Source organism: Schistocerca nitens, chromosome 5 (assembly GCF_023898315.1).
Source record: "Schistocerca nitens isolate TAMUIC-IGC-003100 chromosome 5, iqSchNite1.1, whole genome shotgun sequence".
In the NCBI taxonomy this organism is placed as follows: Eukaryota; Metazoa; Arthropoda; class Insecta; order Orthoptera; family Acrididae; genus Schistocerca; species Schistocerca nitens.
Window position 1 is genome coordinate 403,119,180 of NC_064618.1, and position 72,089 is coordinate 403,191,268.

A 72,089-nucleotide genomic window follows, 5' to 3' on the forward strand; every position below is an offset into this window, starting at 1 on the left:
CACTAGATGTCACCTGAGAAACAAATCCAGCAGTGGCGTTTCAATCATCTAGTTGGCTGTTGATGATGTGATTGTGAAGTGTTAACGTGAAGGAACAACCACAGCAGGCAGATCTCAAGCACAGACGGGCACGGATCGTCGAGCATTCCTCATTGTGGCCGGCCGGTGTGGCCGAGCGGTTCTAGGCGCTTCAGTCTGGAACCGCGTGACCGCTACGGTCGCAGTTTCGATTCCTGCCTCGGGCATGGATGTGTGTCATGTCCTTAGGTTATTTAGGTTTAAGTAGTTCTAAGTTCTAGGGGACTGATGACCTCAAATGTTAAGTCCCATAGTGCTCAGAGCCATTTGAACCATTCCGGATTGTGGTTGCAGAAAGTCCTATGAAACGAGGGAAAGGTATCACTCAAGAGCTCCAAAGTGCTACCAACTGATCATACAATCAAGGCTTTCACGACCGGATTTTTCAGCTGCTCAGAATTCTTCCGGGTTATATGGCCTTGGTCCATGGAACTCTTCTATCCCTGACGTTTCGTCCAAGGTTAAGTTGGACATCTTCGGAGGTGCTCCTGGTTGTGCTGAGTCTTGCCGACTGACGAGTCGGATGTCGAAAAGGGGGCTAAATGCCGTGGAAAGTAGCATGGTCTGGATTTCACGTGATAGCAGAGTTAAACCTTGTCAGAGACAAAAATTTTTAACTATCGATTATAGTACGTCAAAGATACAAACTTCTCATCTATTCTCTGGTATTTAGGCCGCTCTTCGACATCCGACTCGTCAGTCGGCAAGACTCAGCACAACCAGGAGCACCTCCGAAGATATCCAACGTAGCCTTGGACGAAACTTAAGGGATTGAAGAGTTCCATGGACCACGGCCATACAACCCGGAAAAATTGTCAGCAGCTGCTACCAATTGTTCCGCTAGCACAGGTACTGAGTAAAAAGAATGGGGTAAATAGGTCGAGCAGCTCCTCATAAGCCACACATTTCTGTAGCCAGTGTGAAGAGACCCTTTACATGGTGTAAAGAGCGACGCCAATTGTATGCGGATGACTAGAAACGAATGATTTGCAGTAGTGAATCACTCTATATCTCTTACAGTTCGATGGAAGGGTTTGAGTTTGGCGAATGCCTGGAGGATGTTATATGCTATCACATATAGTACCAACAGAGAAATGCGGAGGATGTGGTGTTACAATATGGGGATATTTTTCGTGGTTAGTGTGGTATCGATAGTTCCGGTGCCACAGCGTATGTGCACGTTCGTAGGTTGGCACTACGAGAGCGGACAAACTACGCCGACCACAGAGCCCTCTATCCGATTCAGTGGAGCTTAACGAGCGTCGCTCTGCTTTCAGCCCCAGTTGATCAAGAGCAGACGACCAAGCAACTTAGCTTCTACTTCGTATTGGGCTAGCCATTACAGACTTTGCCTTTGTTACTTCAATGATAGTTTAACTAATAGTATCTGTTAGCTTTGATACATAAACAGCGTCGCACCTACGTGCTCATCAAGCCTAAGTTAAGTAGATCTCATTTACTAATATTCTCTATTAAATGTGCTTTTACTTTACATGCAGTACCGAAATGCTTTACCTCTCCTACTCCTGCTCGCTTCCTTCATTCGGCCTATTTTGCAGATCACAGGAGCAGACCCACGCGCCTCCTTCCAGGCGGGATACAAAAGTTTGACTGTGGTCCCCTTATTACGCTTAAAAAGATTCTAAATGCGAAAGGATATGAACCCATTTTACACCACTGCGTACTGCCTACACTAGAGGAACAGTTCTAACAGGTGTTTGTATCAGCATTAATATGTGCTCTGTCATAATGACTTATCTATGAGGCAATGGTTTGTGTATAGTGACATTCCTGAAGGGGACTGGCGTTCCTAGAGTCGCGATCTTGAGATGAATTACAACATCGACTTCACTTCCAGCTCCCAACATCACCATCTTCTCTGGTTTCAGCTCTTAACGAAGCATTCCCTCACAGACATCCCGACACTTCACTGAAAGTAGATGAAGATGGCATCTGTTCTTTCGGACACGTCCGAAAGAACAGACACCATATCGGACATGACCGGAAGAACAGACACCATATCCATATATGTTTTGGCAATACCAACCATGACCTCCTTTTTCTGCGCTGATGCACACATACACCCGAACTCCTACGCGACTTGGTAAGAATGTCTTCCACGAGTAATGAGTATGTTGGGTAGCGACATTACGAATGTAGTGTGTGGACATATAAGGTGAGAATGTGGGTCTCGCGGGAAGCGTGCTAGAGATAGTCGCTGCGGTCACACCATCCTCTGTGCTGTCGGTGGCTCAGATGGCTAGAGCGTCTGCCATGTAAGCAGGAGATCCCGGGATCGTGTCCCATACGGGGCACACATTTTCACCTGTCCTCGTTGATATATATCAACACCCGTCAGCAGCTGAAGGTATTAATATATAATTCTAATTTCGTTCTAGACGACTGCAGGTCAGCAATGGTGTCTGTTCTTTCGACATTATAAGTAAGTTGGGAATGTGGGTCTCACGGGTATCATGCCAGAGATAAGTCCCTGCACTCGCACTGTTGCCTGTGTCCTCGGTGGCTCAGACGGATAGAGCGTCTACCATGTAAGTAGGAGATTCCGGGTTCGAGTCCCGGTGGGGTAGTTAATCTTCAATTGTCCTTATTGATATTTATCAACGCCTGTAAGCAGCTAAAGGTCTGGATTTCGTTGTAATTTCATTCTTCATTGAAAGTGTCGCCAGTACACTTCAAGTCGTCATAAGAATGAAGAGTGGACACACACCATATTAATTTCGACTAATGAGTGTCCGGTTACTTTTGATCATCTAGTGTAAATGAACGAGCAGATGCATCTTAAAAATCCCTCCGAACTTTGCTCGTCCATTTCTGCATGGTTTGCAAAAAAATGGGAATGTTAGGATTCCGCGTCCTGTCAGCGATGAGGCCATTAGATACTTAACAAAAAACTGTGGGGAAAGGGATCTTTATTTATGACAGTACAAAGTCAAATCACCAACAAAATTTACATTTTCACATCAGTGCCCCACAACAAAAAAAGGCATCACAGATTAAAAATAAGACGTACCAATGCCCTTATTGTAAACTTCACCCACGTTAAAAGCACTATACGTAATGACGTGTCGATTATTAAAATTCTGGAGACCACCGATACCCTCAATATCTCAAGACTGAACATAGCCACTGCAAGCCATCAAGAACATTCACTGAAACCCTCAGCCTTTGTGATAATAAAATTCAAAATAGCACCAACAAACACAGAGGATGCCCCAGCCACGGACTGTAAACCAATACCTTTAACGTTTACTTTTGTTCTTGGGTGTACTGCGTGCTCCAATACTGAAAATAGTATTGTCAATCGCTTTATAAACAGTAGCGCTACTCTCAAAAAGGCTGATGGTTTCACGCCAAGGTTTTAAATGGCTTGCAGTAGCTACTGTTCGCTGTCGAGGTATAGAATGCCTTTCGTTGTTAGGAAACGTGGTCGTCGTAAGGTGGACGAAGACGAAGCTGTTTATGTATGGTGCAAGTGTCATGGTGTATGAGAAAATGTAAATTTTGTTTGTGATTCAACCTTGTTTTATCCCAAATAAAAATAACTTTCCCCAAAAAAACGTGAGCCGCTTTTAGGAAGAGCCGGAGCTCTGACATTATTTTCAGCACCAGTGCACCTGGTATTTGATCCATGAAATTCTGCAATTTTTCATTTTTTCTTTCAAATGCCACACTTAAAACACTTTCAGAAGTCGTCTGCGTAAGTAAACAAACCATTTCATCAGACTTTCTTTCTTGTCCCTCCCCTCTGGTTTATCTCGATACATATTTCATCGAACTGGATGCAACAGTGGTCAACGTACAGAACTAGGAAAAAAAAAAGAACAGATTTCAAATTCATGTCGGCTCAAATTCATTCAACTTTCCATGATACGATAATTCTTATTTTTCCTTCTTCCTTTTTCTCGGTCTTGAAGTATAGCCTTTGATAACCATCTTACTGTGTCGTAACTTCTAATATCAACTTTTCTAATTTGGAAAAAAACAATATTTCTAGTTTCTGCTTCGTTTCCCATTTCTCTGAAGGAAATTTGTAGCTTCTAAAAGTTGTAAGTACTGATATAGTTTAGTGATGACGATGTTTGATTTGTGCGGCGCTCAACTGCGCGATCGTCAGCACCCGTACAAAGTCCTAATTTTTACACAGTCCATTTTATTTTTCACAATCCAATCTAGTCACTCTCACAAATGATGATGATGATGAAATGATGAGGACAACACAAACACCCAGTCTCCGGGCAGAGAAAATCTCCAAGCCGCTCAGGAATCGAACCTGGGACCCCGTGATCCAGAGGCAGGAACGCTAGCCCCTAGACCACGAGCTGCGAACGATATAGTTGAGTGAATGATTTACTTAGTAAGTCTGTGAATAACACCTACACCTACAGAATCAGTCTGCAATTCACACTTAAGTGCCGGACGGTGGGTTTTTCAAACCATGTTCAGACTATTTCTCTACCACTCCAATCTCTAACAGCGCGTTAGAAAAATGAATATTCAAATATTTCTGTACTAGCTCTGATTTAGCGCATTTCATTACAGTGATCATTTTTCCCTATGTACGTCGGCGGTAATAAAACATTTCAACACGCTGAGGAGAAATTTCAGGACTGAAATTTCGTAAAAGGTTTCGCCCCAACGAGAAGCGCCTTTCGTTACCGCCCCAATATGCGTATCATATCCGTCACACTCCCCCCCCCCCCCCCCTCTGTTTCACGATAATACAAAACTCGCTGCCCTTATTTGGATCTTTTCGATGTCCTCCTTCAATCCTGTCTGGTAAGAATCCCATACCGCACAGCAGTCCTCCAGCAAAGGACGAACTAGCGTAGCGTAAACACTATCTTTAGCAGACATGTTGCAACTTACAAGTATCCTGGCAACAAAACGCAGTCTTTCTTCCCCTTCCCCACAACATTACATGTGTGATCGTTCGAATTTAAGTTTTTCCTAATTTTGATTCCTAGATATGTAGTTGACGATCTTCGATTGTGCGGTATATCGTGTAACCGAAATTTAGTGGATTTCTTCTCGTTCTCATGTGGATGACCTCAACCTTTTCATTATTCAGAGACAACTGCCACTTTCCACACCATACAGTTATTTTGCCTTCATCATTTTGCAGAATTACAATGTCATCGTCGAACCTCAAATTTTTTATTTCTTCTCCATGGATTTTAATACCTACTCCGAATTTTTCTTTTGTTTCCTTTACTGCTTGCTCAATATACAGATTGAATAACATCGGGGAGAGGCTACAACCCTGTCTTACTCCCTTCCAAACCACTGCTTCCCTTTCATGCCCCTCGACTCTTATAACTACCATCTGGTTTCTGTACAAATTGTAAATAGATTGTAATAGATTAAGTTAATTTGGATAAGATTTGAATCAAAATTCGAAATCTTCGCGTTCTATGCACGTTCTGTATAAATGATCGTATAGAACATATCTGTAAAAAGATTATTTTTTGGAGGGGATGAAGGAGAGAAAGCATATCAGGAGAAAGAAATCCACCTGCTTTGTTACATCACTCCCACACTGGATTGTATAGACAGATATTGCTAAATAGCTGACTACATATTCCAATGTCTAAACAACAAACCACAAAATTATTAAAAAAATATTGTATACTTAGATTCAAAAATATTTTGGCTATCGAATCTGCCCTTAAACTTCCAATACAAAGAGATACAGGTGTAGAAAACATATTCAAATACAAAACCATATACCACAATGAACATCATATTTTCAAATGTTTTTTCCTGAAAACGAGCAATTAAATACAAAAAGAAAACAAATTAGAGAAACTACACTTTCCACTTTTTACAAAAGGATGGAATTTCCCATCTTACAGTAACTGCACTGATCTTTTTTCCACAAATACATTTTTCACTTTACCTTGTAACGGCTCCATGTAAGCCGCTACATGGCTCGACCCCACAACTAAAGACACCTGAGTGCCCTTCCGACACTCAGGGAAGAGCCTGATGATAATTAGTAAGATAGGGTTATTTAAATATAGACGATCATTTTAATATTAGATATGGTAATTGTCTGCAAAGTGTGAATGCGAACGTATGATGAGGTATGCGTGAGATGTCGGCTGTGGGTGTGCTATAGGCATAGTGGAAGTGTAGCCAACCTCGAATCTAGTAGAGCGCGACTGCACTGGAACAGAGAGGCATAAGCTGCACGCGCGTCATTAGCGCTCGTTAGGTTGGCAAATAACCGTGTGCGGTATCTCTGAGTCCTTGCGGCCACGATGTGGGGACCCGGACGAGGGAGACCGTATCGAGGTTGTTGCTGGGAAGACCTGGGTGAGTAAGCACGCTCTGCTCTATCGCTCCGATAGTTAGCGAAGATTTAGAATTCCATGCTCACTTTGAGCTTTGAAGCAGCTTCCCTGCTGAGGAAAGCCACTATGGTATTTCCTAGAATCATCTCGGTTAGGAGAGATAGGGAGATGATTTCTTTGCCAAGTAATTTCATGGGAATTTGTGTTCACTGCACTTGGGAGTGAACAGGCGCTCATTGCCGAGTAATACTCAGAATTGCTCAATTTGCATTTCAGTGTGAGTGTGAAGTATATATGCAAAGTGTATTTTATTTAAATGTGTTTATTGACTACTGATTGTGAAGAGATTGGTAACACGTGTTCCGCAGACCCCGTGCATTTCTTGGTGAGAAGCTTCAGCTCGACGTAATCACATTTCGTGATCGAGCTGGATCTTCTACGTAAATTCACGCGTGTGATTTAATTGTTCCTTCATAATATCCAGTAAAACTCGCGGAGTTAGTTAAACGTGAAGACGGGACTTGCCCGAATTAAAGTTACAGTTGGAACCATGTGCTCTCTCCCAATGTTGTCCCACTTGGTGTATGGGAACCTTCCTCTTTTATCTGTTAGATAAAATGAATAGAGTGAATGTTAGTGTGTGTGTGTGTGTGTGTGTGTGGCTAAATGATGATAGAAATGGGCAGGCGGTAGTCATTGTCGATTCACGGCGCATGTTAGCCGGATGTTTAACTAAGTTTACTTAGATATAATACTATTTGTATCACGCCAGCATTCCGTGATAAGTGAGAATAAATGTGATTGTGTTATTATACAAATATGTTACAGTGACTTCTCCCAGCTACACCATATTCCCTTATCAAAATTCAAATGGCTCTGAGCACCATGGGACTCAACTTCTTAGGTCATAAGTCCCCTAGAACTTAGAACTACTTAAACCTAACTAACATAAGGACATCACACACATCCATGCCCGAGGCGGGATTCGAACCTGCGACCGTAGCAGTCCCGCGGTTCCGGACTGCAGCGCCAGAACCGCTAGACCACCGCGGCCGGCCCTTATCATTTCACAGAATATTTGGTACGCGTATTTCAGTTAATCACCTGTCTATGTCCCACTCATGGGCATATTTCATTTAATAAACTCTGTAAGGTGGTATTAAAACTTCATTATAATAATATTCTAATTTTAACTTGATCCAAACCACCGAATAACACCTTAGTTTGAGTATTGATACTTGTTGCTGCAAATGGCCGCCTGCGTCTTCTATAGTACAGGTCCCATTTATAAAATTGAGGATGCCTGCCGAGGGTGCGGAAAGCAAGTATCATGCAACCTGAAACTGGGTCCAAGCATTTTACAGGTCCGAAGAGTTGCCTCATGTCCTCCAGTTTCACAAGTGCCCATGGACTTGGTTATCCTCCGTCATTGTATATGGAAAGAGAAACAAAACATCTTACTTTAAGATACAAATTACTAACACTCTATGCCTATAAGAAAAAGTTTCACTTTTTAAAGTCATATATATATATATATATATATATATATATATATATATATATATATCAAAATGTCACAATATTTTACTCCAGATAATAAAAGTGCGTCCACTCTGTTCCTTGTCCTCTTGTACTTTAACTCAAATCATTATAACACTCTACTGAACTCAAAAGTCATGCTTTCGGTTTTTTATTTCAAATGGCCAAGTACATAATCTCCACATTACAAAGAGAACGAATCCCTGCTCACAGTAGCATTACATTTGATTATAGTTAAGTTTTCATTTGGTAAGCTCTCATTACCAAAAGATTCTAATTTCGAAGCATATTTTAGTGCTTTGTCTTCATTTTCCTCTGCGAATTTTGTAAGACTATCATTAATTTCATCAATTTCTTTTTTGAATTTCCTCTTTAATGTCACTACTATTGAGGTATAATTTTAAATTAAAACTACCAGTGTCATTATTACTACACATGTTATTCGTTTTTAAATTTATTTGTTTTAATTTCTCTTCTATTTGTTTCATGAATTGTATCGATAATGCCTGCAGTTCTCAACTTTCCTTGCATTTCCTGGTTTTCATCAAGTCACTCTTACTTAATATTTACTTGTTCCACCAATTATGAACTGTTCTCTTCTACATTTACACTATGGTGAGCAATGGGTGAAGCCCTAGTCATTTTGATCGCAGTCTGGCTGTTATCAAGTTTTTCATTTAAAAGCAAGTCTAATCCTGACCTAAATCCGCTGTCATATCCAGCTTTTACGTTTAATTGCTACTTTACGTTCAGCTTCCAAGTGAAATTCCTCCATTTCTTCCCTAAGTAGATTACTTTCTTCATATCCATCCATAATAGTAAGTCCTTTCCCATCAGCCGTAACACACTGTCTTTAATCTCATTGTTACTCATTTTTACAAATTATTACAATGTCAATTTATCTTAATTACTTTCCGTTTCAGTTGCGGCTGCCGTTGCACCGTCTGCTAACTACTGTAGCTCATCATCTCTGCATTGCCTCAGCTCTCCGTTCTGTACATTCGCTCCACTTCGAGACGTCAAGTCGTTCGGCTGTTTAAATCGCGCTGTGACGTTAGTTGCGCGCTAATCTGCTTCTGTGGAGTAGACCTTGATGGCGTCAGGCAATACTGCGTTTCTCATTCGTCAAACTTTCTTCTGTTAAAGCCTCGGTTTCAGGCGTAATTCCAAACAAATAAAACTCCACTGTTCTTAAAAATCGGCTGTGTACTGTTCTGTTCGTGGTCTACGTTTAGCTTCAGTTCGCTTGTGCCAAACAAAATTTTTAGTGTCCAACAATCACTTCATCAAGTCTGCTGTAGACGGTTTTAGAATCAACGTCACTGTTACTTATTTTCTGGAACACTGTGGCTGTTTGCTACAGTTCGTTACACGAATGCGCACAAAATGTAACTTAAGCACATTTACCTGCGACGATGTGGAGCCAGTTAACCAACACACACTGTAACCCTTTTACCATACTCTAAGCTAACGAAATGCGATCACGTCTTCGGGGATAAAATAGACACTGCCTCTGACAATGGCCAAACTAAGCACCGCCACCGCAGATCCCCTGACAAGGCTGTTACTGCAACCATCGACGGCAAGCTATTGAGATGTGGCGGTTTTGCGTATCATCAACATGGACAAATGCAATGAATATGGATGATATGATGCTCTGTGGTATCCTGCGGTTTGAATTCACTCTGTTATTTAGCAGTTGCACTGATTCGATTTTGTAAATGATAGTGACAATATTATACACATGTATAATGCATTATTCATACCACAACTTCTCCCGGATAAGTATTTTGTTCAAATTGCACAAGAATTCCACCTGACGTAGTGTAATAACGTTGACTGTAAGTTGTGTTCGTATCACTAAAATTACACATCGTACATCAGAGCTTTTATAATTTTTGTCTTCGATGGATTTAATTATTCTTAGCAAACTGATCATGAAAAGGAACCACAGAATACCACCCGCACACAACACTGACGTTATGCTACCTGAAATATTTTTCTCCGTGATTCGTGCATAGTTTAATTTTGACCTCATACATCAGCAATGAAATCTTGTTCAACAATAAATACCACCAGCACTGTTCTTAGGAAATGCAGTCTGATTCGATTAATTTTTTCTTTTACAAATAGAGTTCAGTCCCACCGGTGCACATTTATTTCTTACACAACGGAATATTGTTTGCAGTTTCAAGTAATTTAAATTTGCCGCTGAGATAAAAGTTAAGATGGCGGCCAAAAAAAGATAGAGGAGGATTTCTTTTTTAATTAAGATTTTCCTTTGCTCAATAAATAATCATTTAAATTGATGCCACCAAAAAAATTATTAATACTGTTTTGCAAATTAGTTTAACACAAACCCTTGATATTTCGACCAGAAGTACTGACGAAGTTGCTATATAATCGCAACTAACAATGGCTGCGCTTCTTGCAGCTATAATAAAACAATTAATACAAAATTATAATTAAAAGAGGAAGTGATTTTTCAATAATTAATCACAAATAGTTTTAACGCATTTGGCTCTATTTGTTTTTTACCAGCAAATGAACATAAAAGTACAATAATTTTACGCTAAATCTTTTTCATTCAACATACCTCAAATCGATTCGCGTCTTGCGTCGGCGACGTACATCAGAAGAAGACCACAAAAGGCTAAAAGACAAAAGAAAAGAATGACATAGATTAACAAAGAATGTGAGACAATATTGTCTCTGGTTTACATAATTATCATCTTTTTAAGAAATAATTACATAATTGAATGAATGTTATTGAGTTACGTAATTTTCCACAGGTTCATATTCCACTCGTAATAAATATATATATATATATATATATATATATATATATATATATATATATATATATATATCGTGGATGTAATATTGCCCCTTGGGCTGATATAAAAAGAAATAGTTTATTCACCATGTTTATTTCTCATCACCCTTTTTTTATCAGTCCACATAATCCACGAAGATTCATTGTTTTTAATGTCGGAATATTTGATTTCAATGTAACTTGACACAAAAAATTGTATTTTAATTGAGCAATTAAACAAAAACTCCGTTACTATATTGCCTTGGAAATTGCTTCGGATAATTCCCGGATTATCTTATCCCCCCCCCCCCCCCCCCCGCCGTTCGGGTTAGCTGGAATCGGAAAACCAGGATCAAAACCGTCCAAGGGTTTTCAAGACAATACACTCACCTACTATTTACAGTCAGGGTTGACATATTTGAGATTGTACATACTGGAACCCGAATTCATGTTTCTGGCATATGTGCGAAATACATTGAAGTTTTATGATGTTTTTTTAACAGTTTTAATATATTTCTTGGCTATGACATAACAATTTGTCGTTGATGTTATAAAAATTTCTTCCACGTCGATCCGTCGGAACGCAGTCAGGTAGTGACTGCCGCCGGTCCGCCCCTGGCCGCGTCGGCGTAGCGTCAACTGCAGTCGACTGCGTCGTGATTGCCGGCCGGTGTGGCCAAGCGGTTCTAGGCGCGTCAGTCTGGAACCGCGAGACCGCTACGGTCGCAGGTTCGAATCCTGCCTCGGGCATGGATGTGTGTGATGTCCTTAGGTTAGTTAGGTTTAAGTAGTTCTAAGTTCTAGGGGACTGATGACCTCAGATGTTAAGTCCCATAGTGCTCAGAGCCATTTGAACCATTTTTTGCGTCGTGATTGCGATCTGCTGCCTGCCGGAACTACCCCTGCACCAGCTCTGGATTCTCTTGTGCCTCGTCATTCAGTTCAAGACGGGTACATGAAATGTCAAAATACTTGTGTCAGTGACAAGATAAACACTCTTACCATCCTGTGGAGAAAATTTGTTAGTGTCCATATCACTCGCATTCACACAGAAGGAATTAATTTAGTTTTTTTTCTCTTTTTTTTTTTTTGAGTGTGTCCTGTATCTTGACACTGTTCAACACAAAGTAGTGATTCATTTAGGAATTCATCATAATGTGTATATTTCAAACACGGCACTGTTAATCACACACGTGTCCGTAGCGTGCTTTGTGTATACTCCGAGAATGTGATTACACTTTCTCTCTCGCGACGCGCTGCGAAGCCAACGTTGCATTGCTTTTTGTGCGGCGCGGCTGGCTCTACAGTTGAGTCACATAATATTTTACCCGCAAAGTCGCTTCGAATCGGATTATTAGAGGTCACGAGTTCCTTTTAACTGCTAATATTGGCAACAGAACTTAACGTCCATAGCGTTGCTGTTACTTTCGACACTACATGAGTGTTCATAAGGTTTCTTGATCACAGTTTATCAGTGTTCACATTATTCGCTAAATAAATCAGTTTCCACTAGACTTTTGTGTAGTTCTTGTAAGACAGGTGGCAGGGGTAAAATACAGGGAGCGAAAGGCTATTTACAATTTGTACAGAAACCAGATGGCAGTTATAAGAGTCGAGGGGCATGAAAGGGAAGCAGTGGTTGGGAAGGGAGTAAGACAGGGTTGTAGCCTCTCCCCGATGTTATTCAATCTGTATATTGAGCAAGCAGTAAAGGAAACAAAAGAAAAATTCGGAGTAGGTATTAAAATCCATGGAGAAGAAATAAAAACTTTGAGGTTCGCCGATGACATTGTAATTCTGTCAGAGACAGCAAAGGACTTGGAAGAGCAGTTGAACGGAATGGACAGTGTCTTGAAAGGAGGGTGTAAGATGAACATCAACAAAAGCAAAACGAGGATAATGGAATGTAGTCGAATTAAGTCGGGTGATGTTGAAGGTATTAGATTAGGAAATGAGACACTTAAAGTAGTAAAGGAGTTTTGCTATTTGGGGAGCAAAATAACTGATGATGGTCGAAGTAGAGAGGATATAAAATGTAGACTGGCAATGGCAAGGAAAGCGTTTCTGAAGAAGAGAAATTTGTTAACATCGAGTATAGATTTAAGTGTCAGGAAGTCGTTTCTGAAAGTATTTGTATGGAGTGTAGCCATGTATGGAAGTGAAACATGGACGATAAATAGTTTGGACAAGAAGAGAATAGAAGCTTTCGAAATGTGGTGCTACAGAAGAATGCTGAAGATTAGATGGGTAGATCACATAACTAATGAGGAGGTACTGAATAGGATTGGGGAGAAGAGGAGTTTGTGGCACAACTTGACCAGAAGAAGGGATCGGTTGGTAGGACATGTTCTGAGGCATCAAGGGATCACCAATTTAGTATTGGAGGGCAGCGTGGAGGGTAAAAATCGTAGAGGGAGACCAAGAGATCAATACACTAAGCAGATTCAGAAGGATGTAGGTTGCAGTAGGTACTGGGAGATGAAGAAGCTTGCACAGGATAGAGTAGCATGGAGAGCTGCATCAAACCAGTCTCAGGACTGAAGACCACAACAACAACAATTGTAAGACACAGATCAACTTTCTGATTTCTGTGAGTACATGTCCATAGTACTTACACACAGTCTATATGCGAACGACACCTTGTTATAGAGAGCCTCCCCTGCGGCACTTCATACCTCGTGACTACTCCGGACATCGACAGAGCCACCAGATAGCAGCGCGTGAAACACAGCTGACGAACCGAAAGCGGGACAGGCAGAGGAGCTATTGGATTCCAGTCAGTGGTTACGGTGCGAATCGAAAAGTGCCGGAAAGAAAACCTACTGGGACAAGAGTCACAAAATTACGTTTACATACACTATAATTTTAAACTCATACCTCTGACTGTTAAGCATTAGATAAATAATCGTGAATATGGGAAAAGTCATATTGTTATACTTGAACCCACACGTCACGAAGACTCTAAATACCATTTACTATGATCTGACAATCTTCCGTGTTATCCATGCCATGGATTCCGGCGTATGATGTTGAGGGTCTGTTACTTTGATTTTCTCTTGTACTGAAGTGAATCACCAATTAGTTCCTATACTTTAAAAGTACACACCGATTCCAGTCGGGTACCTAGTTGACGTGATGGGTAATCACAACGGGAGCTTCCATATTCTCCTAATGATGAGCATTTTTATACCAAGGCATTGCAGACAGCATTCTGTCCCTTGTCTATATTCGCCAGTTTATATGATCCTAAAGATTACTGACAAACGCACGCCTATACCAATCTCTTTACGATTTTGAAACGTGGATGGGTACGCAGCGGAACTACCATTATTCTTAATCAATGTTGAGCTATTGTATTCCAAACAATCATAGACAACATTCTCAGTTCTCTGAGATCATCCTCACTGATTCCTACTTTATGTGATTCCAAACGATCTTGACAGGTATAAGAAAATACTAATATCGTATCTTATTAACAACTGGGTGCGGAATTTTCTTTCTTTTGTAATAATGTATTCTAGCCACTCACAGACAATAATATCATATGTAGGGCAATATCCAGTTTGCATGGTCCCAGATGATTCTTGACAGTGATTTCTGCAATCAAAACCGTTATAAAATGTAAACTTACACGGCCGGAATTTTTTTGGTCACAGTTAATAAAATGTTCCAGGTTATTATGCCGTGGTCGAAGGGATTTCACTTTAAACCCGACGTTTCGCCACCATCTGCGGAGGATATTTTGAAGGGCAATCGTAGCTTTGTCGAATGTCCGATTCACACCCTGGCTCGCTTGTGACTACAGCAAAATTTCGCTTCCGCGCAGTGGCGTGACGTCACATGTTTTGAATACGAGAGAGCAACTGGCCGTTGTCGACTGCCGTCTTCCGCTGTTACTATCATCCGATGGTCGAAGACTAGTACACATCTTCCGCAGCACTGGAATCCAAATTTCATTCACTTTCACGCCATCCTCCTTCCTATTAAAATTCCTGGGGTGTTTCACAAACCCTATTGTCTCTCCGTATGGGCTTTCGTGGTATACGCTTGTAGCTGCCAATACTTAAGCCCTAAAAATTGAAGGTAGTGGTCTCCTGGCTGTAAACCACGTTCCGCAACAGCTGATCTGTCAATCTCCCATCTTCTGCAATTGCCCTGGTGCTTTTCGAGCGCTTTATAACAGTTCTTTTTGTAGTACCCGCGTACACACTGACAGTTCTACATCTACATCTGCATCTACAGCCATACTCCGCATGCCACCTGACGGTGTGTGGCGGAGGGTACGTTGACTACCTCTATCGTTTCTCCCTTCTATTCCAGTCTCGTATCGTTCGTGGAAAGGACTGTCGGTATGCCTATGTGTGGGCTCTAATCTCGGATTTTATCCTCATGGTCTCTTCGCGAGATATACGTAGGAGGGAACAATATACTGCTTGACTCCTCGGTGTAGGTGTGTTCTCGAAACTTCAACGAAAGCCCGTACCGAGCTACTGAGCATCTCTCCTGCAGAGTCTTCCACTGGAGTTTATCTATCATCTCCGTAACGCTTTCGCGATTACTAAATGATGCTGTAACGAAGCGCGCTGCTCTCCGTTGGATCTTCTCTATCTCTTCTATCGACCCTATCTCGTACGGATCCCACACTGCTGAGCAGTATTCAAGCAGTGGGCGAACAAGTGTACTGTAACCTATTTCCTTTGTTTTCGGATTGCATTTCCTTAGGATTCTTCCAATGAATCTCAGTCTGGCATGTGCTTTACCGACGATCGACTTTATATGATCATTCCATTTTAAATCACTCCTAATGCGTACTCCCAGATAATTTATGGAATTAACTGCTTCCAGTTGCTGACCTGCTATATTGTAGCTAAATGATAAGGGATCTTTCTTTCTATGTATTCGCAGCACATTACACTTGTCTACATTGAGATTCAATTGCCATTCCCTGCACCATGCGTCAATTCGCTGCAGATCTTCCTGCATTTCAGTAAAATTTTCCATTGTTACAACCTCTCGATATACCGCCACAGTTATCTACAACGGGATTCGAACCACCACCCACAACAAAAGAAAGGCATCATAAAAGCATTGACGGACAGAGCAAGACAAATCTGAGAACCAGAGCTGCTTGATGCAGAATTAAATCATCTCACCAATGCATTGCTCAAGAATGGTTATTCGTTCGCTGAGGTGAAAAGAGCATTAAGTCCAGCGCATAGTGATGCTCAAGACTTTGAGGTTCGCCGATGACATTGTAATTCTGTCAGAGACAGCAAAGGACTTGGAAGAGCAGTTGAACGGAATGGACTGTGTCTTGAAAGGAGGATATAAGATGAACATCAACAAAAGCAAAACGAGGATAATGGAATGTAGTCGAATTAAGTCGGGTGATGCTGAGGGAATTAGGAAATGAGACACTTAAAGTAGTAAAGGAGTTTTGCTATTTGGGGAGCAAAATAACTGATGATGGTCGAAGTAGAGAGGATATAAAATGTAGACTGGCAATGGCAAGAAAAGCGTTTCTGAAGAAGAGAAATTTGTTAACATCGAGAATAGATTTAAGTGTCAGGAAGTCGTTTCCGAAAGTATTTGTATCGAGTGTAGTCATGTATGGAAGTGAAACATGGACGATAAATAGTTTGGACAAGAAGAGAATAGAAGCTTTCGAAATGGTTCAAATGGCTCTGAGCACTATGGAACTTAACATCTGTGGTCATCAGTCCCCTAGAACTTAGAACAACCTAAACCTAACTAACCTAAGGACATCACACACATACATGCCCGAGGCAGGATTCGAACCAGCGACCGTAGCGGTCACGCGGTTCCAGACTGAAGCGCCTAGAACCGCACGGCCACACCGGTCGGCCAAGCTTTCGAACTGTGGTGCTACAGAAGAATGCTGAAAATTAGATGGGTAGATCACATAACTAATGAGGAGATATTGAATAGAATTGGGGAGGAGTTTGTGGCACAACTTGACAAGAAGAAGGGACCGGTTGGTAGGAGGCATCAAGGGATCACAAATTTAGCATTGGAGGGCATTGTGGAAGGTAAAAATCATAGAGGGAGACCAAGTGATGAATACACTAAGCAGATTCAGAAGGACGAAGGTTGCAGTAAGTACTGGGAGATGAAGAAGCTTGCACAGGATAGAGTAGCATGGAGAGCTGCATCAAACCAGTCTCAGGACTGAAGACCACAACAACAACAACTCAAGCACCGGTGAAATCGATAGTTTTCCAGCCGTCCATTAAGGACGTGACTGACCGCTCAGGAAAAATCTTCAGGAAGCGGAACATCGCGGTAATTTACACAGCCACACGGAATATATAAGCTCACCTAAAATCTGCCAAGAATGCTCGCCAACCGCTGGAAAAAGCTGGAATTTATGACAGTAACAGTGGACGACGGCAGTGGACAACGGTCAGTTTCGCTCGAGAATTCAAAACATGTGACGTCACGACACTGAGCGGAAGCGGAAGTTCGCTGTAGTCATTAGCGAGCCAGGGTGCTAATCGGACATTCAACAATGCTACGATCCCCTTTGAAAATGTCCTCTGCAGATGAGGACGAAACGTCGGGTCTTAAAGTGAAATCCCTTCGACCATGTCATAATAGCCCGGAATATTTTATTAATTGTGGACACGTATGGCAGATCAACTGAGGCCGAAACTAGCTGGTAAGTTTTCCCTCAGCCCGTACATCTACTTCCTCCGTACCCTCCTCCTCGAGGTTTCAAACACAGCTGGTCTCCTGAGGTGCGGCACAGCGTGGACCGGAAGAAAGCCAAGCCGGGGTTGCGGTTCACTTCCACTTTCTCTGCAACGGAAGTCCAGTGGGTATGATCGCATCGCTACGTAGCTGCGGCGCAGCGCAGAGGTCGCGACCTTCGTGGAGAGAGCGGAGCAGCCTCCTGCGGGGAATCCCTGCACACACCGCAGCCAGCAGCAAGTGGACGGAAGGCAGCAGATGCAGGAGCAGGGGCTGGCGCACTCCGGGCACCCTGTTTATGCACCAGCATTCAGGAGGATCGGAGCGTGTACATCAACTAGGCGTCTTTGATCAAACTGTCGACATCAACTGCTCTCTGAAGACACTTGTAAGTGCCCTGCCGTGTTCAAGAACTGGCCTACTAAGAAACGTAATTAGTCACTTTTTGGTCGAAGTTCTTTCCTTGGAAACGTTTTCTTGCCAATATGTAATAAGGAGCAGACAAAAAGCAGTAGTGGAAGGAAACCAAATGGTTCAAATGGCTCTAAGCACTATGGGACTTAACATCTGAGGTCATTAGTCCCCTAGACTTAGAACTACTTAAACCTAACTTAAGGACATCACACACATCCATGCCCGAGGCAGGATTCGAACCTGCGGCCGTAGCAGCAGCGCGGTTCCGGATTGAAACGACACACACACACACACACACACACACACATATATATATATATATATATATATATATATATATATATATATATATATATATGCTCCCCACAGCCTAAGTTCATTGCAACATTACCTTCCATTAGCCCTGATTTTGAAATGGCAGGGAACTTGGATCTTTTATTATTATTATTTTTATTTTTAACTTGCGCCGGATGTGTTTAAGACTACAATCATTAGAATTTTTGTCATGTGTAACACTTTAAAAATCAAAGGATGGAAAATTCAGAAACATTTAAGAAAATGTACATTTAAAAGACAATGCATCAAAAGCATAAATCCCAAGCATTTCTTACAGTTTTAAAAGTCGATCGCAAGAAACTTTTAATGCAGGTCTAAAATAGCCGCTATTGAAATTAAAACACTTGTAGGTAGCAAACAAAAATTAACTACGGCAATTGCTTAAATTGTTTAAAAGTATAAAAATTTTAAAACGCCCCAAAGCAAAAAAAAAAAAACAAAAAAAAAAAGGTTAACTAAGACTCACAGCGCTGATAGAAGGGAGCTGAATAAGAAAGGCAACGTTAGCGACTTGAGTGTAGACCATACATCAAACACTTGCTTGGTTCAGCTCAGACTCTAAAATACAGATGTGCTTGCTTTATACAGAAGGGATTTTTGTTTTGCCATTCCGATAAATATCAGGTGTTGTGCTTTTTATTACAATGTCATTTTTTAAGCGAATAATATTTAGGTTTTTTAAAAAGTTACTTATTTCTAAAGAAATACTTTTAGTTGTTGAAAGTTTCTTTATTGATCTTACAACTTTGTTAGCTTTACTCACGTTACTGTTCCAGCACCTTACTGTCACATTGTTAACTGTTCCTTGCGGATCCTACAGTCCTCAGCGCGACGCCTTGCATAGGAATGTTTTAGAGTCATTTGGCCTCTTTTAACTTCTTCGTCATTGCTCTCATGTACTTTATTGTACTTGCACTTTGACCGAGCGAGGTGGCGCAGTGGTTAGCACACTGGACTCGCATTCGGGAGGACGACGGTTCAATCCCGTCTCCGGCCATCCTGATTTAGGTTTTCCGTGATTTCCCTAAATCGTTTCAGGCAAATGCCGGGATGGTTCCTTTGAAAGGGCACGGCCGATTTCCTTCCCAATCCTTCCCTAACCCGAGCTTGCGCTCCGTCTCTAATGCCTCGTTGTCGACGAGACGTTAAACACTAACCACCACCACTTGCACTTTGAATTGTAACGATGTGCTGCATGAATTGTAAATGCATACACTGGCTTTTAAGCCACTGATTACTATAAAATTGACCTATGTTTTTAATATTCAATCGGTGTGCACAATAAAGATGTCTCTCTTCGTCCCAGTTTTCCCTATCTACTGACCAATTTCTTGAGGCTGTAAATTGTCACTTAGATTAATCATTTTGCTTTATGTTTGGTTTTTTGTATGAATATTGCACTGTGAGTGCTCTGTAATTTTATGGCTTTTCTTCTTTCCCTTCTTTGTCTTCCCTGTATTCTTTCTTCCCTTTCCTCACCGGTTCCTATTGTATCTTGTATGATTTATGTACTGTTGTTAAACTATAGTTTTCGTTATGTGTATTTACGTACAGCGTTAGGTGTCCTTCCCTACTTCTCTTTTATTTTAATTTCATTATCAATTCGTTCATTTACTGATGTGGTCGCGTACAGCGTCACTGTACCAATTCAGTCTCGCAACTTGGCGGCAGTTCTTGTTAGCTAGGTTTTCTAGAGCCTCTAATTAATCGAATCTTGTACGCTTTGTACACTGTTGTACATAATCTTATTTTTATGTTTTTAGGTTCATATAGATTCAGAAGGATGTAGGTTGCAGTAGGTACTGGGAGATGAAGAAGCTTGCACAGGATAGAGTAGCATGGAGAGCTGCATCAAACCAGTCTCAGGACTAAAGACAACAACAACAACAACAACAGGTTCATATTTAGGTCTTTACTCAGGTCTTTATTCTTGCTTTGCACTTTTTGATTTCAGTATCTAGAGATTTTTGTGGCCTCAATATAGCGCCACTGTTCGTAGTGCATTCACACCACCTGGTGGCAAGTTCTGTTAGTTACTTTTTGTAGCGTCGTCCTTACATCAGTCTGATTCTGACGGGTGATGCATGTGTCTCCATACTCTGTATGCAGACTTTTCCTTTTGGTATGTTTCCACTTCAAGAATTCTTCGTAACAACTTTACTAAATTTACTCTAACTGACTTTCGTCATTTACGCTTGTGTTTATGGCTTTCCATTTTTCCTTGCAAGATGTTCTGATGATGGACTGCGCTGTAAACGGGTCTGTAAATAATAATTTTTGAACAGCAAGTGACTGATGTATTCAGCAGTGGTGAAAGTCTCCTCAAGTTACGTCATGGACCTAAGCCTCCTGTGCGACTTCATGCCGCACCTTAAGTTTTTTGCAAAAAGTTTTCAAATAGTAGTTGCACGAGTTAAAGCAAAGTTGTAGCAAAACTGAAAGCGTTGTTTGACATGCAGCTTGCCTTTTGTTGTTACATCGCTATTGATGAAACTTTCAATACATCTTATTCTAAAAAGTCAATGACGATTTACTGTAATAAAGGAAAGGGAGAATGTAGGGTGAAGGCAAACTCCAGCGACAAAATTTCGGAGACTGTACATGGATATTTTTTTGGGTATTTCGGTATTAGACACCCACGGTCTGCGATGTCTCGTCACAAAGCAAATTTTAGTTTTGGTTAAGCACCCTTGGATGTGGCAGTTTCAAATGAATGCAACTGATCATTCTAACTTTTCTTAGGACCCCAAATATTTATTTTCCCTTGAGATGTATATTTCTGTATTAAATTGGGTGCTTGTCCATCTGATATCCTTTGAATGAGTTCGTGGTATGACTTTCTGTACTCCATTTTCTGAAGTGTCCTTTGGACGCCCAGTTCATTTTTTAATATTACTATTGTTTTTCGGTCTATGAATTTGTAACCTGCTAATGGTCTTAGGAATCCACCTCTGCTGCTTCTGTCCTCTTCCACTGATTGGCGGTTAGAGGAAAAGTCACTGACCCATCCGCTGTAAACGGTAGTTCCATCACATCATAAAATTTTAGTTCTGTTTATTTCCTAACTGTTTGGAGGAGATCTCGATTTACATTTTTTTCCTTTATTGAGTTTCGATTCCTCACGAAGGGGGCGGGCTGCCAGCAGCATAGTACGCCGCTCTTCAGCCTACAGAATTTGTTTAAAAAAAATGAATATAATAAATAATAAAAGCAGACGATAAAATCGGTGACTTAAATAGTAAAATGGTGGAAAATTGTGGAACTTAAAACATAAAACAAAGGGTTGGTGATACTAATAAAATACACAGGAAGCAGACAGGTAAAATGGTAGACAATTAAAAAAACGGCGACATTCTGGTTTCTGTCAAGAGATATAAAAATCACACCCACCGACAGCATGATTTCTGTTCGCAACACTTTGGAAAGACGCACAACACTGAAGACTCACTTGAACACTGCATTAAAAAGTTGGCACAAATATTGTTGTGGACTGACAAGGCAGCCAGTCCACAGTGAAGTAGCCGAAAGGGCACGCGTCAACTCACGCCGTCTGGCGTGAAGTCTGGAACAGAATAAGTTATGAATGTGATAAAGAAAAGAACGTAGCTACTAGAACACTTAACTTTTATATGGTCCTTTGGTATACAGCATTCTTGATGATACAAGTGACTATCTTGAGATACATGCAATGGTACAAATGGCGCCTTGCTAGGTTGTAGCCATTAACTTAGCTGAAGGCTATTCTGTCTCTCGGCAAATGAGAGAAAAGGCTTCGTCAGTGTAGTCGCTAGCAACGTCGTCGTACAACTGGGGCGAGTGCCCGTACGTCTCTCTAGACCTGCCGTGTGGTGGCGCTCGGTCTGCGATCACACAGTGGCGACACGCGGGTCCGACATGTACTAATGGACCGCGGCCGATTTAAGCTACCACCTAGCAAGTGTGGTGTCTAGCGGTGACACCACAAATATGACACACCAAAGCCGAGGGCATACGAGGGAACCTCGACAGATGATGAGAAAGAAAAGGGAGGAAGGAGAGGAAAAATAAAGTATGGGGTGGAGGGGGGAGGGGGGAGGACGAGGACACTTTAGAGTGGGGAGGGCTGGTCAGACACGAGAAGGAGGGGAATGAAAAAGGACTCGGTGAGGGGGGGGGGAGGAGAATTCAATTTACAGTTTTTACCAACTACTGAAATTCTAGCAGTTTCAATTCTTGATAACTGTATGTAATATGACATCTCATGTACTTACAAGTATTTATTTGTTAAATCACTTTATGATCAATTATAACGAGCGGCGTTCAATAAGTACTGCAACATATCTTTTCTCGGCCACTTTCGGTTGAAAAAATGCGGAATTTATTGTGGGACATCGTCGAATAGTCCTGCTTCAGCGACTATACTTTCAAAAGTTCCGATAGGTGGCGACACACTACGCAGGGTTTAAAATGGCGACTGTAACGGAGGTGCGCCCCAGAGAGCTGTCATTGACTTTGCATTGGCGGAAAAACAAAGCATCGCACATATACTTAGGTACTTAGCAGATTGTCTGCGGAGACCAGACACTTAACTAAAATACAATGAATCTTTGGGCGACGCGTCTGTCTTCGTCGCGACAAGGTCTCGGAAACCTGTCCGATCGCCGGCGTGCCGGCCGGGCGTACAGATCTGTGACTCCTGCAATGTTGGAACGTGCGAATATATAGGAAAGGTTGACTGGGCGGTTGATTTGGGGCAAAACAGCGAGGTCATCGGTCCCATCGGATGTGGGAAGGATAGCGAAGGAAATCGGCCGTGCCCTTTCAAAGGACCCTGTAAGTAGGCTGTTTAGGTTTTTGTATTGGTGACGCCACCTCTGTATGAAAATCACTGGCTGTGCTGTGTGCAGCCTGTGGCTAGTTTGCATTGTTGTCTGCCATTGTAGTGTTGGGCAGCGGCAGCTGCATGTGAACAGCGCGTAGCGTTGCGCAGTTGGAAGTGAGCCGCCAGCAGTGGTGGATGTGGAGAGAGAAATGGCGGAGTTTTGATATTTGTAAGAATGGATGTTATGAACTCCTATATATATTATGAATTTTGATGATATTAAGGTAAATACATTGTTTGTTCTCTATTAATATCTTTCATTTGCTAACTATCCCTATCAGTAGTTAGTGCCTTCCATAGTTTGAATCTTTTATTTAGCTGGCAGTAGTGGCGCTTGCTGTATTGCAGTAGTTCGAGTAACCAAGATTTTTGTGAGGTAAGCGATTTGTGAAACGCATAGGTTATGTTAGTCAGGGCCATTTTTTTGTAGGGATTTTTGAAAGTCAGATTGCGTTGCGCAAAAAATATTGTGTATCAGTCCAAGGACAGTCATGTATAATTGTTCTAAGGGGACATTTCAACCCATCCCGGCATTTGCCTAAGCCGATTTAGGGAAGTCACTGAAAACATAAATCAGGATGGCCGGACGCCGGACTGAACTGTTGTCCTCCCGAATGCGAGTCCAGTGTGATAACCATTGCTCCACTTCCTTCGGTGTATAGGAAAGAAATCCACTATTTTACAATTCCGTGCAAATGGAAAAATTGCGTAAAATATCAAAGACCAACTATCCAGAGCGACCTTAAATGAAATGAGCAATAAAACAAATAGTAGGAAAAGCAGATTTCAACCTGAGATTCACAGGTAGAATCTTAGGAAATGGAATTCATTCACGAAGAATATGGCTTATAAGGCGCTTGATCGACCAATTCTTGAGTATTGTTGATCAATCTGGGACCGTTATTAAGTATGACTGATAAAGGGATATAGAAGATCCAACGAAGAGCGGCGCGTTTCGTCACGAGTTCATTTAGCCAGTGCGGAAGAATTACAGAGATGTTCAACAAACTCTAGAGGCCGACGTTACACGAGACGCGTGATCGACAGATCTAATCAAACACTTCTACATCTACATCCATACTCCGCATGCCACCTGACGGTGTGTGGCGGAGGGTACCTTGAGTACCTCTTTCAGTTCTCCGTTCGATTCCAGTCTCGTATTGTTCGTGGAAAGAATGATTGTCGGTATGCCTCTGTGTGGGCTCTAATCTCTCTGATTTTATCCTCATGGTCGCGAGATATACGTAGGAGGGAGCAATATACTGCTTCACTCCTCGGTGAAGGTATGTTCTCGAAACTTCAACAAAAGCCAGTACCGAGCTACTGAGCGTCTCTCCTGCAGAGTCTTCCACTGGTTTTTATCTATCATCTCCGTAACGCTTTCGCGATTACTAAATGATCCTGTAACGAAGCGCGCTGCTCTCCGTTGGATCTTCTCTATCTCTTCTATCAACCCTATCTGGCACGGATCCCACACTGCTGAGCAGTATTCAAGCAGTGGGCGAACAAGTGTACTGTAACCTATTTCCTTTGTTTTCGGATTGCATTTCCTTAGGATTCTTCCAATGAATCTCAGTCTGGCATGTGCTCTACCGACGATCAACTTTATATGATCATTCCATTTTAAATCACTCCTAATGCGTACTCCCAGATAATTTATGGAATTAACTGCTTCCAGTTGCTGACCTGCTATATTGTAGCTAAATGATAAGGGATCTTTCTTTCTATGTATTCGCAGCACATTACACTTGTGTACATTGATATTCAATTGCCATTCCCTGCACCACGCGTCAATTCGCTGAAGATCCTCCTGCATTTCAGTACAATTTTCCATTGTTACAACCTCTCGATATACCATAGCATCATCCACAAAAAGCCTCAGTGAATTCCGATGTTATCCACAAGGTCATTTATGTATATTGTGAATAGCAACGGTCCTACGACACTCCCCTGCGGCACACCTGAAATTACTCTTACTTCGGAAGACTTCTCTCCATTGAGAATGACATGCTACGTTCTGTTACCTAGGAACTCTTCAATCCAATCACACAATTGGTCTGATACTCCATATGCTCTTACTTTGTTCATTAAACGACTGTGGGGAACTGTATCGAACGCCTTGCGGAAGTCAAGAAACACGGAATCTACCTGGGAACCCGTATCTACGGCCCTCTGAGTCTCGTGGACGAATAGCGCGAGCTAGGTTTCAAACGATCGTCTTGTTCGAAACCCATGCTGATTCCTACATAGATTTCTAGTCTCCAGAAAAGTCATTATACTCGATCATAATACGTGTTCCAAAATTCTACAACTGACCGACGTTAGAGATATAGGTCTATAGTTCTGCACATCTGTTCGACGTCCCTTCTTGAAAACGGGGATGACCTGTGCCCTTCAGTCCGGAACCGCGCGACTGCTACGGTCGCAGGTTCGAATCCTGCCTCGGGCATGGATGTGTGTGATATCCTTAGGTTAGTTAGGTTTAAGTAGTTCTAAGTTCTAGGGGACTGATGACCATAGATGTTAAGTCCCACAGTGCTCAGAGCCATTTGACCCATTTGAACCAAATCTTTATGGCAAGCAATAGCATGTAGCTTAAGATATTCGAAAATAATGCTTAGTTTCTAGCTGACTGTCCTATTCCGAAATGGCGTAACATCTGCTTTATAAGCACTAACCAAACAATAAAACAACGCATACTATTCACATTCAAAGTAATAAATATGTGAAAATCATTCAGTTAAATTACACTTTATTTATAACATACGTTTCTCTGTTCATGTACGGTAATCATATTAAGAAACGCAAGTAAGCCTACATTTTGAATAAAAAAAGGCGTAGAGTGACAGTTATTAGACATATACATAAATTTTATGTAGGTATAATTGCAAGCAATCGGTTTGACATATCACTGATAGTGTAATAGTGAACGGGAAGGGCTGGGAAGCATGGTGAATTTATCGTAACAGTTCGAAACATCTTGAAAGACAAAATTTTTTTTCTGTTATATTTGGTTATTTATTCGAGTTATTTGGCGTTATTTGTGAGTCTATAGTCACTGTGCCTATTATCCTCTGACGGACTAAGTTTGAAATGATTGCACTGAGAACATGGTCCTGCTTTTGCCTGCATTGCAGATGTGGCTGTGTAATCAGTATATATTACCCAGAAATAATTTCGCCTTTCAACGTAAAGTCACGCACCTGCAATAATAAGAGATAAGCGTTCCATTTACCAAGGACGCTGAACATAGAATACATAATGACCATATTTCCCGCTGCGAATGTACGCAATCGATAGTATGTATCAGCGTATATTATCTTAACTAGAGAAAAGTGTTTACGTTCTGCGCCCCCCGGTGGCAGCCGGCGCTGCGCCGACTGAAGCGGATCGCGCGAGGTCGCCGTCTGAGTCGTGTGCTGGAGTGGGTTGTGACATCACCGGTGATAGGCTAGGCGTGGTACAGAGCCACATTACTCTAAGTCGTGGCCGAGCCAGAAAGATCTTCCTGGCACGTTTCCACCTCTCGTGGGTTTCCTGCAGTCCAGGCCTAACTGTTAAATTCGTGAAGCGCATTGAGAAGGAAGTTACCTTGCGCATTATTTCCAAGGCTGTGAATCCACTACTCCAGGACGATCACAGAGGAAACTTGTTGCTGTCGTCGCTTCGGACCTCAACCACTTATTGGCACTGCTTCCTTGCTTGCCTTGGTTAATATCTTAATTACTTGTTTATCGACATTGTTTTTTAAAATATGTGTGAACTTAACTGCTAAGGTCATCAGTCCTTAAGCTTACACACTACTTAATCTAAATTATCCTAAGGACAAACACACACACCCATGCCCGAGGGAGGACTCGAACCTCCGCCGGGACCAGCCGCACAGTCCATGACTATCAACATTATTTAAAGTTTATGTGAGTGATGACATTTTACGACATTACGTCTTATCCACTTCTGAGTCGGATTCAAGTGGTTGAGTATTGTCTTTAACGCTTTTGACTTATTACCTCAGCTGTGGGCCTTCAGTAACCATTTGTTTTTCCCTTAAGTAATAGTGATAATTCAGGGAATGAGAAAGCTGAAAGTAGTTTTAACGGCACTTAACCTGAACTAACTTTTGTTCGTATTCTCCTGCTATCTTCTAGCGTTTTTAGAGTATATCTGCCGTGTTACGCTTTCTTTAACGAAGTATAATTCGCACACCGATCCCCCCCCCCCCAAAAAAAAATGCTTTTTCCAGCCAAATGTTAGTAGTTGGCGTCTTAAAGTCTTAAATATCCTTTTTAATTGTGTTTCGCTCTATTATAGGTTTGCATGAGTTGGTACCCTGATTAATGTAAAGACTGTTATTCCAAGGCTCCAATTGAATTGTAGACAAGCAACGTATTATCATGGTGCCTCGTTTAACGCTTGTGTCAAAGACTGTTTTCAAAGATGGTTCAATGGCTCTAAGCACTATGGGACTTATCTGAGGTAATCAGTCCCCTAGACTGAGAACTACTTAAACATAACTAACCTAAGGACATGTTTCTTTTCCTTAAGTAATCGTGATAATTCAGGGAATCCTGCCCGACGCAGGATTCGAACCTGCGAATGTAGCAGCAGCGCAGTTCCGGGCTGAAGCGCCTAGAACCGCTCGGCTACATCGGACGGAAAAGACAGTTTTATTAAAGTATTAACGGTATTATATTTCTTTAATTATGAATCGTCTGCAGTGGCAGTTATTTAATTAATTGAGCCAGTCATCCTAAGCCCTTCATTGCTTACTAATTTTACAAATATTGTCTAACAAATGAACTGAACAAATTTTGGTGTGTTCATTTAGTAAATGGTGAGATTTGTTTTCAAGGAAAATATTGTTTTAACAAAGTCTGTGTTGAGAAATTTTGTTATTTTGGATAAGGTCAAGCTAAGTTACGTTAGTGAAATTGTTTCTGCAAATGTCACGGTTAAGAATTGTGCTTTCTCATGTTCTACCACCTTACCATTCCAAGTTACATGTGAACTCCCTGTCACATATGCCGCGAATTTAATGTGATTGATTCTAAAAATAAAATAGATGTTGCACGTGTGTTTACATCAAAGCAACTGGTGCCGGTGTAACAAACCACCTATAACAATCTCGACGCAGTTTTAATGCAGCATATTCGTATTCTGAAGAGCGGAGTTCAATTATCCCTCCATCCGCCAAGATTTAGGTTCAGCATGATTTTCCTAAATCGCCTGACGTGATTATTTCCCTATCCTTCTGCTTAAGCTCTGTCCCTGATGACCTTCGCGTCGACAGAACGTTAAACCTTGATTTTTGTTTCTTCCATTTGCGCGTCCCCTTGGATAAGATAAGCCACAGACGGAATTCTTAATTGAATATTGTCACCGCTATCAGTTTAGATACTGTTTCATGTTCTCTTTCTACGAGGTGCAGTGATACATTCACGTTTGTATGCTAATTCTGAAACTCGAAGCCTAGTACCTAAAAAACATGTCTATAATCTGGCTCACCTGAAATTTTAAGCTCCAATTTTTATGGAATCATTTTAGGTAACATAATTCTGATTTTACCCAGACGAACTGGAGGAAAGAACTCGCTGAACAATGTGAAAACGTTTGTCGCAGAACTTTTCATTACAGAGGTTTCGGATTCGACATTGATCTTTACGAAACTAATTGTTGCTGCTCTTTATTGTACTTCAGATCTGACTGTGACAAATGGTGCTTCACTATCCGACAACCAATAAGTAATTTCAGAGAAATGACCGTATCGAGAACGTAGTATACTCTGTTTTGGGCATTCGACTCCTACATGTCCTAAAGTTCCTGACACCATACAAAAGTGTCGCGCCCGATTTTTGGGTGCCTGCAAATAATTTGTGGTCACTTACTGCCGTAGATAAATGAGACTTATGATTACATATAAAAATTCAGCCTCCGTATGTTTGAGCCCTAAAAACTCGATAAGTAGTCGGTCGATTGCATTGAAATTTGAACGTAACGTAACATACGAATACGCGCTTGTTCTACACTACTGGCCATAAAAATTGCTACACCTCTAATATGACGTGCTACAGACTCGAAATTTAACCGACAGGAAGAAGATGCTGTGATATGCAAATGATTAGCTTTTCATAGCATTCACACAAGGTTGGCGCCGGTGGCGACACCTACAACGTGCTGACATGAGGAAAGTTTCCAACCGATTTCTCATACATAAACAGCAGTTCACCGGCGTTACCTGGTGAAACGTTGTTGTGATGCCTCGTGTAAGGAGGAGAAATGCGTACCATCACGTTTCCGACTTTGATAAAGGTCGGATTGTAGCCTATCGCGATTGCGGTTTATCGTGTCGCGACATTGCTGCTTGCGTTGGTCGAGATCCAATGACTGTTAGCAGAATTTGGAATCGGTGGGTTAAGGAACGCCTTGCTGGATCCCAACGGCCTCGTATCACTGGCAGTCGAGATGACAGGCATGTCAACCGCATGGCTGTAACGGATCGTGCAGCCACGTCTCGATCCCTGAGTCAACAGATGGGGACGTTTGCAAGACAAAAACCATCTGCACGAACAGTTCGACGACGTTTGCAGCAGCATGGACTATCAGTTCGAGGACCATGGCTGCGGTTACCCTTGACGCTGCATCACAGACAGGAACGCCTCCGATGGTGTACTCAACGACGAACCTGGGTGCACGAATGGCAAAACGTCATTCAGATGAATCCGGGTTCTGTTTACAGAATCATGATGCTCTCCTCCGCGTTTGGGGACATCGCGGTGAACGCACATTGGAAGCGTGTATTCGTCATCGCCATACTGGCGTATCACCCGGTGTGATGCTATTGGATGCCATTGGTTACACGTCTCGGTCACCTCCTGTTTGCATTGACGGCACTTTGAACATTGGACGTTACATTTCAGATGTGTTACGAGCCGTGGCTCTAACCTTCATTCTGTCCCTGCGAAACCCTACATTTCAGCAGGACAATGCACGACCGCATGTTGCAGGTCCTATACGGGCCTTTCTGGATACAGAAAATGTTCGACTGCTGCCCTGGCCAGCACATTCTCCAGATCTCTCACCAACTGAAAACGTCTGGTCAATGTTGGCCGAGCAACTGGCTCGTCACAATACGCCAGTCACTACTCTTGATGAAGTGTGGTATCGTGTTGAAGCTGCATGGGCAGCTGTACCTGTAGACGCCATCCAAGCTCTGTTTGACTCAATGCCCAGGCGTATCAAGGCCGTTATTACGGGCAGAGGAGGTTGTTCTGGGTACTGATTTCTCAGGATCTATGAAACCAAATTGCGTGAAAATGTAATCGCATGTCAGTTCTAGTAAAATATGTTCGTCCAATGAATAACCGTTTATCATCTGCATTTCTTGTTGGTGTGGCAACTTTAATGGCCAGTAGTGTATATACCTATATATACCATACATAAATATGTAACATACAAGGGGGAAACGTTGCCAAAAATCTCGAAAAGGTCTCGACTGATTTACTTCGAATTTTTATAGGATACTCTAATGGACATCCAGCGGACATAAGCTATATATTTTAATACGTATAATATATAAATATATTTGGAATATACAAAGGAGAAATTCATTTACCAAAAGTTGCGAAGCAATCTTGACACATTTACTTAAGTTTTTACACAATAATTCTATGAACATTCAGACCCAAATGTATAATATCTAAATATATGTGTAACAGATAAAGGGAAAAATTATCACAAAAAAATCAGCAAATAATTGACCGATTAACTTCAAATTTTACACGTTATTCTGCTAAATGGTTGGTCGAATGTGGCTCAAATGGCTCTGAGCACTATGGGACTCAACTGCTGTGGTCATCAGTCCCCTAGAACTTAGAACTACTTAAACCTAACTAACCTAAGGACAGCACACAACACCCAGCCATCACGAAGGTCGAATGTAGGACACGTGTTTTTATTGTATGTAATTTATACAAATATACGCAGTGAGGTAACAAACGTCGTGGGGTGGAGATGTGCACATATACAGATGGCGGTAGTGCCGCACACACAAGGCATTAAAGGCCGACGTACTGGCGGAGCTGTCATTTGTACTCGGGTGATTCGTGTGGACTGTTTTCCGACGTAATTGTGGCCGCACGATGGCAACTAACAAGACTCTGACGCGGTACGGGACATTCCATACCTGAAATCGTTTGGGGGTTCAATATCTCGACATCCACAGTGTCAAGAGTGTGCCGAGAATACCAAAGTCCAGGCATTACCTCTCACCACACACAACACAGTGGCCGACGGCCTTCATAAACGACCGAGAGCTGCGGTTTTTGCGTAGTGTTGTCAGTGCTCACAGATAAGCAACACTGCCCAAAATAGCCGCAGGAATCAATGTGGGACGTACGACGAACGTATCCGTTAGGACAGAGACGCGAAATTTTGCGTTAATGGATCATGGCAGCAGACGACTGAGGCGAATGCCTTTGGTAACAGCACGACGTCGTCTGCAGCGCGTCTCCTGAGCGCGTGACCATATCTGTTGGAACCTGGACAACTGGAAAACCGTGGCCTGGACAGATGAGTCCCGAATTCAGATGGTAAGAGCTGATGATACGGTCCGAGTGAGGCGCAGATCGCACGAGGCCATCAACCCAAATCGTCAACAAGGCACTGTGCAAGCTGGTGATGGCTCCATAGTGGTGTGGGCTTTGGTTACTTAGTATGGGACTGGGTCCTTTGGTCCAACTAAACCGATCATTGACTGGAAATGATTATGTTCGGCTGCTTGGAAACCATTTGCAATCGTTCATGAAATCCATGTTCCCAAAAGACGATTGAATTTTTATGGATGGCAGTGCGCCATGTCACCAGTCCGCAATTGTTCGCGTTTGGTTTGAAGAACATTCCGGACAATTCGACTGAATGATTTGGCCACCCAGATTGCCTGACATGACGCCCATCGAATATTTATGGGACAAAATCCTGCACCGGTACACATTCGGAATTATGGCGGCTATAGAGGCACCTTGGCTCATTATTTCTGCAGGGGACTTACAACGACTTGTTGTGTCCACGCAGCGTAATGTTTCTGCACTACACCGGGAATAAGGAGGTCTGACACGATATTAGGGTGTATTCCATGGCATTTGTAGAGAAGCGTTGTTACCTAAAATCTCGATGCGATCTTGACAGTTTGACTTAAAATTTTACAAGATACTCTAATTAATATATAAAGGGGTAAAGTTACCTAAACGTACTTTACCTATTTAATTCAAACATTTTGTTTTAACTATTACAGAGGGGTATTTATACCATTACCCAATTGTTTCTTCCACATATATTCTTCCTCATTACTTTTTTTTATTTATGAATTTGGCCAGCTATGGACCGCGTACAACTTAAACACTTGTGGTGTTTCATTTTCTTTCTTCCTTTCTTCCCAGTACTTCATTTTATCTCCAACTGCTCGTCTCTGCTCATCTGTCCACGCTTTCTTGGGTCGGGGTTTTGGCTCATCTTCTTCATAGTTTGCGTTTTTAATCAGTAGCCTGAAGTGATTCCTGTCACCTATTATTTCTTCTGTAACACCAATTTTGTTTGCGTCTTTCTTTGCTGCTTCAGTCCATACTACAGTTTTTTTCAGATTACTAACGTAATTAAAAATTTTATTTGTAATCCGTATTTCTTCTATTATTTTTAAATGCCCATAACATTTTAGCCGTCTCTTCCTCATTGTATCTGTGATTTTTCTTTATTTTTGTACAAATCTTCATTTCTCCTTTTAATCCACGTATTTTCATTGTTTTTCTCAGGACCTAGAATTTTTCTTAGCATTTTTCTCTCTCTTTTTTCTAGTTCTTCTATTTTTGTATAAATTTTCATTTCTCCTTTTAATCCACCTATTTTCATTGTTTTTCTCAGGACCTACAATTTTTCTTAGTATTTTTCTCTCTCTTTTTTCTAGTTCTCTTAATTCGCCTTTCTTATTCAACGTTAGGCACTCTGAGCCATATGTTGCTTGTGTCCTAATAACTGAATTATAATGTCTAATCTTCGCTTGTACGGCTATTGATTTCTTATTGCAGTAGTTTAGTGTTAATTTATACGCAAATTGTAAATGTTTTATGCTTTCTTTGTTTGTTGTGTTATGCAGTCCATTAGCTTGGATCCACTCCCCCAGATACTTGAATTTATCAACGCTTTTAATTTTTCCATACTTTGTTTACATAAAGTTTTCTTTGTTTGTTTGTTGTGTTATCCAGTCAATTAGCTTGGATCCACTCCCCCAGGTATTTGAATTTATCAACTCTTTTAATTTTTCCATACTTGTTTTCATAAACTTTTCTGTATTATGTTTGTGTTCTATATACTCGGTTTTTTCATAGGATATTTTTAGCCCAGTCTTTTCAGCAATCACGTGTAACAGATCAAGAATAACTATTGAGTCTGTTCGGTTTTCAGTTATAAATTCCATATCATCTGCAAAGGCTAAACATTTCACTTCAAATTTGTTATTACCTTGGCCCATGCTTATTGCTTATACCCATTGTACCTCTGTTTTTTAATGTACTTTCCCATGTTTTTATTATGTTATCTAAAACCAAGATAAAGAGAATTGGGGACAATCCATCTCCTTGTCGAACTCCTATTTTGATTTTGAATTATTCAGAAATTTCACCTTGAAACTTAATCCTTAGAGTTGTATCTGCAAGCGTTAGTTCAACAAGTCGTCTGGTGTTTTCGTCTATCCCTGATTCATAGCCGGCCTCTGTGGCCTAGCGGTTATAGACGCTTCTGCCCGGATCCGCGCTGCTGCTACGGTCGCAGGTTCTAATCGTGCCTCGGGCATGGATGTGTGTGATGTCCTTAGGCTAGTTAGGTTTCAGTAGTTTCTAAGTCTAGGGGACTGATGACCTCAGATGTTAAGTCCCATAGTGCTTAGAACCTGATTCATAAAGTATCTGGAATAGTGTTTGCCTGTCAACTGAATCCTAGGCCTTCATGAAGTCTACGAAAGTAACTACTGTATTTTTACTTTGTATAGCTCTCACTCGCAAAATTGTTTTTAAATTAAGAATCTGTTCGGCATATGATCTACCTTTTCTAAATCCTGCTTGATAATCTCCTATATTAGGTCCTGTTTGTTCCTCTATTCTATTTAAGAGCGCTTTAGACAGTATTTTGTAGGTTACTGGTAACAAGGATATACCCCTGTAGTTGTTGGTGTCTGCTTCATCTCCTTTTTTATGGAGAGGATGGATCAATGCTTGTTTCCAGTCACTGGATATGAGTCCTTTTGTCCAAATGTCTTTAATTACTTTGTGAATTTTCCGCCATGGGGATAGGTCCCCTAGTCTCCACATTATACATAAACATAAATTGTATACACAACAAGGTGTTGCTTTGTTTTCTTCCTCACAGACGGCTGTCACAGAAAACACGAAAGTTGTATTTTGGGACTGTAGGTGTGTGAGTAGAATACTACTACAGAATACGAATTTGCAGAGATAATAAATAAGGCTGAAGGTGAGAAAGGGGGGAGCGGAACAGGAGATGGGTAATGGTGTCGGAGGAAACAGACATAGAGAGTACAAAAGGAGCAGATAGACGCAGAGAATGGGCAGGAGGCGATGCATAGAAGGGGGCGAAGAGAGGGACAGAAAAGAGGGGAGCAGATTTTGGACAGATTATGGGTGGGGAAGAAGGAGGAGATGGAGAATCAGAGGGGGAGAAGGATATGGACAGAAACAGGGGGGGGGGGGGAGAAGGAGATTAGGACTTACATCTAATTCCCATAGGTATTATACACATGTACTTTCTCTTTTCTTCCTTTCCCATTTAACCAGACTGAGCCACAGTAAAGCGTGGCAGGGTACACTTAATTAAAAACACGAATTTAATCAACAGATCTCCTAAATTCATATGATCTGATGCAGACTGTGCTTGTTCCGACTAGAGTGCAGGGGAACAGTAGCACAGCCATAGACAATATTTTTATTCATTCTTGATTACTAGATGGGTATTCTGTTAGTAAAAGAGTGAATGGCCTCTCAGACCATAATGCACAAATTCTAACACTAAAAGACTTTTGTACTCAAACATATGTCACATATAATTACAAACTATGTGGGAAAGTTAATCCAACAGAAATATAGACTTCTTTAAAACTCGTCATGGAACAAGAGTGAAAGGATGTTAATAGTGCCGATAACATAGATAAAAATATCATGCTTTCCTTACCATATTTCTCATGCTCTTTGGGAGATTATTTCCATTTGAACGTTCTGAACGGGGTACTAACAGTAAAAGGCAGCCTGGGTGGCTGACTAGTGGGATAAGTATATAATGTAGAACAAAGTGGGAATTATATCAAAATGTTATAAGTAGTCACAATCAAGCTACAGTAGCCCATTACAAACAGTATTGTAAGGTGGTTTAAACGTTATTACTAAGGCAAAGAATATGTGCTACGCAAATAGAATAGCTAATGCACAGGATAAAATTAAAACGTATTGTCAATTGTGAAAGAAGTGTCTGGTCATCAGCACAAGGTTGACAATATAAAGTCAGTTCGTAGTAAAAATATTTCTGTTACCGAGGAATCAGATATATGTACAGTATTTAACAATCATTTTCTGAACACTGCTGGTAAATTAGTTTCTACAGGGAATCATATGACTCTCTTGGCAAATGCCTTTCCGAGATTGAAGTCTGAAATACTCCTCTGTGATACAGACAAGGGGGGTTGAGTCAATAATTAAATCACTGAAGTCTAAGGACTCTCATGGATATGATGGAGTGCCTATCACAGTACTAAAGTACTTTGCTGCACATATTAGCCCTGTATTTAGCCATATTTGTAATTTTCCTTTAGGAATGGTCAGTTTCCTGAACGATTAAAGTACTGAGTAGTATAGGGGGGGGGAGGGAGAAAGAAATAATGTAGACAATTTGAGACCTATTTCTGAGCCATCAGTGTTTGCTAAAGTTACTGAAAAGGTTGTGTATGTAAGGATAATTGATCATTTTATATCACATAATTTGTTATCAAATGTACAGTTCGGCTTTAGAAGTACTTTAACAACTGAAAATGCTATATTCTCTTTTCTCTGCGAGGTATGGATGGCTTAAACAAAACGCTAGGCATATTGTTTGATTTTACTAAGGCGTTTGATTGTGTTGATCACAAAACATTTCTACTGAAGTTGGACCATTACGGAATACTGGCAGTACCTCTTAATTGGTTCACAGTGTTGAGAATGGCTGTGATGTGGAGTATGAGTGGGGTACAGCTAAGTGGGGGGTGCCCCATGGATCAGTGTTGGGGCCATTCCTGTCCTGTATTTATATAAATGATATGCCTTCTTGTATTATGGGTAACCCTAAAATATTTATATTTGTTGATACAGCTTGGTAGTAAAGGATGTTGTATGCAACATTAGCTCAGTTTCAAATAGTGCAGTTCATGACATAAGCTCATGGTCTGTAGAAAATAAACTAACGCTAAATCACAGTAAGACCTAGTTTTTACAGTTTCTAACACTCACTGTGCTGGTACTGCGAACGGCTGAAAGCAAGGGGAAACTACGGCCGTAATTTTTCCCGAGGACATGCAGCTTTACTGTATGATTAAATGATGATGGCGTCTTCTTGGGTAAAACATTCCGGAGGTAAAATAGTCCCCCATTCGGATCTCCGGGCAGGGACTACTCAAGAGGACGTCATTATCAGGAGAAATAAAACTGGCGTTCTACGGATCGGAGCGTGGAATGTCAGATCCCTTAATCGGGCAGGTAGGTTAGAAAATTTAAAAAGGGAAATGGATAGGTTAAAGTTAGATATAGTGGGAATTCGTGAAGTTCGGTGGCAGGAGGAACAAGACTTTTGGACAGGTGATTACAGGGTTGTAAATACAAAATCAAATAGGGGTAATGCAGGAGTAGGTTTAATAATCAATAAAAAATAGGAGTGCGGGTTAGCTACCACAAACAGCATAGTGAACGAATTATTGTGGCCAAGATAGACACAAAGCCCACGCCCACAACAGTAGTACAAGTTTATATGCCAACTAGCTCTGCAGATGATGAAGAAATTGATGAAATGTATGACGAGATAAAAGAAATTATTCAGGTAGTGGAGGGAGACGAAAATTTAATAGTCATGGGTGACTGGAATTCGTCAGTAGGAAAAGGGAGAGAAGGAAACATAGTAGGTGAATATGGATTGGTGGGAAGAAATGAAAGAGGAAACCGCCTTGTAGAATTTTGCACAGAGCATAACTTAATCATAGCTAACACTTGGTTCAAGAATCATAAAAGAAGGTTGTATACGTGGAAGAATCCTGGAGATACTAAAAGGTATCAGATAGATTATATAATGGTAAGACAGAGATTTAGGAACCAGGTTTTAAATTGTAAGACATTTCCAGGGGCAGATGTGGATTCTGACCACAATCTATTGGTTATGAACTGCAGATTGAAACTGAAGAAACTGCAAAAAGGTGGGAATTTAAGGAGATGGGACCTGGATAAACTGAAAGAATCAGAGGTTGTAGAGAGTTTCAGGGAGAGCATAAGGGAACAACTGACAGGAATGGGGGAAAGAAATACAGTAGAAGAAGAATGGGTAGCTCTGAGGGATGAAGTAGTGAAGGCAGCAGACGATCAAGTAGGTAAAAAGACGAGGGCTAATAGAAATCCTTGGGTAACAGAAGAAATATTGAATTTAATTGATGAAAGGAGAAAATATAAAAATGCAGTAAATGAAGCAGGCAAAAAGGAATACAAACGTCTCAAAAATGAGATCGACAGGAAGTGCAAAATGGCTAAGCAGGGATGGCTAGAGGACTAATGTAAGGATGTAGAGGCTTGTCTCATTGGGGGTAAGATAGATATTGCCTACAGGAAAATTAAAGAGACCTTTGGAGAGAAGAGAACCACTTGTATGAATATCAAGGGCTCAGATGGCAACCCAGTTCTAAGCAAAGAAGGGAAGGTAGAAAGGGTTTATACAAGGGCGATGTACTTGAGGACAATATTATGGAAATGGAAGAAGATGTAGATGAAGACGAAATGGGAGATAAGATACTGCGTGAAGAGCTTGACAGAGCACTGAAAGACCTGAGTCGAAACAAGGCCCCGGGAGTAGACAACATTCCATTAGAACTACTGATGGCCTTGGGAGAGCCAGTCCTGACAAAACTCTACCATCTGGTGAGCAAGATGTATGAGACGGGCGAAATACCCTCAGACTTCAAGAAGAATATAATAATTCCAATCCCAAAGGAAGCAGGTGTTCACAGATGGCACAACTTTACTAGAAGAAGGGATCGGTTGGTAGGACATGGGATCACAAATTTAGCATTGGAGGGCAGCGTGGAGGGTAAAAATCGTAGAGGGAGACCAAGGGATGAATACACTAAGCAGATTCAGAAGGATGTAGGTTGCAGTAGGTACTGGGAGATGAAGAAACTTGCACAGGATAGAGTAACATGGAGAGCTGCATCAAACCAGTCTCAGGACTGAAGACCACAACAACAACAACACTCATTTGAACAAAACCCGACGTTTTAATGTCACAGAATCGGCATATGTTTAGTGAAAGTGAACAGTTTAAATTTCTAGGTGTTCAGATAGATAGTAAACTTTCGCGGAAAGCTCACGTTCAGGATCTTCTTCAAAGACTTAATGGTGCCGTTTTTAATATTTAAACTGTATCTGAAGTGAGTGATCGTTCGACACACAAATTAGTCTATATTGCTTATTTTCATTCGCTTGTGTTGTATGGTATTATATTTTGGGGTAACTCTTCCCGTTCTAAAAGGATATCTTTGGCTCAGTAACGGGCGGTTCGTGAACTAAGTGGTGCAAGTTCTTGAAACTGTTGTCGATCCCTGTTCACTAGTCTGGATATTTTTTCATGGGTTTCTCAATATATATATTCTTTACTGTCGTTTCTTGTTAACAATATCAGCTTATTCCCAAGAATAAGCAGCTTTATCTCAGTTAATACTCGGCAGAAATCCAACCTGCATTTGGATCGGAGTTCCTCAACTCTTGTGCAGAAAGGTGTGCAGTATACTGCTGCATCCATTTTCAACATGCTACCACAAGAATTTAAAAAATCTTAGCAGTAATCCACGCGCGTCAAATAGAAACTGAAGAGTACCCTTATGGGTCACTCCTTCTATTGTGTTGAGGATTTCCTTGTAAAATTAAGCTGATTCTTATGTTACATTGTTGATTGCGTTTACTTAAATTTATGGCTTGACTTTTTTTGGTTTCATAAACATTTTATTTTATCTGCTTTACTCTATTACTGACACGTTCCATGACCTTGGTCCTACGAAACTTGACGTGTAAGTATGAGTAAATAAATGAAATACAAATCTGTCTCTGCCTTTTGTACCAACATACTGTAGGTGCTAACATTCCGTTTTCTTCTTTATCACGGCGACGTAATTCTTTATTATTGTGTAAAATAAAGATCTGTGTAAGGTAATAGTCACTTTGCGGCATAAAACAGTAGAACCTAGGTAAAGATTCAGTTCTAGGTACTCTCAGGACTTTTCGTAACATAAAGCAGTCGTTTTCCGGTAGGCAGATGCTTGTATTGATAACATTTAGCACATTTTCGTAAGACTGAAGGGCTTGTAGCTCTCTCTGTAAAATCACTGCGTCACCGTGACGACTCAGCCGTCTGTGATATCAGGCACGCAAGAGGCGTATACAGGTGCGTGTGTGTGTGTGTGTGTGTGTGTGTGCGTGTGTACGAGCGCCGGCGAGCATCAGCTTTCGCCGCGCAGCCAGGACGTCACTTTCCGCGTGCAGTCTAAACAAGAAACTACCGCTCAGTTTGGTCAAGAGGAAGATGTCTGCGGCACTTGACCTTTGTTACCAGCAGCGGGTACGCAACCTATGTGCAGGAACGCACGCACTTTAGCTTTCTCTGATGCAGCCGCAGCAAATTGCTGTCGGCTTCGAGGGCTATATATGCATAAGCAAGAACCAATAAATTTCTCTGCGCTATCGAATTGAATTCCGTAGGTATGAGGGGGAGTGCTGAAAGAAAAGGACAACAGTATATTTCCGTCCAAGGCTCTTGCCGACAACTCAGGCGTGACACAAGACCTGCTTTCACAAATTCAGGCAACCCCTCTCCCTTTACTTTAAACTTTCAGCGTAGTTCTCGTGCATAGCTTCCTGGACTAGCATGCCTGCAAAGACAGGGCATCGCAGAGAAATGAAATTTCCGAAAGAATCTCTCGCTGACGCTGTGGGTGATGGTCGTGAATAGTGCACCGAAGAGCATCGTTCACAAAAGGAAATATTCCGAGATCGAGCCTCGATGCGAAATATTTTAACCTCCCGGGAAGTATCAAAACAGTACACACTTTGCTGTAGCGCGAACCATTCAATCTAGCCAGTCATTATTCCTCTTCGACACTGATCTATCTCCCGCAGCATAGTAAAACCAAATCTCTTAGAACTTCTGTAATGCAGTCGCCTTTCCAGAGCATTTGCCAGCATCTTTAATACTACTCTGGAATCACCTATACCTGGATATTACACAAATCATAAAGCTTACCAGCTTCGTAAGTTCTATGGCCCCTGTTGTTTGGAGCACAGTATGATGTAGCGGAGATCGCGGGTTTTGTTCCAGCTTCAGACATCGGTATAGATGTTAGGGATCTAAATGTGTTTTAGTATATATTATCACTGGTTACCGAAATAATTATACTCATATAACTCATGTGAGTTCTTATAATGAATGTAATGAACACGGCAGCTTAATCAAGGAGAGATGTCTGAATAGCTGCGTAGTCAAAAACCATGACCCTCATTCACGAATGAAGTGATTAGAACACTACCGGAATGTTGAAAGAGATCGCATGCGTGGGATTGCAACTCTGCATAATTATCAGGTTTTTTCGTCGAGTTTTGCGATATAGTGGGCGTGCGGCTGGTCTTTATGAAAAAATGTTACGAAAGACCATGGGACCGTTAACTAGCTGAACGGTAGCGCTACACAAGAGTACCGGACTTAGCAAGGTTTAACTGACGCCAATTAGGTACACTTATTTCCTTGAATACTTTTATGGCGACGTAGTAGCACTTGCAACCTCCCACCACTGACAGTAAGTCGACTTCTACAGTAATACGTATCTTTTGGGAGGACAGTACAACTTGTATGGCGGCTATAAATAGTAAACACACTTGTATCAATAAACCATCTGACAGTTTTATTACAAATACAACACTGTTTCCTCTCCATGCTATTCCTAGCCACGTCCACACATCAAAAAAAGTTTTGCATCACCTCGGTTCCTAGAGTTCCGGAACCTGTATAGAAAACTGGAATAGAGATCAACATAAACATCATTTCTGCCCTTTTTACTGGTCTTGAAAATCACACATTGCATGTTGTACCACCATACAGCGAGACCTTCAGAGGTGGTGGTCCAGATTGCTGTACACACAGGTACCTCTGCTAACCAGTAGCACGTCCCCTTGCATTGATGCATGCCTGTATTCGTCGTGACATACTATCCACAAGTTCATCGAGGCACTGTTCGTCCAGATTGTCTCACTCATAAGCGATTTGGCGTAGATTCCTCAGAGTGGCCGGTCGGTCACGTCGTCCATAAACAGCTCTTTTCAGTATATCCCAGGCATGTGCGATAGGTATTCATGTCTGGAGAACATGCAGGCCACTCTAGTCGAGAGATTTCGTTATCCTGAAAGTCATTCACAAGATGTGCACGATAGGAGCGCGAATTGTCGTCCATGAAGACGAATTTATCACCAATATGCTGCCGATATGGTTGCACTACCGGTCGAAGAATGGCATTCACGTATCGTACAGCCGTTACGGCGCCTTCCATGACCACCAGAGGCGTACGTCGGCCCTACATAATGGTAAGAGAACATGATGACAATCCCGAGCGGTCCATTCGGTATGTTGTTGGGCCCATCTGTACCGCGTTGCATGGTGTCGTGGTTGCAAAGATGGACCACGCCATGGAAGTCAGGAATGAAGTTGAGCATCCTGCAACCTATTGCGCACAGCTTAAGTCGTAACACGACGTCCTGTGGCTGCACGAAAAGCATTATTCAACCTAGTGACATTGCTGTTAGTGTTCCTCCGAGCCATAATCTGTAGGTAGCGGTCATCCACTGCAGTATTAGCCCTTGGGCGGCCTGAACGAGGCATGTCATCAACAGTTCCTGTCTCTCTGTATCTCCTCCATGTCCGAACAACATCGCTTTGGTTTAGTCCGAGACGCCTGGGCAGTTCCCTTGTTGAGAGCCCTTCCTGGTACAGAGTAACAATGGGGACACGATCGAACCGCGGTATTGACCACCTAGGCATGATTGAACTACATACAACACGAGCCGTGTACCTCCACCCTGGTGGAATGTTTGGAACTGATCGGCTGTTGGACCTCCTCCGTCTAATAGGCGCTGCTCATGCATGGTTGTTTACATCTTTGGGCGGATTTAGTGACATCTCTGAACAGTCAAAGGGACTGTGTCTGTGATACAATATCCACAGTCAACGTCTATCATCAGACGTTCTGGGAACCGGGGTGATGCAAAACTTTTTTTGAAGTGTGTATGATTCACATCACATATTCATTTTCGTTAACAGTGCACATGGGAGATCGTCATATGTAAGGGTTAACATCAATAAAAGCGACAAACTGCAGCAACGGATTCTGACTGGAAATGGAGAAAAAAGGTCCTATGAACATGTGTCCGGAAATGTTTTTTTGCCACAGTAGATGGCGCTGACGGATGAAGGTCCTCTGACCATGTGCCGTGTGTTCCTTGTGTGCTGGAGACTGGTCGGTTGAACCGGCGTACTGTAAGCAGAAGAATGTTCCGGTATTCACGTCGAGAACAATCTGGGGTGTTGTTTGTGTTCGGTCAAGCAAATGGAAGCGTTCGAGAGGCAGCACGGCTATACCAAACAAGTACCCTAACAGGCACCAACCGTAACACACAGTACAAGTCCTTTTTTGGCGTTTGTGTGATCATGGATCCCTTTAGGGAGACGAGCATACAGGGAGGCGGCCGACTGCGCGTACGCCAAATCTGATGGATCGCGTTCTACAGGAAGTGTTGTTGTGGTTTTCACTCCTTAGATAAGTTTGATACAGCTCTCCATGCTACTCTATCCTGTGGAAGCATGAACTGCTATATATATTATGACTATTAAGGTAAATACGTTGTTTGTTCTCTTATATATATATATATATATATATATATATATATATATATATATATATATATATATATATATATAGTGGCGGTCAAAATAATAGAGCCACCTGGCAAAGGTTTGGAATAAAGTGCACATTTATTACTAGACATGTTTGAACTATGATGGAAACCATTACAACCGAGTCACATTGTACTATAATCAGTTATATAGATAACACAACACAAAATAATCAGTAATAATCAATAATATTCAAAAGAATACCAGACCACAGGGTCAAAAAAATAGAGCCAATTGAAACAAATATATTGTACTTGATCTCAGTCTTATGAAACGTACAGGAACAGTCTTTTTTGCATAGGACTGCATTAGTACTTCGTGGGGTAACCCTTATTTTTGAGGATTGCCCTGCACCTCTTACCCATAGAGTCTACTAAACGCCTGCATTCGTCACTACTGATCGCATACCAGGCTCTCTGGATTTCTTCCCACAGTTTTTCTGAAGATGTAGCTTTTGAGCGGTCAATTCTCTTGTCTAAGATCTCCCATAAGTTCTCAATGGGTGATGCGTCAGGGGACTGAGGTGGCCACTCTAATACTTCGATATTGTGCTCTTGAACAAACTGCCTTATGATCCTTGCAGTATGCTTTGGATCGTTATCGTGCTGAAATTTCCATTTCAGCGGCATTTCCTCTTCAGCATAAGGCAGCATCACATTTGCCAAGATGTCTTTGTACATTTCTGCGTTCATTATGCCGTTGATACGGTGTATTGGACCAATGCCGTACCACGAAAAACATCCCCATACCATAACACTTCCGCCACCGTATTTCACAGTTTTTAAAGTGTACTTGGGATTAAATTCCTGGTTTGGTGGGCGGCGCACATAGACTTTTCCGTCTGAGGCAAACCTATTAAACTTGGATTCATCGGACCAAAGGATGTTCCTCCACCAAGTATTAGGTTTTTGTTCATTTCTCCGGGCAAAGGCTACCCTTTTCCGAACATTAGCTTGTGAAACATGTGGCTTCTTTCTTACAATGCGCCCATTCAATTTTGCAGATCTCAGTCGTCTTTGAATCGTTGAGGTTGATGGTTGAACATCATGTTCGTCGCTAAACAAAATGGCTTTCAGTCGTGGTGTTGACAAAAATGGGTCTTTCTTCACTTCCCTAGTGATGAGTCTGTCTACGCGAGGAGTAGTTACACGAGGTCGCCCCCTGTTCTCCACCTGCGGCTTTGTTTGTTTTGACCGTCTCATGGCGTTCTGGACTCGTTTTCGCGAAACGTGCAAGACATTGGCTATTTTAATCATGGACATCCCACTTTTGAACATCCGGAACATTACTATACGCTCATCTTCACTGGTATGCTTTGCTCTGCCCATCTAGACGAATGTAAACAAAACCACACGTCAATTTACATACAAAACAACTGCATAAAAATCAATTTAAAGGCACATGTGTAAAGCGGCTCTATTATTTTGACCCATAAGATTCTTACCTTTATGCCTCTTTTCACACGTCTAGCTCAAACGCTTCCTTTCGGACGACTAACGATAGCAGCAACGTCTTCCCTGATGTTGTCTACAAGGGACTGACAACACGGCACTCGTGGCGATTTCGCGAACTAATAGATATCCTAGTTCTTAATCTCGTCAATAGCGGTGGCTCTATTATTTCGACCGCCACTGTATATATATATATATATATATATATATATATATATATATATATATATATATATATATATATATATATATATTATTTTTAAATTTTTTTTATTTTTTTTTATTTTTAGAGAACAAACAATGTATTTACCTTAATAGTCATAATATATATAGCAGTTCATGACATCCTGTCTTACAGATTTCAAAACTCCGCCATCTCTCTCCCCACATCCACCACTGCTGGCGGCTCACCTCCAACTGCGCAACGCTACGCGCTGTTCACATCCAGCTGCCGCTGCCCAACACTACAATAGCAGACAACAATGCAAACTAGCCACAGACTGCACACAGCACAGCCAGTGATTTTCATACAGAGCGCTACGTAACGTTGCCAATAAGAAAACAAACAGCCTACTTACAATGCCTTAGAACATGTCCTACCAACCGATCCCTTCTGCCAGTCAAATTGTGCCACAAATTTCTCTTCTCCCCAATTCTATTCAGTATCTCCTCATTAGTTACGTGATCTACCCATCTAATCTTCAGCATTCTTCTGCAGAATCACATTTCGAAAGCCTCTTAGTCTTCTTGTCTAAACTATTTATCGTCCAGGTTTCACTTGCTTAGATGGCTGAACATAAAATACTTCCAGAAAAGACTTCCTGACACTTAAATCTATTCTCAATATTAACAAATTTCTCTTCAGAAAACGCTTTCCTTGCTGTTGCCAGTCTACATTTTCTATCCTCTCTACTTCTACCATCATCAGTTATTTTGCTCCCCAAATAGCGAAACTCATCTACTACTCTAAGTGTCAATTTCCTAATCCATTTCCCTCAGAATCAGTCGATTTAATTCGACTACATTCCATTATCCCCGTTTTGCTTTTGTTGATTTTCATCTTATATCCTCCTTTCAAGATACTGTCCATTCCGTTCAACTGCTCTTCCAGGTCCTTTGCTGTCTCTGACAGAATTATAATGTCATCGACCAACCTCAAAGTTTTTTATCTCTTCTCCATAGATTTTAATTCCTACTTCAAATTTTTCTTTTGTTTCCTTTACTGCTTGCTCAATACACAGATTGAATAACATTGGGGATAGACTACAAATCTGTCTCAACCCCTTCCCAACCACTGCTTCCCTTTCTTACCCCTCGAGCATTATAACTGCCATCTGGTCTCTGTACGAATTGTAAATAGGCTTTCGCTCCCTGTATTTTATCTCTGCCACCTTCAGAATTTGAAAGCGTTTATTCCAGTCAACGTTGTCTATAGCTTTCTCTAAGTCTACAACTCCTAGAAACGTGTGTTTGCGTTTCCTTAATCAATCTGGTGAGATAAGTCGTAGGGTCAGTATTGCCTCACCTGTTCCAACATTTCTGCGGAATCCAAACTGATCTTCCCCGAGGTTGGTTTCTACCAGTTTTTCCATTCTTCTGTAAAGAATTCGCGTTAGTATTTTGCAGCCGTGTCTTATTAAACTGATGGTTCGGTAATTTTCACACCTGTCAACACCTGCTTTCTTTGAGATTGGAATTATTATATTCTTCTTGATGTCTGAGGTTATTCCGCCTGTCTCATACATCTTGCTCATCAGATGGTAAAGTTGTGGTAGGCGCGGCTCTCCCAAGGCTATTAGTAGTTCTAATGGAATGTTGTCTACTCCCAGGGCCTTGTTTCGACTTAGGTCTTTCAGTGCTGTGTCAAACTCTTCATGCAGTATCGTATCTCCCATTTCATCTTCATCTACATCCTCTTCCATTTCCATAATATTGCCCTCAAGTACTCCGCCCTTGTATAGACCCTCTGTATACTCCTTCCACCTTTCTGCTTTCTCTTCTTTGCTTGGAACTGGGTTTCCATCAGAGCTCTTGATATTTGTACAAGTGGTTCTCTTTTCTCCAAAGATCTTTTTAATTTTCCTGTAGGCCATATGTATCTTACCTCTAGTGATATACGCCTCTACATCCTTACATTGGTCCTCTAGCCATCCCTGCTTAGCCATTTTGCGCTTCCTGTCGATCTAATTTTTGAGACGTTTGTATTCCTTTTTGCCTGCTTCATTTATTGCATTTTTATTTAAATTCAATATTTCTTCTGTACCCAAGGATTTCTACTAGCCCTCGTCTTTTTACCCCTTGATCCTATGCTGCCTTTACTATTTCATCTCTCAAAGCTATCCATTCTTCTTCTACTGTATTTCCTTCTCCCGTTCTTGTCAATCGTAACCTAATGCCCTCCCTGAAACTCTGTACAACCTCTTGTTCCTTCACTTTATCCAGGTCCCATCTCCTTAAATTCCCACCTTTTTGCAGTTTCTTCAGTTTTAATCTACATTTCATAAACAATAGATTGTGGTCAGAGTCCACATCTGCCCGTGGAAATGTCTTACAGGATATTGAGATTAAACCTAGTACAAGATCTAGATAACATGGTGTAAGCCGAAGTACCATTATGTGTATACTGCATGACAATGACTACTCTTCCTATCACCTGCAACGAGTGCAAGGTTAATCAGCAGTGGATTAGCCTCTACGGGAAGGATTTTGTCATTGGTTTTTGCACCAGACCATCACAGTTATGGGATATCTGTCATCACTCGTCTATACCGCAAAGCAACCTGTGTCAGAACTTGAATGGTTGAAGCGTCTCATCAGCTTCTGTTCCGTACCAATGTGTGGACTGGGACTCTTGGGGACCACACATTTGGACCGGTTATTATCCCACAACGCCTCGAAAGAGTAACCACCTGAACTTCCTGCGGAATACTCTGCTTGGGCTGCTTGTCAATACGGCTTTGACAATACGACATGCTATGTGATTTCTGCGCAACGGAGCACTACCCCACTTCCGCATTACAGTTCGCCGACACCTTCCCCGGAGTTGATAAGACGCAGTGGCCCTGTGGCATGGCCTGCTAGATCATCAAACTTAAACCCCCTGGATTTTTTACCTCTGGTGGCATTTCTAAAGCGTTCTGTATGCTGAACCAGTTTGTGATGTACAGACCCTTCAGTAACGTGTCCACGACGCCTATGGAGCTGTTCGGAGAGAGGCTGGGACGTGCGAAAGAGTTCGCCACTCCATAATGCGACGTGTGAACGCATGCTTGGAAGCCACTTTGCATATCTGTAGTAATGTTGATGCGATGTAGCTCTATACTGTGTTCCGAGACGATTTGTTGTCGTTGCACACACACCGTTCTTTTCCGGGCACATGTTCATACTGTTCACCCTGTATATGCTCTGGTATCTGTTGCCTGTATGCCAATAGTCTCCTGGAAAGGATTGTATCATTTATATCGACATGTCCTTTCTTGTCTTTGTTATGCCAGCAATAAGTGGGCAACTGAATGATTCCCACATCCTTATTCAATCATTTAACCCATTTTGCTTGACAAAACGAGTGAATGTGCTTCCCCGTGAGAGTAGCCAGTAGCTGTTCTTCTACTCCAGTTTCGCCAATAGCTTTAGGAGATGTAGAAAGGCAGAGAGATCTACCTGGTACAATAGCACACAAAAGGTTAGGCTGGTAACGACTTCCGCATCTTTGGTGGCCTCCCCACCGCAGAGGTATCGGTGGCGGTTATGCAGAGTGCTGGGGCCTGGTGAGCACGGACTAATGTGGGGATAGCCCACAGAAGGTGGAATCTGAAATATTTAGGGTACGAATTTTCAGTTAGTTCATTGCAGTTTCTTTTGTAATCAGGAGTAACAAGGGAATAAATTTCGTATGAATGAGCTGAGCTCCGTGTGTGAGGTAGGACAAGGTGCTGGATTCATTCTAAATATACAGAGTAAATTTATTAACAGGAACTGCTAGAGCCGAAAGTTTGAATTTCAATTCATTCGTGAGTTTGGAACTTGAAAGTCGATGGGCCACGTGGTTGATGGTGGAACCTAAGCCCACTCTTTGGTAACTCATAGCAAATTTTCCTGTTCAATCAGTCTGTAACATAGAATATATTTGCTCCCTCTCCCCCCCCCCCCCCTTTTGTTTATTTCCACAGTTTGTTGTACTTGTCACATTTAAATCATCTTCTCATGAAATTTTCGGAAAATGCCCAAACCTTCAGCGTTCGTGGATCATTTAGGTGTCGATTCTTCTTGCGTTTTTTGACGAAGCTACAACCAGGGTTTTCTTTGTATGCCTTGTGTCTCATGCGTCCAGGTGTTTATCAGTTCACGATCTCTCTCTTAGACGGATCCCAGATAAACTCTGCGGAATAGTTATTGGATTTTGTGTTAGTTCTGGCAGTAGTAATACGATATTTATTCGGGTTATGTAGGAATGAGCGAGTATCAGAAAGCTGGATTAGTTTTCCGAATTTGTGCTTCCTTTGACCATGCTATCCACCCCACAACAGTGTTAATATTTAATTTATTACAATAATTCGTTAAACGTTCTAATAAAGCAGAGGACCACATCAGTTTATTAATATTTAATACCATTACTTTGTTTGCGCACGATCCACAAATAATAAAGTTGTTGAATAAAGCTTGTGGATTATATTTTAAAATATTTCATGGTTTCAAGACTGCAGTCGCACTCCCCATCCTTAATGTATTTGTGGAAGAAATTAAACATTCAATGATAAAATTAGACATCCATTTCTATTCCCTTAATTCACATGTTAAATATGAAAGATAGTTATCCTTTATGCGTTTCTTTAAATCAGTATCAGATGCAAGTAATCATTATAGCCTAAAGTTAAGATTAAAAGACAGTTAAATGGAGAGTAAAGTTAATGCTCAAAGGAACGGAGATCGAAATAAGTATTGACTATCCTCCATCGCACTAGTAAAACGTAATCCTTCACCAATTATAAGCGTAACTATTTCAACATCAAAGAATTCGTTAGTTTGTAAGAAACCAATGGAGAATAAAATTCAGTTACCTCAAATTGGTCCTTTTTAAGGAGGCTCTCTTTTCGTAACAAACTTGCGGGTACTTTGTAACCACAGAGGTACAACCATCGTGGCAGTTTCAAAAAAAATATTACGTCATTTTCCTCAATATCACATTTAAATCTAATAGATTTCATGTGCACAATCAGTTAATACAATATTACTGTGGTGCATGAACAGTTAATTTATTATTTTGAAACTTTCGTTTCATCCAGTTGGCCACAGCTAGAATCCATGCAGTCTTAGCAAGGTGCAGTGCAAGAAAAAAACTATGCTGCCTATTGCTCTACAGCTTTACTCGTGGAGCTGGGAGATCTGGATTAATCCTCTGCAGTTTACACTATTAAATCATTAAAGGTATGTGAATCCCTCTATGCAACTACTAAAAATGAATAGTTATCTTACCATATTCAGTAGTTGCGCAGACGGATTTGAATACACGGTGAAATATTTAAGACTAACCCTTGGTAGAAACCTTACTTGGAATGCACATCTCCTTAACATTCGAGACCAAGCCCGAAAGCGACTAAAAGTACTAAAATTACTAATAAGTCGCACCTAGGTCCTACACCTTACCATTATCCCCACCTATAAATCATTCATACCGCCCCATCCTAACTTCACCATTATTGCCTGGTTCTCCGCCCCCCTTAAATTCCACAAGTCCGTTGAAACCCTGGAAAGATATGCACTCTGCCTCGCCTACTTCCCTAACTCGCATCCTGCACCAACTCATTCAATTCCCATACCTTCTCTTCCTAGAGCAGCTTCGGGTCACATACACTATTCGCAAACCTTTGTCCCGGCACGCAGTACCTCAGTCACTAAGCAACAGTGCAGCTGATCCGGTGTCACACCATATCCATAGTCCACCATCAATGCACTTTCATGCTTTATCCATCTTCTCCAGCTGAAATTTTAACCATCTCCCACTCCCCAACAATGAAATCCGTCCTGAGAAGTACCCCTCTTTCTAACTATAGTGACAATGCTCCACTTCACGCCATCCATCTATTTTCCTCCCTCCCACTTTCTCCATCTTAGCGACTTAAATTCGCTAACTGTGGTTCCACGGGTCCCCATAATCATACTCATCATTTCGTTTCCATTGAAACTATGATCATTTTCATGTACCACCAGCATCACCATTACACCCAAACATGACTAATGTTATACCCACTGACCGTATTTAAACTGTTACATAAAATAACCCATGTTGTTCTTTTTGTGTTCTTCAGTCCAGAGACTGGTTTGATGCAGCTCTCCATGCTACTCTATCCTGTGCAACCTTCTTCATCTTCCAATACACACTTCAACCTACATTCTTCTGAATCTCTGGTGTATTCATCTCTTGGTCTCCCTCTACAATTTTTACCCTCCACGCTGCCCTCCAATACTAAATTGGCGATCCTTTGATGCCTCAGAATACGTCCGACCAACCGATCCCTTCTTCTGCTCAAGTTGTGCCACGAATTACTCTTCTCCCCAATTCTATTCAATACCTCCTCATTAGTATTGTGATCTACCTATCTAATCTTCAGCATTCTTCTGTAGTACCACATTTCGAAAGCTGCTATTCTTTTCTTGTCTAAACTATTTTCGTCCACGTTTCACTTCCATACATTGCTACACTCCATACAATTACTTTCAGAAACGACTTCCTGACACTTAAATCTGTATTCGATGTTAAAAAACTTCTGTTCTTCTGAAACGCTTTCCTTGCCATTGCCAGTCTACATTTTATATCCTCTCTGCTTCGACCATCATCAGTTATTTTGCACCCAAATAGCAAAATTCATTTACTGCTTTGAGTGTCTCATTTTCTAATCTAATTCTCTCAGCATCACCCGATTTAATTCGACTACATTCCATTATCCTCGTTTTGCTTTTGTTGATGTTCATCTTATATCCTCCTTGCAAGACACTGTCCATTCCGTTCAGCTGCTCTGCCTGGTACTTTGCTGTCTCTGACAGAATTACAATGTCATCGACGGATTTCAAGATTTTTATTTCTTCTGCATGGATTTTAATACCTACTCTGAATTTTTCTTTTGTTTCCTTTACTGCTTGCTCAATATACAGATTGAATAACATCGGGAATAGGCTACAACCCTGTCTCACTCCCTTCCCAACCACTGCTTCCCTTTGATGCCCCTCGACTCTTAATAGCCTTTCGCTTCCTGTATTTGACCCCTGCCACCTTCAGAATTTGAAAGAGAGTATTCCAGTCAACACTGTCAAAAGTTTTCTCTAAGTCTACAAATGCTAGAAACGTAGGTTTGCCTTTCCTTAATCTATTTTCTAAGATAAGTCGTAGGGTCAGTATCGCCTCCCGTGTTGCAACATTTCTACGAAATCCAAACTGATCTTCCCCACCCATCAATGTTGTAAAATAATAAATTTAATTCCCCATAGGTTTTTTAAAAAATATATTTTTGACATCTGCTTTTAAATATTTTTAAAATACGTTTTAAATATGTATAACCTTTGGCTGAAGACTGGTATTATTGGCAGCCTGCCTGCCGCTACGTGCGGAACTGACACAGTAAAAGAAAAAACACAAAAATGAAGAACGTATTTAATCAGCCCAAATAAGGTTCGCCAGCCTCACTTTGACACACTGAGTCATGTTTGAGATTGTCATTATTCCTGTATCACTAATGAATGGCATTTAGCGTCCTAACTCCTTTCAAATAGTCTCACAGACCCAGCCGCTACACTGGAAAATCTACGCCGCAGTCGTTGTTGGCGTTAAATCACTGGAAATTGTAACTTTGAACAACTACCGTAACATACCTAGGGACACTAATTCAGAGCGACCTGAAATGGAATGACCATATGAAAAAACCTCTCGGAATAGGAGATGGTGGGCTGAGATTCAGAGGAAGAATATTAAGGTAAAGTAATTCACCCGCAGAAGAAGAGGCTCACTGAACACTTGTTCGACCGCTTGTTGAATAATGCTCAGCGGCGTGAATTCCATGCCAGTTTGGATTAACTGAAACGGTAGAAAAAATCCAATGAAGAGTGGTGTGTTACGGTACGAATCTTTTACTCGGGAGAATGGTGTTACGGAGATAACAAAGTCCACTGCTAGACGCTTCAAGGGAGGTGTAGCGTGTCACAGAGGCTTATTACTGAAATCTCAGGATGTTGGCTCCGGGAAGAGTTGGGTACCTATTATTAAGGGTGATCAGAAAGTACCCTCTTAGGGCATTGCTACAGCTGTACGCAACGTATCGCGATTTCGATGCTGGTATATGAGCACCGACAAGTAGGCAAGGGAATAGACCTTGAAGTACAGAAGCAGAAGAAGAAGAAGCAAATCGACGATAGGGCTATGACATCCGTTCACGATATAGGCCGAAACTATTACTGGGACTTCTCCCTGTTGCACTTCGAGAAGTGTTTTGGATCTGAACACGTGAAGCCTTTCTTGGGACGACTTCAACCTCCACCCTCCTGAATCAGAGTCCAGGCCTATCACCGCGTCGCGGGGCTCGGCAGACACGTCTATGGGCGTGCAGCATCTCCACGTGGCAGCAGTGTGTTATGGCTTTCAACCCGATAGCATTAGCGAACTATGCTAATCCATAACCGCTAATACCCCGCCCATAGCACATAAAGATTAGTAGGAACTGCGTCCTAAGTTCCCCACACCTTCACCAACATACTCTGCAGAACTGAGGTAAGGTGATTTGGGATGCCACACAAGCACCGTAATGTTCTCGGAAAGCTCCTCAAACCATTTTGAGCCAATGGGGAACAATGATGTGCTGGACTGTCTTGCTGAAGGTGGGCACCTGAGGTCTCCCAAGGGCCATCCATAAATTGCGTCACACAAATTTCATGATTTTTGGAGCCACCCGCAGGCGGTCACGTGTGTGACCCCCATCCCCTACTGTGACGTAACAAAAATTTGCGGTTTTAAATTAAAACAGCGCTTCCAAAATTATTTATGTGTTTCGATATAAAATCTTTTTTTAATAAAAGTCAGGAATAAATCCAACGTTTTATAAAATTTACAAAACACAGAAAATCGAAAGAACTGTACAAAATTTAATCATCTCGTGTCCAAGGACTCTGAACCCTTCCTTATTGTCAAAGCAGTCGCTTCGTTCTTGATTTGGATACTGTTAAGAACATTCGATGTGTGTGCGTCATCTTCATCCACCCGTATGGCATCCTCATCTTCTGTGAAACAAACAACTTCCTTGCAGCTCCTGGCTGCAATTATTTGCTAAATGAAACTTTGTAGTAGGCCTGTTGGCTCTTATGTGACTTCATGTTTGGTTTGTGGCTTTGTTTGATGAAAAATATAGGCCACGGGTGCCACACCCTCGATACTGGGTCAATAGCCATCGTACGGAACTCTCGATTCCTTGCAGGAGGTAGTCACAAAGTCTTGCGAAGTACTTTTGAACATACACTCCTGGAAATTGAAATAAGAACACCGTGAATTCATTGTCCCAGGAAGGGGAAACTTTATTGACACATTCCTGGGGTCAGATACATCACATGATCACACTGACAGAACCACAGGCACATAGACACAGGCAACAGAGCATGCACAATGTCGGCACTAGTACAGTGTATATCCACCTTTCGCACCAATGCAGGCTGCTATTCTCCCATGGAGACGATCGTAGAGATGCTGGATGTAGTCCTGTGGAACGGCTTGCCATGCCATTTCCACCTGGCGCCTCAGTTGGACCAGCGTTCGTGCTGGACGTGCAGACCGCGTGAGACGACGCTTCACCCAGTCCCAAACATGCTCAATGGCGGACAGACCCGGAGATCTTGCTGGCCAGGGTAGTTGACTTACACCTTCTAGAGCACGTTGGGTGGCACGGGATACATGCGGGCGTGCATTGTCCTGTTGGAACAGCAAGTTCCCTTGCCGGTCTAGGAATGGTAGAACGATGGGTTCGATGACGGTTTGGATGTACCGTGCACTATTCAGTGTCCCCTCGACGATCACCAGTGGTGTACGGCCAGTGTAGGAGATCGCTCCCCACAACATGATGCCGGGTGTTGGCCCTGTGTGCCTCGGTCGTATGCAGTCCTGATTGTGGCGCTCACCTGCACGGCGCGAAACACGCATACGACCATCATTGGCACCAAGGCAGAAGCGACTCTCATCGCTGAAGACGACACGTCTCCATTCGTCCCTCCATTCACGCCTGTCGCGACACCACTGGAGGCGGGCTGCACGATGTTGGGGCGTGAGCGGAAGACGGCCTAACGGTGTGCGGGACCGTAGCCCAGCTTCAAGGAGACGGTTGCGAATGGTCCTCGCCGATACCCCAGGAGCAACAGTGTCCCTAATTTGCTGGGAAGTGGCGGTGCGGTCCCCTACGGCACTGCGTAGGATCCTACGGTCTTGGCGTGCATCCGTGCGTCGCTGCGGTCCGGTCCCAGGTCGACGGGCACGTGCACCTTCCGCCGACCACTGGCGACAACATCGATGTACTGTGGAGACCTCACGCCCCACGTGTTGAGCAATTCGGCGGTACGTCCACCCGGCCTCCCGCATGCCCACTATACGCCCTCGCTCAAAGTCCGTCAACTGCAAATACGGTTCACGTCCACGCTGTCGCGGCATGCTACCAGTGTTAAAGACTGCGATGGAGCTCCGTATGCCACGGCAAACTGGCTGACACTGACGGCGGCGGTGCACAAATGCTGCGCAGCTAGCGCCATTCGACGGCCAACACCGCGGTTCCTGGTGTGTCCGCTGTGCCGTGCGTGTGATCATTGCTTGTACAGCCCTCTCGCAGTGTCCGGAGCAAGTATGGTGGGTCTGACACACCGGTGTCAATGTGTTCTTTTTTCCATTTCCAGGAGTGTAGTTTTCCAAAAACTGTATGGAGCATCTAGTTCGGCAGCCCACACGCGGTGGAAATACTTTAGGTCTTGTAGCTACAAACATGCCGAGCCTTATCGATAGCGTCACTATAGAGGCACGGTTCAGTTGTGTGATGCCATTGCAGCATCTATGGTTACGAAAGTTAAAAATCAGTCAAGTAGGCAAGGAGAATCTTTCTGATACAAAAAGAAGATAAGCAGTTGTTAGCATCTCACTTAGACAGTGAATTAACATCACATAGTTACAGGAAGTTGGACGTATAGGAATTACCAACAATGTTTAAACTAAATGTAAATCGTGGTCTGTGGAACTATGCACTTAGTAAGTGGATTAAGGACGGAAAAGACCACAATGGTTTAAAAAACGAAATATGGAAAATGCTGAGGAAGCAAAGGCTGTAGCAGTCTCGACACAAAAGAGTACGCACAAATGAAGGCAGGCAAAGTTTTGTAGAGATTCGTGGAAAAGAGAGAAGGTTTATGCGCGAAGCTTACCACAGTCACATTTCAGCAGAAGTTCTGGCCGAGAACACGAGAAAATTGTGGTACTGTGTAAAAGACTTCCATCCAATCACCCGTTGACCAGTCCGGTGTGACAGTTGGATACAGCAAAACGAAATCTGAAATTTTTAATTTTACGTGTAAATAAAATCGTTCAGACAGGAGAATCGCACAAGTGTTATGTCTTTTGCCCATTGATCAGTCTCCTGCATGGACGACATAGTAAGAAGCCTCCCTGGCGTAGAGAAACAACTGAGAGAGTTGAAAACAAATTAATAACCTCCATGACCGGATGGAATCCCAATGCAGTTTCACAAAGAGTCTTCGGCGACACTGGTCCCTTACTTAGCTTGCATTCATCGCTAATCTCTCGGCCAGTGCAAAGTCCCAAGCGACAGGAAAAAAGTGCACGTGCCTCCCTATACAAGAAGGGTAAAAGAACGAACCCGCAAAATTCAACATCGGGCTGCTGCAGATCCTTGAACATAATCTCAGTTCGAAAAAGCTAAATTTTCTGGAACTGAGAAACTTACGTTCACGGATCAGCACTGTTTTAGAAAGCTTGTGCCAAACTCAGCTTGCAGCTTTCTTACATGACATCCTCTGAACTATGGATGTAGGCCGACAGGCAGACACCCTATGTCTTGATTTCCCGAAACCATCCGACATGGTGCCCCATTGCAGACTGTTAACGAAGGTATGGGCATAGGGAATAGGTTCCAGATATGTGAGAAGCTCAAAGACTTCTTAAACAATAGAAACCAGTACGTTGTCCCCGACGGCGAGTGTTCATCAGAGACAAGGGTATCGTCAGCAGTGCCACAGAGAATTGTGTACGACCGCTATTATTTTCTATATAAATAAATGATCTGGCGGACAGCTTGGGCAGGAACCTGTGGTGTACGGTGCGGTGTCGAAGGTGAGTGTGTATAGGAGGATACAGGATGATTTCGACAATAGTTCTATTTGGTGTGATTAGTGGCAGGTGATACTAAATGTAGAAAAATGCAAGTTAAAGCCGATGAGTAGAAAAAAAATCTGTAGTGTTCGGATATGGTATTAGTAGCGTCCTGTTTAACACAGTCACGTTGTTTAAATAACTGGGCGTAACGTTGTAAAGCGATATGAAATGGATCGAGCGTCTGGGGACTGTGGCAGGGAAGGCGAATGGACGACATCGGTTTATTGTGAGAATTGTGGGAAAGTGTGGTTCGTCTATAAAGGAGACAGCACATACGACGCTAGTGCTACCTACACTCCTGGAAATTGAAAAAAGAACACATTGACACCGGTGTGTCAGACCCACCATACTTGCTCCGGACACTGCGAGAGGGCTGTACAAGCAATGATCACACGCACGGCACAGCGGACACACCAGGAACCGCGGTGTTGGCCGTCGAATGGCGCTAGCTGCGCAGCATTTGTGCACCGGCCGCCGCGGTGGCCGTGCGGTTCTGGCGCTGCAGTCCGGAACCGCGGGGCTGCTACGGTCGCAGGTTCGAATCCTGCCGCGGGCATGGGTGTGTGTGATGTCCTTAGGTTAGTTAGGTTTAAGTAGTTCTACGTTCTAGGGGACTTATGACCTAAGATGTTGAGTCCCATAGTGCTCAGAGCCATTTGAACCATTTGTGCACCGCCGCCGTCAGTGTCAGCCAGTTTGCCGTGGCATACGGAGCTCCATCGCCGTCTTTAACACTGGTAGCATGCCGCGACAGCGTGGACGTGAACCGTATGTGCAGTTGACGGACTTTGAGCGAGGGCGTATAGTGGGCATGCGGGAGGCCGGGTGGACGTACCGCCGAATTGCTCAACACGTGGGGCGTGAGGTCTCCACAGTACATCGATGTTGTCGCCAGTGGTCGGCGGAAGGTGCACGTGCCCGTCGACCTGGGACCGGACCGCAGCGACGCACGGATGCATGCCAAGACCGTAGGATCCTACGCAGTGCCGTAGGGGACCGCACCGCCACTTCCCAGCAAATTAGGGACACTGTTGCTCCTGGGGTATCGTCGAGGACCATTCGCAACCGTCACCATGAAGCTGGGCTACGGTCCCGCACACCGTTAGGCCGTCTTCCGCTCACGCCCCAACATCGTGCAGCCCGCCTCCAGTGGTGTCGCGACAGGCGTGAATGGAGGGACGAGTGGAGACGTGTCGTCTTCAGCGATGAGAGTCGCTTCTGCCTTGGTGCCAATGATGGTCGTATGCGTGTTTGGCGCCGTGCAGGTGAGCGCCACAATCAGGACTGCATACGACCGAGGCACACAGGGCCAACACCCGGCATCATGGTGTGGGGAGCGATCTCCTACACTGGCCGTACACCACTGGTGATCGTCGAGGGGACACTGAATAGTGCACGGTACATCCAAACCGTCATCGAACCCATCGTTCTACCATTCCTAGACCGGCAAGGGAACTTGCTGTTCCAACAGGACAATGCACGTCCGCATGTATCCCGTGCCACCCAACGTGCTCTAGAAGGTGTAAGTCAACTACCCTGGCCAGCAAGATCTCCGGATCCGTCCCCCATTGAGCATGTTTGGGACTGGATGAAGCGTCGTCTCACGCGGTCTGCACGTCCAGCACGAACGCTGGTCCAACTGAGGCGCCAGGTGGAAATGGCATGGCAAGCCGTTCCACAGGACTACATCCAGCATCTCTACGATCGTCTCCATGGGAGAATAGCAGCCTGCATTGGTGCGAAAGGTGGATATACACTGTACTAGTACCGACATTGTGCATGCTCTGTTGCCTGTGTCTATGTGCCTGTGGTTCTGTCAGTGTGATCATGTGATGTATCTGACCCCAGGAATGTGTCAATAAAGTTTCCCCTTCCTGGGACAATGAATTCACGGTGTTCTTATTTCAATTTCCAGGAGTGTATTTTTGAGTACTGTTCGAATGTTTCGGATCCGTACCATGCCGGACTAAAGGCAGAAATCGAAGAAATTCAGACTGGCTGCTGGATTTGTTACCAGTCTTGGCCCTTGGCCGGCTCGCGTCATGCCTTGTTTTTTTATCATTGGTTGCACTCTAGTGGTGTCTTATTTCTTCTTCGGTTACCGCCATAACGTTGCTGTCTTCTCTCTGTGAGTGGCAGCAGCAGTGTCTATCGATACTAGTACTGCTGTACTATCTTTGGTGTAGCGGATATATTTTCGGGGTGTGCTGCGCGTGGCAGTCGGTCAGAGTAGCGATTAAGTCTCCGTGGCGCATGGTCAGGCCGGAGCCGCTGGTGGCATGCACACGCGGTTCGAGTTCTGAGGCGCTTCTTGCGAGGTTTACGAAGTTCATTGCCCACCGATCCTGGACACTAAAGTTGAGTGCTCACTTAACCTACTACCAAGCCTCACCTGCTATCACATCTCTTCGTTTGATCCTGGTTGTCACTTTCTGGGAGATTCCTGCATGCAACAACGTGTGTGCATTGAAGTCGGTTAGAATTGCAGCTGTCTTCCTGTGTGGTGTTTGATTTAATTTAATTCATTCCTTCATTAATGAAGTGTACCAGGGGTATCTTCTGCCTTGTGGCCGTTGACGTTCCGGTTACCTGCCTGGGCGTTGACATAGTTTTTGGCAGTGTATTTTTCTCGTCGTGTTGATGCTGTCCAGCACAGCGTGTAGTTCGACAGCTGAGGTGTTGTTGGTAGTTTTGGGTGTTTATCTTGAATTGGCTGGATTGGGCACCAGTATCCAGAACGTTGTACTATTGACATCTTGTTGTCGTTTTCCTGGTCAGGTGGAGCAGAACTGATCTTGTTGGTTGGTTCGTCGGCTGGCCTCGGTTGGGTTGCCTTCCGATTAAGAGGTTGTCAATCTGGTTGCCTGTCTCACTAAACGTGCGTTAGTGTTATTTCCCAGGCCGATCCTTGGAACCTTCTGAGTGCCGCTCCTTGTGTTTTACATATTGATTTATTGTGTGGCCTTCAGCCGGGTTTTAGACTATTAAAATTGCAAGGATTTTCTTCTTATTCCTTAAGCCGTAAAAAAGAAAAAATTGTTTCTTGTTTGGTATGTGGCCTTCAGCCAAGATTCAGCCTTTCAAAATTAAAATTGAAAATTCCTTGTGTCTGGGCCTTAAGCTGTAAAATTGTTTTCTGCATGGTGTGTGACATTCAGCCGAGTTTTAATCTCTCTTAAATTAAAAACTCAAAATCCTTGTCTTGCCCCTAAGTCATAAGATTGTTATTCTTTAGTATGAGGCCTTCAGCCGAGTTTTACACGAAATATTTTCTTCCAAGGCCATAAGCCGTTGAATTATTTTGTTGATATGCGGCTTTCAACCGAGTTTCAGCTTATTTAGATCAAACTTTGAAAATCTTTGTCTCGGCCTTAAGCCATAACACTGTTTTTGATTAATGTGTGGCCTTGAGCCGAGTTCAGTGGGAAAATTTAAGCTAAGGCTTCCAGCCTATTATATTGAAGATAAAAAATATTTTTTCTAAAGAAGTGAAACCTCCAGAAGAGCTCCTGTACCTCAATTCGTTGCTTAGGCCTTGTGCCTTGGATTTTCGATGTGGCCTTCAGCCGGTCTAAATTAAATCAAAGGAGGTCTTTCGCTAAAATCTTGAGAGTTTTTGATTCTTGCTTGTGTGATTGCGTGTTTTAACAATAAAGTTTATATGTTGAGTGCAACTGACAGTAACTTATTTTGGCCCCTTTCACAAATATAACCTCATTCGCTCTGTCCTGCTGCCGGCCGAAGTGGCCGAGCGGTTCTAGGCGCTTCAGTCTGGAACCGCGCGACCGCTACGGTCGCAGGTTCGAATCCTGCCTCGGGAATGGATGTGTGTGGTGTCCTTAGGTTAGTTAGGTTCAAGTAGTTCTAAGTTCTAGGGGACTGATGACCTCAGATGTTAAGTCCCATAGTGCTCAGAGCCATTTGAACCATTTTTCTGTCCTGCTAGCCCAGGGATTTCAAGTATGTTCGAGTAACACGCATGTGTTACGGAGATGCTTCGGTAACTCAAATGGAGGGGAGGCGATACTTCTTTCGAGGAACGGCATTTGAAGCTAACTGCAGAACGGTTCTGCTGCCGCCAAAATATATTTCTCGTAAGGATCAAAGGTAATATAAGAGGAATTAGGGCTCATAAGAAGGTAAACAGACATTCGTATTTAGCTCGCTTTGTTAACGAGTGGAACAGGAAGGGAAATGGTGGTTCGGTGTACACTCCGCCCCGCAGCGTGCGGTGGCTTTTGGACTATGTATGTAGATGTAGACTGTCTTACCGTACCATTTCTCCATACAGCGAATTATCCTCAATTCGAATGTATTGTTCGGCTGTTCTATGGCATCGACTTAAGACATCAACGCACGGAGCTCTGCTGTGTCGCACTCGGAGGAACTGAGGTTCAGAGATGCAGTTTACAAGGTCGTCACAAACAGTCTTAAAAGTTTGTAAGGCTGTAGCAGGGTAGGTGGCACTGATAAATAACTGTAAAGAGAACTATTCAATATGTTGCAACGTCTACGAGTTAATTAGCGTTGAAGTATGTGAATTAGGTCATGCGTACGCAAATTCAAGCAGCCCACCGGAGACGGTGTCGCCAAACATGTTCTTCGTTTGGTTTCCTAAAACCGAACTAGACGGAAATGTAAAAATTGGTCATGGAATGATAGTGAGGACCGAACCCGAGCCAAACGCTGAGCAGTCCCGCGCACTCTCATCTACGCTATGAGAACAACTGACACTAATTGTACACACACCAAAAAAAAAAAAAAAAATTGCTTCACCCTGGTTCCCAGAACTCCTGAAGATAAACGTTGGCCGGCCGCGGAGGTCTCGCGGTTCTAGGCGCGCAGTCCGGAACCGTGCGACTGCTACGGTCGCAGGTTCGAATCCTGCCTCGGGCATGGATGTGTGTGATGTCCTTAGGTTAGTTAGGTTTAAGTAGTTCTAAGTTCTAGGGGACTTATGACCACAGCAGTTGAGTCCCATAGTGCTCAGAGCCATTTTTTTGATAAACGTTGACTGTGTATATTGTATCACAGACACAGTCCGTTTGACTGTACAGAGATGTCACTAAACCCGTCCAAAGATGTAAACAAGCACGCATGAGCAGCGCGAATTAGACGGAGGGGTCCAACATTCGAGCAGTTGTAGTCATTCCACCAGGAAGGAGGTACACGGCTCGTGTTGTCTGTAGTTCAACCATGCCTAGACGGTCAATACCGCGGTTCGATCGCGTCCGCCTTTTTACTTTGTGCCAGAAAGAGCTATCAACAAGGGAAGTGTCCAGGCGTCTCGGAGTGAACTAAAGCGATGTTGTTCGGACATGGAGGAGATACAGAGAGCCACGAACGGTCGATGATATGCCTCTCACAGGCCGCCCAAGAGCTAGTACTTCAGTGGATGATCGTTACTTACGGATTATGGCTCGGAGGAACCCTGATAGCAAAGCCACCATGTTGAGTACTGCTTTTGGAGCAACCACAGGACGTCGGGTCACGACCTAAACTGAAATGTAATGAAATGATCGTAAGGAATTGTTGGCCGGGAGGCCCCAAGCGGGGAAGTTCGGCCGCCGTATTGCAAGTCCTTTTTAGTTGACGCCACTTCGGCGACTTGCGAGTCAATGATGATGAAATGATGATGAAGAACGCACAACACCCAGTCATCACGAGGCAGAGAAAATCCCTGACCCCGCCGGGAATCGAACCCGGGACCCCGCGCTCTGTACGATGCGCAACTTCATTCCTGACTTCCAAGGCGAGGTCCATCTTTCCAACCACGACACCGTGCAGGCGCGGTACAGATGGGCTGACCGCTCAGGATTGGCATCACGTTCTGTTCACCGATGAGTGTAGCATATGCCTTCAACTAGACAATCGTCGGAGACGTGTCTGGGGGCAACCCGGTCAGGCTGAACGCCTGAGACACACAGTCCAGCAAATGCAGCAAAGCGGAGGTTCCCTGCTATTTTGAAGCGGTATTATGTGGGGCCGACGTACGCCGCTGGTGGTTCAAATGGTTCAAATGGCTCTGAGCACTATGGGACTTAACTTCTGAGGTCATCAGTCCCCTAGAACTTAGAACTACTTAAACCTAACTAACCTAAGGACGTCACACACATCCATGCCCGAGGCAGGATTCGAACCTGCGACCATAGCGGTCGCGCGGTTCTAGACTGTAGCGCCTAGAACCACTCGGTCACTCCGACCGGCGACGTTGGTGGTCATGGAAGTAACCGTAACGGCTGCATGATACGTGAATGCCATCCTCCGACTAACCATTTCGGCAGCTTATTGGCAAGGCATTCGTCTTCATGGACGACAGTTCGCGCTCCCATCGTGCACATCTTGTTAATGACTTCCTTCAGGGTAACGACACTGCTCGATTAGAGTGGCCAGTATGTTTTCCAGACATTAACCCTATCGAATATGCCTGGGATAGATTGAAAAGAGCTCTTTATGGACGACATTACCCATCAACCACTCTGAGGGTCTATGCCGAATCTCCGTTGAGGAGTGGGACAATCTGGACCAACAGAGCCTTGATGAATTTGTAGATAGTTCGCCACGACGAATACAGGCATGCATCAATGCAAGAGGACGTGCTACTGGGTATTAGATGTGCCGGTGTGTACAGCAATCTGGACCACCACCTCTGAAGGTCTCGCTGTATGATGGTACAGCATGCAATGTGTGGTATTCACGAGCAATAAAAAGGGCGGAAATGATGTTTATGTTGATCTCTATTCCAATTTTCTGTACAGGTTCCGGAACTCTAGGAACCGAGGTGATGTAAAATTTTTTTGATGTGTGTACATGGCGGGGCGCCTGAATTTGCGCACACACGGCCTCATTGGCTAATTAACTTGGAAGACGCTTCAACGTATCGAATATTTTTTTTAACAATTATTTGTCAGCACAAATTACCATGCAACATCCTTACGAGTTTTTCTGACTGTATACGACAATCCTGTGATACTGTCGCAACTGAGTAGGAACGATGTATTAAAATTTTCTTGAAACGAAACTCTGTACGAACAGTGATGATACCGAAAACTAGAAGAATCTGCAAAGATCTCTTATGAAGATGTAGTGGTAATACACTATCCTATACGTCTAGTACTGCCTGTGTTCAGCTAATGTTCACACTAGTGTATAGGTTTAACGTAGTATTCATCACACTACGACGTGGCCAATACTATGCTTAACCTATGAGGTGGTAGTCAAAAAAATGGCTCTGAGCACTATGGGACTCAACTGCTGAGGTCATAAGTCCCCTAGAACTTAGAACTACTTAAACCTAACTGACCTAAGGACAACACACACATCCATGCCCGAGGCAGGATTCGAACCTGCGACCGTAGCGGTCGCGCGGTTCCAGACTGTAGCGCCAGAACCGCTCGGCCACCAGCGGCCGGCGAGGTGGTAGTCACTAAAGATACAGTTGTGAAGAATACTACCAGAAATGGTCCGCGATGACCAAACATGGAATAAGGAAATAAACATGGAAATTTGTGAACCAAAGGAGGAAATCGTAAATGAGCATGTAGGAACACAAACATAGAAGCCGTCACGTCTATTGAACAGGACACAGAAAACGAAAAGGAGCACGCAATCATATCGGATGACGAACACAACAGAATGAAATGAACGTCTGAACAACAAGCCTGAAGAACGTAACGGTCAGCAGTTCTACAACAATAAAGAAAAGTGTTTAAATGCCAGACTACACCTCCAAATACCTGGGCTCGATCCTTGGTCAGTCTCGGATTTTTTATCTGTTGCATATTACTTCTTTCGTCTCTCTCAGTGTCTGTTAATATGGAAAAGGTACCGGGTAGCGCCATGGTTTGGAGTCCATTTTAACTGAGATTTCCCACAGAATTGACTAGTACTGTATAACGATAGTAAGGGAGTTAATTTACTGTGGGACAGTTGTCATTTTGCGTAACTGTTTCGGAATTACCCTACCAGAAGTTCTAGAGTGAACGCCTTATTACAGCTTTTGTAAAACAAATACTTTCTTCCTGAATGACGAGGCGCCGCAGAATATTATGGCACAAGATCGTAGTGGATGGAAATAAGAGCAGCACGACAGCTTTTTGACGTTTTCATCTCCACAATCTGATATTATCTGTAATGCAAGAGTAGAAGAGCTTAGACTTCAAAAAACTCTGTAACATGTGACTTCTATCAAAAATTGTTTAGTATTCTGTTACTGAGTTACGTTCAGGTATTATATATAATGATGTGGTCAGTCCTCATACTATACAGAATTGCATGTTTTATGTTTCATCTAAGTTCCGTAACCGTCCGCCTGCAGAGAACGTTATTAATTTTCAGGAAAATTTTACTGCTTTTTCATGTGCTGAACTTTGTCCATTAGGTTTGATTTTAGTACTTTCATCACCAGCTATGTGACCTATTTCGGCCTGTCGTCCGGTATTAAACTGCCAGGCGACATTCACACGGCGATCCGTCTGTCGTCTCTTACAATCAATGACAGTACCTGGTGACCCCTGTCACCAACATCTTGTAGCACTTATGCCTTAATATCCACTCATCTTTCTTTTTCTCTTGCATGTCATATTCGGACGTTTATTGTATGTTACTAATTCAAGACAACTTCTTTTTGTGGTGTTGTCGGCGCTATGCAGTTAGGGTAGTACTGTTGGTACTTCATAAGAGACTTGTGCCCGACGCGCTGTTTTGCAACTGGGTGTAGATAACTTATGGCTTATAGCGGTGTCACGGTTTGTACGATATCGCTCTTACACAATATTCAGGTGCTTAAGTGCTGCTATTCTTAGTGAATAGTACATCACTTTAGCAGAGTCTCGTGCATCGATCGGAATGCACGTCCTTCACTCTCCTTGTAAGGTGTTCTGCTCAGTTTTGCTTTGTTTTTTTCCCAAGTTAACTTTGTAAACAGTTATCATTTTTACGTTGATCAATGTCGTCATTTCCTTCGTGAGTGCAAAAGTTTTGTTCTTAATAACCCAATTAAACAGCAAGGTTAATAATACGAGATCACTGTTGGTGTTTCGATACACTTTACATCGATCTTTTATGTTCTATACCGGAGGACCTAATCCTGTCGGAGAATTGGTTTACCATTCTCATTCATCCTATCTTTACTATTTCCGTCTTGAATGGCAATCTCTCCATTTTTTTTCCGGAGATATACAGTGAGGTGGAAAAAGGCCTAGGATACCTCCTAGCATCGTATCGGACTTCATTTTGCCCTGCGTACTGCAGCAACTCGACGTGACATGGACTCAACAAGTCCACTGCAGAAACATTGAGCCACGCTGCCTCTATAGCCGACCTTAATTGCGAAACTGTTGCTCGTGCGAGACTGGGTGCACGAACTAATCTCTCTATTATGTCCCATAAATGTCTGATGGATGGCCAAATCATCCGCTCGAACTATCCAGAATGTTTTTCAAACCAATCGTGAACAATTCTGGCCTGGTGACACGGCGCATTGGCATGTATAAAAAAGTCCATCGATGTTTGGGAACATGAAGTCCATGAAGGGCTGAAAATGGTCTCCAACCGCAGGACCCAGTTCAGTTCCTTATAAACGCAGCCCACACCATCATGTAGCCCCCAGCAGCTTGCTAAGTGCCTTGTTGACAGATCCATGGCTTCGTGGGTCTGAGCCACACCCGAACCCTACTATAAGCTCTTACCAAATTAAATAGGGACTTACCTGGACAGGCCGTCCGCCCGTAGTGGCTGAGTGGTTCAAAAAATGGTTCAAATGGCTCTGAGCACTACAGGACTCAACTGCTGTGGTCATCGGTCCCCTTGAACTTTGAACTACCTAAACCTAACTACCCTAAGGACATCACACACATCCACGCCCGAGGCAGGATTCGAACCTGCGACCGTAGCGATCGCGCGGTTCCAGACTGTAGTAGCTGAGTGGTCAGCGCGACGGAATGTCATACCTAACGGCTCGGGTTGGAGTCCCGGCTGGGTCGGAGATTTTCTCCGCTCAGGGTCTGGGTGTTGTGTTGTCCTTATCATCATCATTTCATCCCCGTCGACATGCAAGTCGAAAGGCTTGCATCAGGCGAACGTTCTACCAGACGGGAGGCCCTAACCACACGGCATTTCCGTTTATCTGGACAGGCCACAGTTTTCCAGTCGTCCAGGGCCCAAGCGATATGGCCACGAGCTCAAGAAAGGCGCTGCGGGCTATACCATGCTGTTAGCAAAGACACTCGCATCGGTCGTCTGCTGCCATCGCTCATTAACGCCAGATTCCGACGCAGTGTCCTAACGGATGCGTTCGTCGCACGGTCCCACATTAATTTATACGATTATTTCACGCAGTGTTGCGCGTTAGTTAGCATTCACAACGCTATCCAATCGCCGCGGCTCTCGGTCGTTAAGTGAAGGCCGCCGTCCAATGCGTTGTTCGTGGTAGATAATGCCTGAAATTTGGTATTCTCGGCACACATTCGACATTGTGGATCTCGGAATATTGAAGTCCCTGACGATTTCCGAAATGGCACGCCCCTTACGTCTAGCTGCAGGTACCATTCCGAGTTCAGAGTCCTGTTGTGCGGCCACAATCACATTGGACACTTTTTTCAAATGAATCACCAGAGTACAAGCGACGAATCCACCAATGCACTGCAATTTTATACCATGTGTACGCAATACTATACTAGCGCCACCTCTGTATCGCTATCCCATGACTTTTGTCACCTCAGTGTATATACGTGTCCAGGAACTGGCTCATTTGGATGAAATTCTCTGGTGTAATATGTACGAGGTGCATTCAAGTTCTAAGGCCTCCGATTTTTTTTTTCTCCGGACTGGAAAGAGATAGAAACATGTGCATTGTTTCAAAATGAGGCCGCGTTCATTGTCAATACGTCCCAGAGATGGCAGCACCGTACGGCAGATGGAATTTTACCGCCAGCGGCGAGAATGAGAATTGTTTTAAATACTTAAAATTGCGACGTTTTCCTTACTTGAACAGCGTGCAATAATTCGTTTTCTGAATTTGCGTGGTGTGAAACCAACTGAAATTCATCGACAGTTGAAGGAGACATGTGGTGATGGAGTTATGGATGTGTCGAAAGTACGTTCTTGGGTGTGACAGTTTAATGAAGGCAGAACATCGTGTGACAACAAACCGAAACAACCTCAGGCTCGCACAAGCCGGTCTGACGACATGATCGAGAAAGTGGAGAGAATTGTTTTGGGGGATCGCCGAATGACTGTTGAACAGATCGCCTCCAGAGTTGTCATTTCTGTGGGTTCTGTGCACACAATCCTGCATGACGACCTGAAAATGCGAAAAGTGTCATCCAGGTGGGTGCCACGAATGCTGACGGACGACCACATGGCTGCCCCTGTGGCATGTTGCGAAGCAATGTAGACGCGCAACGACAGCATGAATGGGACTTTCTTTTCGTCGGTTGTGACAATGGATGAGACGTGGATACCACTTTTCAATCCAGAAACAAAGCACCAGTCAGCTCAATGGAAGCTCACAGATTCACCGCCACCAAAAAAATTTCGGGTAACCGCCAGTGCTGAAAAAATGACGGTGTCCATGTTCTGGGACAGCGAGGGCGTAATCCTTACCCATTGCGTTCCAAAGGGCACTACGGTAACAGGTGCATCCTACGAAAATGTTTTGAAGAACAAATTCCTTCCTGCACTGCAACAAAAACGTCTGGGAAGGGCTGCGCGTGTGCTGTTTCACCAAGACAACGCACCCGCACATCGAGCTAACGTTACGCAACACTTTCTTCGTGATAACAACTTTGAAGTGATTTCTCATGCTCCCTGCTCACCTGACCTGGCTCCTAGTGACTTTTGGGTTTTTCCAACACTGAAAGACACTCTCCGTGGCCGCACATTCACCAGTCGTGCTGCTATTGCCTCAGCGATTTTCCAGTGGTCAAAACAGACTCCTAAAGAAGCCTTCGCCGCTGCCATGGAATCATGGCGTCAGCGTTGTGAAAAATGTTTACGTCTGCAGGGCGATTACGTGGAGAAGTAACGCCAGTTTCATCGATTTCGGGTGAGTAGTTAATTAGAAAAGAAATCGGAGGCCTTAGAACTTGAATGCACCTCGTACATCCCAACGTTCTACATTCAGCAATGAAATTATTTCGTTTTGCTATCGAAGACGGTGTCTGTCACCACTTGAGTATTCGTTGCACAGTATATCGAAAGGGTGAAGGTGAAGATAATTTAATTTTGAATATAAAACTCTCGTTTACATAACTCACAACGGTTTAATTTTCCCACAAAAGGCTCCTCCACCTCAAAGCAAAGACTAACATGATTCAATTAAAAAAACACTGCCCCAGTTACGTTTTTTTTCTAACATCACTCCAACAGCCGCAACACAAACATTGTGAGTGATGCCAGAAGAGATTTTCACTCTGCAGCGGAGTGTGCGCTGATATCAAACTTCATGGCAGATTAAAACTGTGTGCCCGACGGAGACTCGAACTCGGGACCTTTACCTTATGCGGACTAGTGCTCTACCATCTGAGCTGCCCAAGCACGACTCACGGCCGCTTCTCACAGCTTTACTGTACCAGTATATATCCTTTCTTCCAGGAGCGCTAGTTCTGCAAGGTTCGTAGGAGAGGTTCTTTGATGTTTGGAAAGTAGGAGACGAGGTAATGGCGGAAGTAAAGCTGTCGGGACTGTGCGTGAATCTTACTTAGGTAGCTCAGATGGTAGAGCACTTGCCCGCGAAAGGCAAAGGTCCTGAGTTCGAGTCTCGGTCCGGCACACAGTTTTAATCTGCCAGGAAGATTCATTGTGAGTGATGGTTTACTTGTATGTAAATTTCTACACAATTTAAGAGGCACAAAACCTTACGACCTTAGAGGGCTGGGTAAGAGAGGCAGAACAACACAAACGCAGAAATCACATATAATATCAGTGTAAATAGTTGCATTTGATTATGGCTATAAATTCCTGAAACTCGTTGTGCTACGGATGAAAAACCGTAACTGGTACAGTGTTTCATTATTTGAATGATTAATGAAACATCTGCAAGCTTTAAATAACTGATTATCATGTGTGAAATTAAATTATTAACAAGTTTATCGCATTAATGAATGGAAAACATTCATCTTTCTTCTTTTATTCGTTGAACGTCATTTAAGTTGCTTATGTTCTCGGTTTCTCTATCAGTCTGTGAACGGTCAACTTATTGTTGTTCTGATTTAGCTATTCAAGTGTCATCAAGGAAACATATATCAGATTTTATAGCCGCTGAAAGTAATGTAATATCGCGCAAGCACCATATTTACCAGAAGTAATATAAGTATGAAAATGGAATGATGTTTACAATTTCAGATCAAGCAACATCACTAGTTTTTCATTTACAGTTTTCTTCAGAAATCACCAGCCATACAATAGTACAACTTTGTACATGAAATCCTACTTGCGACTCATCTACAAAGACTTTCCGCGTGAATATTTGGCAACGTGCAACACAAATGCTTTTGCAGTCACTGTTTTCTAGACAGATGGATAAGAAGTTGATTGAAAGCATGGCCATAGATGAAACACCCAGTCATAAATCACGAACTGCGTGTAACAAATGTATGTGAACAAACTGCTACACCGTCGTGATTACTTCAGATACAATCAGCCATAAAGTGATGGGAAGGGATTTACGTGCATCGCCACCTACGAGGGCGTGGCCACTGGCACCCGTATAGTGCAGGAATCTATTACGCGGAAGTCTCCCAGTTTGACGAGAGAAAGCATCAAGTGAATAGTCTTGTGTAATGACTATTCCCTTTGATGGCGTCTGAGTATTTGCCACAAGAGTCCTTGCGACTTTTAATTAGCCATAACTTCCTCTCTCACTTTCTCCCCCATCTGCGTGTGGAGAGGCAGAAGATTGATGACTCTCCAAGAATTTGAACTATTTATAACCTGGTAGCTCATTGACAAGCACAAAGAAGGAAAATATGAAGCACACTTCGTAACAAATAAAACTGTCAGTTAAAACTGAGAAGTAAGGAAACCTTCTCAAATATTCATTAAACATCACACCTAATGGCAAAGCGAAAATCGATAATTTTGGACAATACGAAGATAGAAAAAACAATCGCAGCGTAAATTTGCTTGAACATCATGGTACTTGACTGAACTTATTAACGTCTCCCTCCGACCAGAGCCGGCCGCGGTGGCCGTGCGGTTCTAAGCGCTTCAGTGCGGAACCGCGTGACTGCTACGGTCGCAGGTTCGAATCCTGCCTGGGGCATGGATGTGTGTGATGTCCTTAGGTTACTTAGCTTTAAGTAGTTCTAAGTTATAGGGGACTGATGACCTCAGATGTTAAGTCCCATAGTGCTCAGAGCCATTTGAACCATCTGAACCTCCGACCAGAGAACCAATGCCCAGAAGAAATTTAAAGTCTGGTGTTCTGTAAACGCCGGGGTCATGGCAGATGGCGTACAGTCCCATACTGAACAAGCATGGGGATATAAATCGGTAGAGTCTACTCTTAACGGATTTTCAGATCCGGATTTGGATTCCGCTCATCACAAATACGACTCTAGTCATTTATCCACCTAGCAGACCGAAAGACTCACTGTTTAAAGTGAAATACAAACAGCCGGATAAGTCATATGTGGCGCATTTCCAGCGGTAAACGTGACATTTACAGCGTCTCGGGTGTGTACCATCGCGTACAGACCAGGCGAATTTGGTGGCCAAGACCTCAAAATGAGTTCATATCATGCTCATCAGACCACTGCAAGATGCTTTGTGATATGGGCAGTTATATTGCTAGGAGATACCATCTCAGTGACAGAAGATCAAGGGATGTGTCGGCAGCTGGGCCAACACCTTGTAGATAGAGGTGGCTTAAAAGGCACGCGAGACTAACGCAGACGGG